The following is a 72089-nucleotide window of genomic DNA, read 5'->3' on the forward strand; positions in this document are numbered from 1 at the left end:
AAGAAATAGAACATCTCCATTCTAACTTAAAAAATATTTTCCCCAAGACCTATAGTATTTCAAGTATTATAAAACCATGTCTAATATTTGATCCCAATTAGGAAATATAAAAAAATGCTAAAAGTATTACTCTTTATAATTATAGTTGGTTTTTATTGTTTTATGTAATGTTGTTTTCACATTTTATACCAAAATTATATTATTTATACAATTATAACATTTTATATTTTTTTATAGAACTATATTATTAACAGCACATTTTTTCATCCAGTTAGCTGTAAAATCATGATTCAACATTCCCTAAGCAGAAATCTGTCTGACTCGATGGTCTATGATACAACCAGCCCCTGAGACATGAGGCCTCGATGACCCTTGCCCACAGAATAGCTCTAGACAATCCACATTGACACATCAGATGTTTGAGGACAATGTCGGTGACAATTTCACCAAGTGAAAAATGTCCTTAAATTTATTAGCTCCTGGGCCGGCCCCATGGCTTAGCGGTTAAGTGCGTGCGCTCTGATGCTGGTGGCCCAGGGTTAGGATCCTGGGCACGCACAGACGCACCACTTATCTGGCCATGCTGAGGCCGAGTCCCACGTACAGCAACTAGAAGGATGTGCAGCTATGACATACAACTATCTACTGGGGCTTTGGGGGGAAAAAAATAAATAAATAAATAATTAAAAAAAAAAAATTTATTAGCTCCCGATCCTCTTTTAGTATGGTTTTCTGGCATTTGGTCCTGAGAGGGGAAAAATAAAAAAAAAAATCATAGCATACAGTTCAGTGAATTGAATCTTTACCCAAAACTAAGCTTTGTCATTAAAAAAAAAAAAAAGAAAAGCATTTTTACAGTAAGTTACAAGAATGAACTGTGTTGTGTATGAGAAAACTTATGATTTATTTTTCCTCAGTGAAGGCAGTCTATAGACACTAGGTTAAATATGGAGAGAATTCCCCTTGTCATCTTGGCATCTTTCAAACGTCCAGGAGCCTTTTTTCATTGCTATTGGTTTTCTTCTATATGAGAGCCCAAGGGAAAAGGAATAACTCCTGAAAATGTTGAAGGAGTTATTTATTAAATGAGTAAGACAGTCTTGGCCTATTTGCCCTAAGATCTATTCCTGGCCCCTCCTGCCCTCTGCTTTGTATCACAGGCCAAGAAGCTTACGAGGCTGCGTTTCCCGGGATTCACTGAGTTCAGCTGAGGGGAGACCAGGAGAAGCCAGAGGATGTCTCCTCTCTCCCTGCCTCTGCTACTCCTCCGCCAGCTCCCCAGCTCCTCCATGGCTCTAGCTCCCACTAGAAAGGCCCAATGCATTCCAGCCTCTGTCAGATGGTAGTGGCCTCTGCACTCTGATATCATCCTGTTCCCTTTGTCTCAACTGTCTACACGTGGTATGGACTTCCTACGATTGCTAATATTTGGGTTAACCACCATTCTCTCTGCATCTCTACCACCTATATAAGCACATCCTTACAGTAATTCTTCTCTGTTGTAAATTCTTAAGCGGGTTAGATTTTCCTGTTTGGATCCTTATAGATTTATTTATTTGCTTGTTTATTTATTTGTTGCCTTATGCTTTGCCTTATTCCAGACAAGGGTTAAGAAAATTTAGAGAAAAATGTAAAATACAAAAAGATATCAAAAATTAGAAGTGAATTTTTTTTTAAGCTGGAATGAAGAACGCACTGAAATAATTAGATAAAATAATGTCAGGAATAAAGGGAAAATAATGAACAAAAATGATCTATACATTCACAGTAGTCTAAACATTCTGGCAGTCATTGTGAAAAAGGAAACACTGTCAGTTAAAAAATTCAGAGGTAGGAGGAGAGGAGAAAGAGCCTATTGCTTACTTAACTGTCAGGATCCACTGTTATTTGCTGCAGCTGCTTAAAGTGTGCAGAAGGGTCTATCTTTTCTGTTTTTGTTTTTGTTTTTGTTTTCCAGAAAAGAAACACTCAAGCATTCATGTGGCCCTCTAGTATTGCTTGCTGCACTGCCATCCAACCAGTCTCCAGTGCTCCTGGAGACAGTCCAAAGATCTTCCAGGATCCATCCTGGCCCCTGCCGAGATTGTGCCCTTGCTAGTTAAGGGCCCTTCCAGGACCCTGGTGGGTTTCTATTCTTTCAATGTAACATTCTGCCAAGGTTGCTCCACGTTTGTGTTCCCAGTAGGGCTTTAGTTTTTTATTACTCTCAAATATTTGGCCATTTTTTTCAAAGCAAGGATGAGATTCAATCACAAAATCTGTCAAAATTAGCCCTTGCTCCATGAGTTTATCAAATTTAGGCCCAGCTCCGCCAGAACACCAGACCACCTCCACCCTCTCTTCTCACGGGGAGGCTTCTTCTTTGGGCGTCTATGGGTCTTTTCCTAAAAGGAACCTCAGTTAAGGCAACTCTGGCTGTCAAAAGGTCCTAAAATCATTGAATGTTACTTGGATAACTTGTTTTGTTGCTTCTACTAGTACATAATATTTCATAGCGTCCACAATCACCCTTCTTTTATCCACTTCCCCTATAGGTATTATTTTCAACATGTCATCTTTGTGTTCTATACAAGAATTTCTTTGGGATGTACACCTAGAACTCATTTCTCAGGGGCATAAGAAAATACATATCTAAGTTCATTATGTACAGGCGGATTACTTTCCAAAATGGTTGTTCCAGTATATGTTCTCATAAGAATCATTTATAAAAATTTATAAAAATTCTCATTTCCCCACATCCTTGTCAATGTTTTTATCTAACTTTCTATTTTTTACCTACTAAGAGTGTAGAGAGGTATTTCATTGTTGTTTGGCTTTCTCTGACTACTAATGAATTTGAGTACTTTTCATATACTTTTAAGTCAACTGCACTTCTTTCTGAATCACCGCTCATCTTTTTACCAAATCTGCAATCGAGTTTCCCTTCTTTCCCTTGTTTAGGTAATAAATATTTTCATTGTATAATGTTCTAAACATAAGATAATACATTTCCAATTTCTCCCTGACCCAAGTGTATTTAGTAATATGTTTTTTAAGAATTTAAGTGGATGTTATTTTAAAACATCTTCAATTCATTGTAAACATGCACACACACACACACTAATTTAGTGTATATATTTAAAATTAACTTAACCTCAGAATATTCCTACAGGATAAGTACATGTACTATTTCTATTTTATATATGAGAAAACTGAGTCATAGAGAAGTTAAATAACTTGCCCAGGATATAAAGCTAGGAGGTAACAAAGTCAAGATTTGAACCCAATGTTTGAATCTAGAGCTCAAGATTTTCACGATTATGATATCCTAAAACAAAATCAATAGGAACAAAAATGCATGGAGTTTCTCAAAATGAAACTATGGTAAAACAATAAATAGGTAACACTAGAGATGAAATGTGATTTCTGAAGGAAATAAAAATATCTTAGATGCCTCAAATGTGAAAACATATAAGAAGCGTGTTCCAGATATTTTTGGAAGATACAAAATTAGAAACTGTGTGACCCATTTAATGAATATAAGCATCCAGGTGCAACAGATACATTTAATAACCCATAATCAGAAGTGGAGTTGGCTATTATTGCTAAGAAAATAAATTTCCAGTGAAATGCCCAACAAGGTTACCATTTAAATGGTAATGCTAATAACTACATTCTGGGTTCACACTTCATTGAATAGCATAATTTATTTATTGCACATTTCCCCTGTGGTTAAAAGAAAATGCTTTTTTCCTGTGAGAGTTCTTTATTATCGCTTTTGAAATCTTGTTTAATAATCAGTTTGAATGGAACAACCCACTTCATTTTTATGGAAAGGATTTCTAAAGCAAAAAAATATATTTTCTATTTATTATGCAGATATTTATCCTGGGAAACAAAGCATCTCCTAAGTAACACTGTCAGCTAACATCATACAATTCCCAGCAAAACTGCCACGGGTAACTGAAAGGTATTCTTTCATTGGTCGCTGGACTTTGATATCTACAATCTTTACCTAAGCTGTAATCTCTGAGGTAAATAAATAACTTTAATGTAAAATTTTATTTGTCTTACTTCAACACCGTAAATATAGAGACCTTAACACACTTGTCTTTGGCAAATGTCAAGAGATTGTACTTTTCATATTTCATAGTTGGGACATGCATATGTATTGTACTTTTCATATTTCATAGTTGGGACATGCATATGTATTTTGTTCTTGCCAGAATGATGGAAGGGTGCACAAATTAACTGTTTTTATTTTACTTATTGATACAGGCATATTCAACCAATACTCTCTACCTTTAGCAATTCTTTCCCATCTTTCCCATTCAGTGTCATCATTTTTATAAGTGGTTGGCTAAAAGAGGAAAGTAACATGACTAAGAAAGGATATGTCAGGGTTCCTTGGTTGTCCATGTTTCTTAGAACACCATTGCCTTCTTTCTATGTTGGAAGTAAGTTCTGGGGTAAACTAAAGTGTGGCTTCTCAGGGCTGTCCACATTGGCACTTAGTCAAAGAAAATATGCTTCCCTTGTACTTACTTTGAGTCTTGCTGAACTTACATGCATTATGAATACACTAGAATTCTGTGCTCACAGGACATCACAAAAGCTATATGTGAATAGGGGGCAAAAAATGGCAGTGAACATACATATCTCATTATCCCCTCTACTAATTTGCATGTTCCATTCTCCCGTTGGACTCCATTTACAAAACACAAGTTCAAAGACAAAATTATGAAGAATTTCAAGGTGGTGACAGCAGAAAGTTAAACCAAACATAGGTCCTTCTGAAACCTGGAACTCTTTGAGACTGCACAGGTCGCACATGCAGGAAGCTGGCCCTGATTACATAGATAGATGAAATAGAAAGATAGATAGATAGATAGATCGATCTATCTTAAGGAAGTTCTCTTTAAAAGGTAAAAGAAATCTCCAAGAAGAAAGGTGATGAGAATTTATCAAAATGTGAATACTTTTTGAGGAGACAAAGGAGTTTGGATGTGGGCTTTAAGAGAAAAGAGAAGTCAAAAGTAACTCAAGGTTTTTGGCCTGAGAAATTAGAAAGATGGATCTATTATTTAATCAAATAGGGACCACTGCAGGAAGAGATGGTTTGAGAGATGAGAGATATCAGAAGTTCAATTTTGGATGCATTAAGTTTAAGTGCCTATTATACATCCAAGTGTAAATGTCAATTAGGCAGTCGGATATGTGAGTATGGAGAACAGAGAAGACATCTGAGCTGGCAGTTTAATTTGAGAGTAGTCAGCACAGTGATGACATGCTATTTAATGCTACAAGAAGTGAGAAAAGCTGATATAAGAAGTAAGTAGAGACAGAGAAGAGAGAAAGTTAAGAACTCAATCTTCAAGCACACCAGTGTTTAGAGATCAAAGAAACGATGTGTGCCCTACAATGGAAACTTGAAAATTAACTTTGGCAAGTGACTTAGCTCTCCAAACATATTCACTCATCTATAAAATTAAAGGTGTTAATACCTACTTAGTATTTCTGGCTAATGAAAGATAAAAATAAATATTACCTAAACTGTCTAGAATACCCAACAAAATTGTCCCCTCACTCCAACCGTAGTGTCTCCCTCCTCTGCTTCATTTCCCATGTCTTCCCATAGAACTCAGAAAACAACAAAAAACTTAATCAGTTCATTTATGCAATTGTATTACCACTGCTTGCTTTCTTAATATCTTGAATCACTGATTAATTTCCCAGGACAGGAATGGCTTTTTCATTTTTGTAACTCTACCATTTAGCATATTGTCTGGAAATGAAAGACACTAACTTTTTTTTTTTTCGAAGAATGAATGTACTCTCAGCAAACAGGTCATTCCACTGCTCTAACGAAGTCTTTGATCTAGCTCCTACTCCTTCTCAGGACAGTCAGGAATCTAACCTGTAAGAAATAATGTTTTATATTTCTCACAGTTATGTTTGCTTTAACTTAATGTACTAAAAACAATTTGATAATAAATTCTTCACATTTTTTCTTCCTGAGTTAAGAGGAATAACAGTAAAATCTAGCACCTATGAGAAATAAATGACTCTCCCAACCTAGTCTGAGATCTAAGTTAAAAACTGAGTGTTCTTTGACATTCTGTAAGCGTCATAAAATGTCAAGATAGCCACTACTTTGATTAGTTAGTCATAACTTTGAAATGCTTCCACTCATTGTGCATGCTTGTGAAGTACCCCTCTCTGTTTTCAGTGGAAAAACAGAGGCTTTTACATTAATGATTACTTATATAATTGTGTAAAGGGATAGATACTGACTCTAGGAGAAGAATATTACATTCACCCTTATTCAAAGCTGCTAGGCCTCTGATATGGGTGGTATATAGCCAGGTCAAAAAGGCATATAAATTTTGGCTAAATCATTTGCCTTTCTCGCATAACTATTTTCAATGGCTATACATTGGAAATATGCAGAGCTTCCTAGAAACTAAGAGTTAATAATTGACTAATGTTTCTTTCAAATGGTCTTTGACTCAAGCAGGCGTTCTTTCAGTTAAAGAGAGATCGGAGGTCTATGACATGTAGGAACACTGGCCATCCTAGAGATGGTGTCAGGACACAAATGGGAGAAACTGAAATCACTCAATATATAAACCAGAGGGATTGAAATGCAAGGAAATGGCTAGACAAATGATGAAATACTCAAAAAAAACCCAACCAGGAAACAGGAGACAGTGAGGGAATCCAGACATTCACAACAATAGGAAGCCTCTACATTCCTCACCACCAAACTGAAGGGACGAAGTGAGGAGATGGGTTTACTAGGGTTCGGGAACCAGCACTATCTGGTAGCAGCTGGGACATGTTCATACTGACTGATCAGTCTCTCTATATAAGACGGTGGGTCTCAAATTGCATGTGTATAAAAGTTATATGAGCAACTGCTTAAAAAGCAGACTCTTAGGACTCACCCCCAGAGATTCTGATTTAGTAGAATCTGATTGATTGGTATTAGGGCTAATGATGTATTTTTAACAAATATCTTTGGTGATTCTAATATAAGTAGTCCATGGGCCACATTTGTAAGTATAATATTAAGTAGAAATTTCCACAGAAGGCCAAATTATAACCACACTGCTTGTTGAGAAAGAAATCAGTCCAATGTTGTGTGGTGAGTGATGGGATTAAGAATGTTCAGAATGCATTAATTTCATGCATCCATTAAAGCCTGGCTCTTGCATCTCCTTTCCTTAAACCCCATGCTGATCACATTCCACCTATCTCAAATTAAACATTTGTACATAAAGGTACTGTATACTAATTGAGGTTCCTTAGATTGCAAGTAATAGAGACAGTCTCAGGTCTCTTCAGGATTTAGTATCAAGGTACTCAGGAGGGTAAAAAGCAAAGAAAACTATTTTAACAGCTGTACAGCTGCTTCTGTAAAATTAAAATTGTAAATCATTTTTTAGGACATCACATCTAACATCAACTGTGGTGATCTAGTAGAAGATCTGGTGACCTAACTTATTTTGTACTCTCATATGTAGGTGTCACCACCTCTATTTCCTTAGTCATTCTTATGACTCAGCTTTTCTTATTACCTCCTTTCCATGTGTATTTTATCTCTTTCTTTCCATGTCTGCATCTTCCTCAAATGATTCATTCATTGCTAACTCTGAATTTAAAGTTATTTATATATCTTTACATTCAAAGTGCCCCAAAAATGTTACAATCAAGTAAATTAAGTAGCATCCTATCTGGAACCTATATTAAGTAGAGGTCTCAGATTTGTTTAGACTCTTTAATAAGAATACATTCCAATCCTGCTTTGATTAAGACTGCGTGTCCCCATATTTCTTCATATAATATTAATGGAGAGTTGCTAGCACATTTTCAGCAGATGACTGATTTTATCAATTTCATTTTGATTTTTTTCTAAATTTCCTCTCAAAATTATGGATGTTCCACTGTTAAACCCATGTGTTGGGGGCCGGCGCCATGGCTTAGCAGTTAAGTGTGTGTGCTCCACCACTGGTGGCCCGGGTTCGGATCCAGGTGCACACGGACGCACCGCTTGTCCGGCCATGCTGAGGCCGCGTCCCACATACAGCAACTAGCAGGATGTGCAACTACAACATACAACTATCTACTAGGACTTTGGGGAGAAAAAGGGAAAAAAAAAAGGAGGAGGATTGGCAAAAGATCTTAACTCAGGGCCGGTCCTCCTCAGCAAAATGAGGAGGATTGGCATGGATGTTAGCTCTGGGCTGATATTCCTCAGGAAAAAAAAAAAAAAAAATGTGTTAACCAGACATTCATACAGATAATGAATTAGCTGCTACTCAAATGTTTTGAATAAAGGTGATCTCACTATATATGTGATCTGTCTCCCTATTCTATCATTGCAGCTCATTCATTATTCCAAGAACCTTCCTTATAAGAAGCAGCAACTGCTTCATTAAAACTTTAATAAATACATACCAATGATGTCTGAAAGATATATAGAACGCATAGAATCTATTCTTTCTTCAATAGAATAGCTACTCAAATATTTAAAAGAATCTATTGTGGCTCTCCCAAGTCTTTTTACCTCCAGAATAAAATCCCCCAGTTCCTTTCATCTTCCCTCATTGTCAGTTTTCAGACACCTCACTGTTCTGAACACATGCAAATTTGCCAATGTCTCTTTTACATTGTAGTGTACAGTATTAGAGAAATTATTCCAAGTGTAAACTGCTTAATACATGGGATGAATAATTTTCTTTGTCTGGACATGAGACTTTGATTAATACAACTTAATACCATGCCATGACAATATTTTCAGTGGCCTGATCAGACTTTTGATTCATGCTGAGCTTGTCACAATCAACAAAACACAAGAATTTTCTGTTCAAATGTGCTATCATATCAGTTTTTCTCAGTCTTTGCCTACACAGTTGATTGCTTTATTCTAACTAGTAAAGGTAAATGTTGGCATTTGTTCCTTTAAATTCCATAATATTGATTTGATTATCTTATTAGTTTTATAACAATGATTTGAAATGTTAAAATCATTGAATCTTAGAACCGTAAAATGGTTTAATTTTATCTATTGAATCAAAATAAAGCAGAATGGACAAGATAATCTCTACAGTCCAGAGTTAACTGACCTTCTCTATACATTGATTCTGTGATTCCCTAATCCTATACTCCATCCATGCACGTGCCATCTGAATATTTGATAACTATAATTAGTGAACCTAACTTGGTTCCCAGTTACCAAAAGATTTAAATGGAAATAATATTACCTTATCTGATATCTGCGTCTCTGATGCAGACAGCTGAAATTATTATCTTCGTTCTGAGACTCGCTGACGTCAAAGGTTTGCTTAAGACATTAGAGCTAGCAAAATACTCAGAACTAATCTAGAGGGACAGAAAACAGACCTGGGAAGAGACAAAGGATTACCAAGGGGCATGAGGAAATTTTTTATGGTGATAGATATACTTGTTATCTTGATTATGCTGATGAATTCACAGGAGTGTTATGTCAAATTTATGAAATTGTACTGTATAAATAAAAGCAGATTATTGTATACCAGCAACATCTCCATAAAGCTGTTAAATTAAATTATTGAGGGATCCAAAGACCTTTGTTCGTGCCAATTATATCTATCAATATTACTGAATAGGTAGTTAAAATTGAGAAAGTTTAAAAATATTTGTTTAGTTATTCATTTAAAAATGTTGATAATTTCATTACATGCTAATATAACATTTTTTATGAAAATGACAATTTTCCAAGCTAATTTGTTAGCTTTCACAAACTTTGGTTTGTGAAAATAGGGATAATATTTTACATTTTTGCAAATCTCTTTTTATATATGACAATAGAAGGCAACTGGATTTCACATGCTTTCACTTTCAATCTATTGCTTAATGCTATATTGATTGATGTATCTCCAGGAAATATAGCTCACACAGATGCACCACTGGAAATTAGAGGAGTATTTTAACAGTCTTTTCGGATAATTGTGGGTATTCTTTGATGCTACACCAAAATTCAACAAGTGGTAGTTTCTTAAAAGTACATTGGGATGTGAATTCAAATTATATCAGTAAACTTTATATGCTGTGTTACATTAAAATCCGTTGAACTACATTGCACATTAACAGATTTTACCCATGGATTTTACCCATATGTCATGCATTATAAATTCGAACAAAACACTGATTCTCTGAGGTCTGCAGTTCTTTCCAAATTATAACCCATTTCATTTTACAACACTCCAGTTTCATCTTGAGAATGGAGATTGTTTTTTCTTGGCATTGCTATTATTTTCTCAGTCCTTGAGGTGATAATCTGACTCAGTAAGTTAAAATATGTAAGGTCATCCCCTACGAATAAATCTCTAACTTATGGTATGGTTATCTCCTTTTATGGATAAAGACTGGTTTAGTATAAAATGTACACTCACATTCTGGCTATGGGATATGAGGCCTTCAAGATCTGAAACCTTGCATATATTTGCAGCCTTTTCACCATCCTATTTATTACACTTAAAGTTTCCTGACTTCAACTTGCTTGTGCACATTTCTTTGACTTTCCACATAGGTCTGTATCTTATTCTGGAAAGCTCTTTATATTTTTGACCAAAGGCTTTTGAGATAAGCCTCTTTGACCATCCAGAATGAGATAGAGGTTCCTTTTATGTGGTGATACGCCAGCTGGTCCTACTGCCTTCTTGGTCTTTTTACGAAATTAAGGAAAAGCATTCCTTCCAGCAGGATGCAGACAGGCACATGGTTTGGCAAGCTGATAGTACCTTATGCAATGAGAAACAGGCACGTCTTCCTCTGACAGCCGCCAGGGAGGCACAGGGTTGAGAGGGAAGGATTGGTGTGAATTTTAACCAGCAATTATTGCTCAGCCAGGAGCCCTTGTAAGGGCACAGTATGCGAAATCTTTTCTAGATGTCCTGATCCTTTCACAGCGATTTTCATTTGCACCACATAAAGGCAAGTCCCCAGGTAAATTACAAGCACCTTAAGGGAAGAATCTCTGTTTTACCTGTATCCCCAGGATACAGCACAGCATCAGACACATTAGAAGTGCCCACCAAATGTGTATTGTATGAGTGACTATTTGGTAAAACATGTCAAGATGGAAATCTATATAGAAAAAGAAATGACATTCAACAAAGACTTCTCTTTGAGCTTACGTCACAGTATAAATGTATTTTCCTTCCACTGCCAAATTCATCACACCATCAATCTTCATAGGACAGATTAGTGTGCAAAGCTAACTCATTAAAATGAAATGGAAAAAATATTTTTTTTTTCTTTTCAAAATGGGAGTGTAAAGCATGAAAAAACAGATGAACAAATATATTTAAAATAGTAATTTGGCTAGTTGCAAAAGGAGAAAACACAACAATTTTCAAACCTGTTCTGGAGCGATAAGTTTCAGAGGAAGTGGCATGAATGGAAAGAATATAGACTGTTGTCCTTGACTGAATATGCATAGGAATCTGGCCTCGGTCACTTTCTGGCCTCACGAATTTGGGCAGATTGTTTAACTACTTTGATTCCAGTTTGTCATTTGTAAAATAAATGTATATTTACCTCCATTATAGGGTTGCTATGAAGATTAAAAACAAAAAAAAGAGATTGGGGGGCCGGCCCCATGGGGTAGCGGTTAAGTGCGCACACTCTGCTGGCGGCCAGGGTTCAGATCCCGGGCGCGCACAGATGCACCGCTCACCAAGCCATGCTGTGGCGGTGTCCCATATAAAGTGGAGGAAGATGGGCACAGATGTTAGCCCAAGGCATCTTCCTCAGCAAAAAGAGGAGGATTGGCATGGATGTTAGCTCAGGGCTGAACTCCCTCACCAAAAAAAAAAAAAGAGAGAGAGATGCATGTAAAATACCTGGAAGGGTATTTGGCACATTGTAGGTACTAAATATTTGGTAGTTCTTCATAATTATATGTATTTTCATCATATGACTAAAAGACTCCATGGAAAGAGAAAATAATTTGTAGATATGAAGTTCAAAAGATGGAATACTTGATTTTATTGATGTGTCATTTCTGTTTTGTACATTTCATCAAATTTCAATTTTTATATCAGTGGTGAATGCATGAAATGGTGTGCATTTTAAAATATTTAAATCAATACGCATTATTAAAAAATACATAGTAGTTTTATCATTCAGCTTCAAATAACCAAAAACATGACAAATAGCAACTTGAAAAATTAGAGTTTGTTTCACCTCATATGAAATTTTGAGAGAAGGCAGCCTAGAACTGGTAAAGAAGCTCAATATGCCAGCAGGGACGACGATTCTTTCTATCTTTCTTCCCCACCCATCATTTCCTTTATGGCATTCATCCTTGTGCTGGTGAATTCTGCAGTTCTGGGTATTGCTTGGCTACCCCTAGATACAAGAGTGGATGGGAAATTTGCTTTTTTGCTTTCCAAAACTTACAGTAGAGGAGGACAAGTGAAAAGTGGATTAGGAAGATCTGTTGACTGAGACCAACTATAATGTATGCTACAGCAGCTAATCAAATTACATTTACATATTTTTCTCTAAATGTTTGAGATTAAATTTAAACAAATTTATCAATATTCTACATTATACTTCTTGCACAAGTTACTTTGGTACTTTAACATTGAAAAATGTCAATTGTGAAAATTACACTCAGTATGTCAACAAATAATCTATTAAAATATTGTGGATTTAACAAAGATTTGTCATAAGACTTTTATATAGAGTTTGTTGAATGGATATTAGCTTTATTTTATTAGACCTAATAATTCAAATAGATTTCAATTTACTTGATTACTTATTGTCATTTCAAAAGGTTTAAGGCAATTACAAAATATCTTAGATTTAAATATTTTTTTAAAACAAATCATACAAATTTTGTTAATCAATTGTTAACTGGTGAGTAATATGTAGATAATTCCTTTTGGTATAACCATCAATATTTTAAAACAATAAGACATTCTTTAAAATAGTTATAGATGAGAATATAGACTACATTGTGGTAAGAAATTAGGTCAGTATAGAATCTAACACCACTAAAAATGGAATAGAGTTCTGACTAGATTTCTGAAAGAACTGTCAGTAGATCCAGGGAGCTTTCAAGTGGATGTGTCTTTGTGTTAACATCAAATCTTTTGATAACAATTTACAGTTTTTGTATTTTGTTTTGCATATTCTTGTGAAAGTGATTTTTGATCATGTCTATTTATCAAAAACTAATACGTTCTGTGCATATTTTAACTAAAGGAGACAACCAAACTTGAAATATGACATAATTTTAAAAACTTTCAATAATCTCATTCCTTTATTTAATCAGAATCAGTCAGAATTTTTCCTTCCTCTCTAATACCCTTAGTATTTTCCTCTTCTTTTCATCGCCCACTAATTTAATTCTTATTTAAGTAGGAATCATTATGAAAGTATCATAATCGCTTTCCTTTCTTTGTTTTAGGAGAAAACCAAACATTTCAAATAGTTCAATTTATCCCATAACAATTTCTTAAAAACACATTACATTCACATAATTTCTCTTTACTTTTTCTTCTATGCTACATTTTGAGTTTTTTCATCTTCTTTCACCTGTGTTTATTAATTTATAAATTATTTATCCTGTTTCTAAGTACCTGTTTGTATTCTAATGATAGGTGAGGCGAGGAAGAAACATGAAATTGAAGAATACAAAAGCAGTTTTGTGTACGTGTGGTGGCATTGGTAAAAGATGTGGGGGGTCACATAATCCAAGGAATTGGTACAGAGAAATACTAGAAGGGAAGAAAAATAGATGGATTTATTGAGAAATTATCATACCAGATAAGTAACCTCTAGAGATATAAGACTAAGGGATTAATATGTAATTTTTTTCAGCTTTTTTGAAGTATAATTGACAAACAAAATTGTAAGATATTTAAAGTATACATTGTGAGGATTTGATATACATATACATTGTGAAAGGATTCCTCCCATCTAGTTGTAAACACATCCATCACCAAATATATATATATATATATATATATATATATACACACACACATATATGAGAACATTTAAGTTCTACTCTCAGCAAATTTCAATTATACAATACACAATTTATTCCACCATGATAAGGAAGGAAATTCTGTCATTTGCAACAACATAGACAGAGCTTGAGGGCATTATACTAAGTGAAATAAACTAGACAGAGAAAGACATATACTGCATGGTATCACTTATATGTGGAATCTAGAAAAAAGTCATATTCATAGAATGTAATTTTTGAGAAAAACATATACTTCTTATGGTCATCCCAATGATGTCACCAAACTTTTTTTAAACTACAATTCACATGGAAGGCAAAATTTTGTGATAGAAAAATTAGAAATCAAATCTAATTATGTTTATGTCTTCTTCATGGAGTCATCAGCATATTATACTTCACAAATATGTAAGTTATTTACTAGTTATCATAGAAAGAATATTTATATAACCCCCAATAAATATAACCTATTCAATTTATTCAATTTATATGACTTCTCTTTTATTATTCCTCATATTCTAGTCATCAAAAAACAAAGTCGAAAATAATACATACTGATTTGCTTTTTTCCACAGTTTTCTCAAAGTTGTAGCAAATCACACTACATTTTCTTCTTCAAACTCTGCAATTTGAGTGATCTTTTTAATCATTGAAAAATAACGGTCAGAGTTTTCCTTGATGTGTTTAGAGCAAGATGCTCTTCCCAGCCAGCTATTTCAGGGGATTGATAGGCAACTAATTGTATCAAACAGAGATGGGTTCCAAATTCATAGAATGAATGAAAATATTTTAAGAGATCAATTACTTTTTTGAATGTCTTTAACAAAATTCACATTATTAATAAAATGTAATTTTTGTTATTATACCTTATTATTTTATTTTTCTTTATCTCTTTAACCACTTTATCGAGATAGTTTATATACCAAAAAATTGACTCATTGAAAGTGAATAGTAAAGTAATTTTTAGTATATTCACAGTTGTGAAGCCTTTAGCACAACTTAATTATAGAGTATGATCTTTACCCAAAAAGAAAACCTGTGCTCGTTAGTAGCAACTCCCCATTCAACAACTTCCCTCACCACCACCTCCACACACATACATAGCTCTACCTTCTGTCTCTGTAGGCTTGTCTATTCTGGATATTTCAATTAATGTATAATTGAATACATTGAATAGAATAGTGTGTTGGGAAAAATATATCAAAAGGTGGAAGGATAAACAAGAAAGCGTTCATAGCAATTACTTCCCAGGAGCGATCTAGGAGGAGAAAGTAGGAGGGAGACTTACTTGTCATTGTAAATATTTTGCTTATTTATAAATTAAACTTTGTGTTGTAATGCTCATTAAAACATAACTGATTTTTAAAAATCATACTATGGCTTTCAATAATCTCTTGGATGGTCTTCAAAATTATTAGCATTTTCCAAAAAAATAAATAAATCTGACGGAGCATTTTTATACATACAAGTCTGTTTCATTCATTTTAATGGCTAAACAAATTCCATCATATTAATGTACCACAATTTATTTAACTAGTCCTATTTTTTTCACGAGGAAGATCAGCCCTGAGCTAACATCCATGCCAGTCCTCCTCTTTTTTTCCCTTTTTCTCCCCAAAGCCCCAGTAGATAGTTGTATGTCATAGTTGCACATCCTTCTAGTTGCCGTATGTGGGATGCTGCCTCACCATGGCCGGACAAGCAGTGCGTTGGTTCGCGCCCAGGATCTGAACCCAGGCTGCCAGTAGCAAAGCACGTGTGCTTAACTGCTAAGCCACAGGGCCGGCCCCCTAACTAGTCCTTTACTGATAGATATTTAGCTTTTCCCAAATCTTTTCTATTTCTACTGCACTGCAATGCAAATTCTTATGTATTCATCATTTAGCATGAGTGAATATAGCTGTAAGATAAATTCTTAAAAGTGAGATTGCTTGGTTAAGTGATATGTGAATTTTTAATTTTGATTGATAGGAGGCGGAGTCAAGATGGCGGCATAGGCAGACTCTGAACTCACCTCCTCCCGTGGACACAGCCAATTTACAACTACTCGTGGAAAAATTACCCCTGAGACAGAACTGAAAACTGGATAAGAGGAACTCCTGCAACAACAGACAATCCTAACTGGGGTAGAAGAGGCAGAGACTTCCTTCTGGAGAGAAAAACGCCGCCTTCACTAGCCGCCAGCTTCACGGCCACGGGGAGCAGCTCACAGGTACGCACTCTCCCTGGAGGCGCGGGGTCCTGAGCCGGGAGCACCCCCGCTGTGGGCATATTGTGGACCCAGCACAATCGACACCAGTGGCATAATATCTGACTTTGCCTGCTACTAAAGCATTGGGGAGCACCCCCAGAAAACCCGGCTCACAAAGAAACTAAAACTGGCTCTTAAAGGGCGCGCGCACAAACTCACCCGTTCCAGAAAGCATCCTAAAATCACCAGAAAGAAAGGTACACAGTGCTTCGGTGACAAGAGACTCACCTAATAGGCCCTGAGTGCATCACGGTGAGGGGTGAGACCTCTCCAGGGACTGGGACATTGGCGGTGGCCATTGTTGTGGCCTGGTGTGAGCGTGCTGACGCAGACGCCATTGGAGTTCTCCCTGAGGCCTGCTAGCCCAGGGTCTGCTCCACCCACTAGAGCACCGATTTAATCCAGCTCAGCCAGGGCAGGCAGCCCACCCTAGAGACTGGCCCCACCCAACAACAAGCCCTCAGGCAACGTGTGGGCCTGCATAGATTGGTGACTGGAATCTCTGCAGCATGGCAACTGAGCTGACTTGAGCGGGGCAGGGTGTGCACAAGGAGCCGGTGGAGAGTGTGGGGTGGTGGCGGAGTGTGTGGGGCTCCCGCCGTGGAGAGACTGGGTCCGCTTGGGGAGGTCGGGGCGCTCACACGGGGCAGGACTGTGTTGACTGTGTGTGTGGACCTGTGGGCAACAGGGCTTGTCAGCTGCAGAAGACTTGTGCTTCTCAAAGACCCACATAGGAGATTTGCCCCACCTTCCAAAGCCTGAAACAATTGGGTGCTCCTGTGCCTGAGGGCAGCCCCACCCAGCTGCAATCCCCAGAGAGCTGACAAGCGACCTAATAGGCTAGAGGTTTACAGCAATTGTAAGGCCCTGAACCTAACAACCTGCCACACTGGGGGCCTACTCACTTAAAAGAAATTCTGCAACACAAATGTGGTATTAGAACTTGCAGCCAACTGTGCTGGGGATCCCCACACCTGATAAAGAGACTGAAGGGCCCACAACAACTACAAGCAGCTGAGCATTACAACAGCTGGCCAGGAGCATAACTCAGCCTCCCTGGGTGCCTATAGGGAGAGCTAATAGGCCACAATAGAAGGACACACGTAGCCCACATAGGGGCCACCCCTGGAACATTGAGAACTGAGGGAAGCACACAGGAAGCCTCCTAAGGCATCGCTTACATAAGGTCACCTATCCAAGAGCAGGAGACGTAGCTGACCTACCTAATACGTAGACACAAGCACAGGGAAAGAGGCAAAATGAGGAGGCAAAAGAATACATTCCAAGTAAGGGAACAGGACAAAACCCCAGAAAAGGAACTAAGTGAAACAGAAATGAGCAACCTACCCGACAGAGAGTTCAAACTAAGAGTGTTAAGGATGCTCACTGATCTGGGGAGAAGAATAGATGAACTCAGTGAGAATGTCAACAAAGAAATGGAAGATATTAAAAAGAACCAATCAGAAATGAAGAATACAATACTGGAAATGAAAAATTCATTAGAGGGACTCAAAAGCAGAGTAGAGGATACAGAAGAACGGATCTGTGAGCTGGAAGAAAGACTAGAAGAAATTACCCAAGGTGAACAGGTAAAAGAGAAAAGAATTAAAAAGAGTGAGGACAGTCTAAGGGACCTCTGGGACAACATCAAGCACACTAACACCATGTTATAGGTGTCCCGGAAGGAGAAGAGCGAGATAAGGGGGCAGAGAATCTATTTCAAGAAATAATAGATGAAAACTTCCCTAACCTAAGGAAGGAAACAGACATCCAGGTACAGGAGGCACAGAGAGCCCCAAACAAGATAAACCCAAAGAGGCCCACACCAAGACACATCATAATCAAAATGTCCAGAATTAAAGATAAAGAGAGAATCCTAAAAGCCGCAAGAGAATGTCAAGTTACATACAAAGGAAACCCCATAAGGCTATCAGCTGACTTCTCAGCAGAAACCTTACAGGCTAGAAGAGAATGGCACGATATATTTAAAGTGCTAAAAGGAAAAAACTTACAGCCAAGAATACTCTACCCAGCAAGGTTATCGTTCAAAATGGAAGGAGAGATCAAAATTTTCCCAGATAAGCAAAAATTAAAGGAGTTTGTCACCAAGAAACCAGTGCTACAAGAAATGTTAAAGGGACTGATTTAAGGGGAAAAGAGAAGACCACAAATAGGAAAAATTATCTATTTCCACGATTAGAACGTAATGGATACAAATGCACAAAAAAGAGGTTAGATATGATATCAAAAACATAAAAGGAGGGAGGAGGGTAGTTAAAGAGTACAGCTTTCAGACAGAGGTCAAAGTAAAGTGACCGTCAATTCTGTATAGAAGAAGTAAGGAACAGAGAAGGACTACTAAAACACTGAGGGAAAAAAAAAAAAAGTTAAAAAATGGCAGTAAGTACATACTTATCAATAGCTACTTTAAACATCAATGGACTAAATGCCCCAATTAAAAGGCATAGGGTGGCTGACTGGATAAAAAAACAAGACCCATATACATGCTGCATACAAGAGACACACTTCAGACCTAAAGACACTCACCAACTGAAAGTGAAGGGATGGAAAAAGATACTCCACGCAAATGGCAATGAAAAGAAAGCTGGGGTAGCAGTACTCATATCAGACAAAATAGACTTTAAAACAAAAACTGTAAAAAGAGACAAAGAAGGGCATTACATAATGATCAAGGGAACAATCCAACAAGAGGATATAACACTTGTAAATATCTACGCACCCAATGTAGGTGCACCTAAATATATAAAGCAATTATTAACAGACATAAAAACAGAAATAGACAGTAACACAATAATAGTAGGGGACTTTAACACTCCACTTACACCAACGGATAGATCATCCAAACAGAAGATCAATAAGGAAACATTGGCCTTAAACGACACACTAGAACAGATGGACCTAGTAGATATATACAGAGCATTCCATCCAAAAACCGAAGCATACACGTTCTTTTCAAATGCACATGGAACATTCTCTAGGATTGATCACATATTAGGCCACAAAACAAGTCTCCATAAATTTAAGAAGATTGAAATAATACCAAGCATCTTTTCTGACCACAACGGTATGAAACTAGAAATCAACTATAGGAAGAAAATCAGAAAAGCCACAAATACATGGAGATTAAACAAAATGCTACTGAACAACGACTGGGTTAACGAAGAAATCAAAGAAGAAATAAAAAAATACCTGGAGACAAATGAAAATGAAAATACGACAAGCCAGAATTTATGGGATACAGCAAAAGCGGTTCTAAGAGGGAAGTTTATAGCAATACAGGCCTATCTCAATAAACAAGAAAAATCTCAAATAAACAATCTAACAATGCACCTAAAGGAACTGGAAAAAGAAGAACAAACAAAGCCCAAAATCAGTAGAAGAAGGGAAATGATAAAAATCAGAGCAGAAATAAATGAAATGGAGACCAAAAAAACAATAGAAAAAATTAATAAAACCAAGAGATGGTTCTTTGAAAAGATCAACAAAATAGACAAACCTTTAGCTAGACTCACCAAGAAAAAAAGAGAGAAGGCACAAATAAGTAAAATCAGAAATGAAAGAGGAGAGGTTACAACAGACACCTCAGAAATACAAAAGATTATAAGAGAATACTATGAAAAGCTATATGCCAACCAATTCGACAATCTGGAAGAAATGGATAAATTCTTAGAATCATACAACCTTCCAAAACTGGATCAAGAAGAAGTAGAGAATTTGAATAGACCAATCACCAGTAAGGAGATCGAAACAGTAATCAAAAACCTCCCCAAAAATAAAAGTCCAGGACCAGACGGCTTCCCTGGTGAATTCTACCAAACATTCAAAGAAGACTTAATACCTATCCTTCTCAAACTCTTCCAAAAAATTGAGGAGGGGGGCAAGCTCCCTAACTCATTCTACGAAGCTGACATTACCCTGATACCAAAACCAGACAAGGACAACACAAAAAAAGAAAATTACAGGCCAATATCACTGATGAACATCGATGCAAAAATCCTCAACAAAATACTAGCAAATCGCATACAACAATACGTTAAAAAGATTATACACTATGATCAAGTGGGATTTATTCCAGGTGTGCAGGGATGGTTTAACATTTGCAAATCAATCAACGTAATACACCACATTAATAAAATGAAGAATAAAAATCACATGATCATCTCAATAGATGCAGAGAAAGCATTTGACAAGATCCAGCATCCATTTATGATAAAAACTCTGAATAAAATGGGTATAGAAGGAAAGTACCTCAACATAATAAAGGCCATATATGAGAAACCCACAGCTAATATCATCCTCAATGGTGAAAAACTGAAAGCTATCCCTCTAAGAACAGGAACCAGACAAGGATGCCCACTGTCACCACTCCTATTTAACATAATATTGGAAGTCCTAGCCAGAGCAGTCAGGCAAGAGAAAGAAATAAAAGGGATCCAAATTGGAAAGGAAGAAGTGAAACTGTCACTATTTGCAGATGACATGATTTTATGTATAGAAAACCCTAAAGAATCCACCAGAAAACTTTTAGAAGTAATAAACGAATATGGTAAAGTTGCAGGATACAAAATCAACATACAAAAATCAGTTGCATTTCTGTACACTAACAAAGAAGTAGCAGAAAGAGAAATTAAGAATACCATCCCATTTACAATTGCAACAAAAAGAATAAAATACCTAGGAATAAACTTAACCAAAGAGGTGAAAGATCTGTACACCGAAAACTATAAAACATTTCTGAAAGAAATTGAAGAAGACACAAAGAAATGGAAAGATATTCCGTGCTCTTGGATTGGAAGAATTAACATAGTTAAGATGTCCATACTTCCTAAAGCCATCTATAGATTCAATGCAATCCCTATCAAAGTTCCAACAACATTTTTCACAGAAATAGAACAAAGAATTCTAAAATTTATATGGAACAACAAAAGACCCCGAATAGCTACAGGAATCCTGAGAAAAAAGAACAAAGCTGGAGGTATCACACTCCCTGACTTCAAAATATACTACAAAGCTATAGTAACCAAAACAGCATGGTACTGGCACAAAAACAGACACACAGATCAATGGAATAGAATCGAAAGCCCAGAAATAAACCCACACATCTATGGACAGCTAATCTTTGACAAAGGAGCCAAGAACATACAATGGGGAAAAGAAAGTCTCTTCAACAAATGGTGTTGGGAAAACTGGATAGCCATATGCAAAAAAATGAAAGTAGACCCTTACCTTACACCATACACAAAAATTAACTCCAAATGTATTAAAGACTTGAATGTAAGACCTGAAACTGTGAAAGTTCTAGAAGAAAACATAGGCAGTACGCTCTTCGACATTGGTCTTAGCAACATCTTTTCAAACACCACGTCTGACCGGGCAAGAGAAACAATAGAAAAAATAAACAAATGGGACTACATCAAAGTAAAAAGCTTCTGCACAGCAAAGGAAACCATCAACAAAACGAAAAGACAACCTAACAATTGGGAGAAGATATTTGCAAACCATACATCTGATAAGGGCTTAATCTCCAAAATATATAAAGAACTCATGCATCTTACCAACAAAAAAACTACCAACCCAATTAAAAAATGGGCAAAAGACCTGAACAGACATTTCTCCAAAGAAGATATACAGATGGCCAACAGACACATGAAAAGATGTTCAAAATCACTAATTATCAGGGAAATGCAAATCAAAACTACAATGAGATATCACCTCACGCCCGTCAGAATGGCTATAATTAACAAGACAGGAAACAACATGTGTTGGAGAGGATGTGGAGAGAAGGGAACTCTCATACACTGCTGGTGGGAGTGCAAACTGGTGCAGCCACTATGGAAAACAGTATGGAGATTCCTCAAAAAATCAACGATAGAACTACCATATGATCCAGCTATTCCACTGTTGGGTATTTATCCAAAGAACTTGAAAACACCAATTTGCAGAGGTACATGCACTCCTGTGTTCATTGCAGCCTTATTCACGATAGCCAAGACTTGGAAGCAACCTAAGTGCCCATCAAGGGACGAATGGATAAAGAAGCTGTGGTATATATACACAATGGAATACTACTCAGCCATAAGAAATGACGAAATCCAGCCATTTGTGACAACATGGATGGACATTGAGGGTATAATGCAAAGTGAAATAAGTCAGAGGGAGAAGGTCAAATACCGTATGATTTCCTTCATTAAGTAGTAGATAATAACAACAATAAACAAATACATAGGGACAGAGATTGGATTGGTGGTTACCAGAGGGGAAGGGGGGAGGGAGGAGGGTGAAAGGGATAATTCGGTACATGTGTGTGGTGATGGGTTGTAATTAGTATTTTGGTGGTGAACATGATGTAGTCCATGCAGAAATAGAAGTACAATGATGTACACCTGAAATTTTTACAATGTTATAAACCAATGTTACTGCAATAAACAAAAAATTAAAAAAAATAAAAATAAAAAAATAATTTTGATTGATATTACCACTTTGTCCATTAAGATAGAAGCAGTTTACATTCTTATCAGCCATATATGATTTTAAGCATTTGTGTTTTAGAAAAATAATTCTCCCTGATATTTGGATGATGGACCATGGCAAGGAACAGTGATATGTGGGATACTAATTCAGAAGGTAATATAATAATAGTCTGTGCAAGCAGTCAGGGCAAAGGCAATAAGAAGTGTGAGGAAGTAACAATTTCAAGAAGTACTGAAGTAGTAGAGTTGAGAGGATTGAGATAATGACGCTTTTGAGAGCTTTATCCACAATGGCCTTAAGTATATCTTTTACTAAATCATCCAAACTGAAGTCCCAATAATTCAAGAGACATCCAGTCCATTACCACCTCAACCTTTGACTTGTCAGCCTCTCAGTTCCTTTCGCTAAATTCTCACTTCATTTAAGTGCTACTAAAATGAATCCCCTTTGTCAGATGTCTCCACTACTCTCCATTAACCCATTAACATGGGCTCATCTCTCTCAAGACCTTTGGCCTTAAAGGTTAGCAAACTTGAAGTTCAAGTGTTTGGCCTTTACCATTAAAAGCATAAGGAAAAGCTATTCATAAATCTGCCTACATGGTTAACCTCCAAATTATATTAGGTCCAGCATTAACAACTCTGTATTCCCCAGAGGAGATCGGTCTTCACAATTTACATGTGGAGAAACATTAGAATTTCCTCTAGAGAAACTGAAGTTTGCCAGGAAGTATAAGCAAAAACTCTTGATTATTTGCATAAATTTTTCACCATAGGCCAACCAGTTTCCAAAATCCTTTTGATTTGCGTGAAATACTCTTTTTCCCTGATATGAGAAAACCACAATCCTCTGCCACTCTTCCAAATATCATGAACCTATAAATTCGGAAGAAGGTGAGTAGAGCTAAAATTGCGATGTAGCTTCTCCTGTTGAAGACTAATAAGACAAGTACTGGGTTTTTGTGAAAACTTTTATTAAACAATTTTGCTTGGACCTGTATTCCACTTGAGAATCTTATTTTGGCACGATAATCTCATAGTGGTCTTCCCACATTGCCCCACCGTCCCCCCCTGGTGGTATAACTAGCTGATTACATGAGAACAGGTTGGGAAATAGAAAAGGCAGAGGGATCCCTGGGAAGGCTTACTAACGGCTTAAATAGATCTCCTGGTGGTAGAGATGTCTCTGGAAGATGGGCATACTAGATACTTTGATTCAAGCTTAGATGCGAACTTCATGCTAATGTCTTTGAGATCTAAAGCAAGCATAAGCAGAACTGAGAGGGTGGTGGAACAAAAAAAACCTAGGCTAAACCAATCTGTCCTTTTGAAGCAGTCATGATATTTTCTGGTTTTCACTTGTTAGAGACTGATATTCTACTTTCAGAGAGGCTGTTTAATTGTTCCAGGAAAACCACACACTGAAAATGTGCTTTTTACTTTTAAAGATGTAAAGCAAAGATGTGACTCTAAGGGATGCAATTGCTCTGTAAGATAGTATAAAGAGGTTGGCTATGTTGCAAGTAGAGTTGAATATCTGCAGATTGTGCTTCCCTCAGTGGAATTTTTTTTCAAGTATGAATTTAGAATCTGCTGTTTCTGAAAATCACAGCAAGCCCTTGGGGGAAATTCTTGTGAAAACAATGGCCACAAGATATGAGCAATAATGACCTTAAAGGACTTAAAGAAAGATGGGAAAGCCCAATTACCTTGAGCTTGTAGAGAAACTGCACATTGAAAATAAATTGGGCTTGGCTAAACATTGGACTATTGCACTGAATTGATGATGTCCCACACTATTATTATTCAAGACAAATAATTTGTTTTGTCAGGAAAGAGGCTGATGCAGGACTATCATATTCCAAGAAAATTGTTCTTTTGAAGGCATTGAGCCAGAGTACACCTCTGTGGTTGGAGGTAGAATCTTCTTTAAAGGAAGTAGAAATGCTCAAGACAACCATCATGGGAAGAGGTCAAGCTGGGGAAAGAAGATGAACTTGGTAAGTGTTAGATTAGAAGAAAAGAAAGATATTGTCTGTCCTACTCTGAGTGGTAGGATTGTCATGCTCAAGAACTCTCCAGTGAGTGTGCAGGGAAAAGCGGGATTAGGAGGGAGGGAAATTGACCATTACCACACAGATAGAGGCTGGAAGCTAAACAAGAGCCATCTTGTTAGGAACTTCTTAACAGTGAGTCTAGTTTAGGTGGTACTTTGAGCTGACATATGTAGTACCAGTTATAAATTACAACCAAGGTGTTACTTCCTTTCTATTATATTTTAATTTTCAATGTCTTAATGGGAGATTAAGGGAAAGTTCTTGCCCAGGCTTGAGATAAAGAACAAGAGAGAAAAATCCATATTCAGAGACAACATACTTATTTGTTCATTCTGCAAATGTTTGTCAGAACTGATATGTGCCAGACACTATGCTAGAGGCAGGGAATAGATTGGTGAGCAAAACAGTTGATGAATGAGACAATAAAGCTAACATTCCAATGTGTAGAGAATAACAAAATAGAAAATCAGCAGTTTAAAAGTAAACAAATAATATAAAGAATTTCACATAATAATTAGTGTTATCAGTATAATAAAATAAGGTAATATAATGCATGATGGGACGTCATTAGATAGGCTGGTCCAGGACAACCTCTGCTGGGGGTGACTTTTGAACAGAGACTTGAATGATGAGGAGCCAATCATGTGAGAAGCTGGGCAAAATGCATTGGACAGAGGAACACTCAATTCCATGGTCTTGAGGAAAAGCAGAGCAGAAATTTTCAATGAGTGGGTAGAGCAAGGATCAACAGACTGGAACCAGAAGTGAGGGTAAAATGGAAAGTGAAAACTAGGATTGCTCTCTGGAATACGTAAGTGTACTCCAGAAATTTTCAGAAATTCTTTAGAAGGGGAATTCGTTGGAAAATATATTTTTAGAAATAAAATAAGGCTTGCCATTATTGAAATGCAATTTTGAGGGAAAATATGAACTAATCTGATACTCATAGGCAGGCAAGCCCTGACTGTACCATTTACACCTACATCTTTTAATAAAATAAAATAACTAACTTATTTGGAATAGGCATTAACTTTTGAACTTGATATATATTTAATCTTTTTCCACTTCAAAAGTTGAACTCAACCTTCCATAACAGGCCTCAATTTCCATTTAGGGATCTATTTTGTCCCAAACAAGCTGACTATCCCCTTGGTGCCGTGGTAGAACAGATGACCTACACTAAGCCAATCAATACCTTCTAATCACTATGGTGATTGGTTTGGAGATAAGCACGTGCCCCAAGATGATCCAATCAAATTGAATCCCTGGAGTTTTTCAAGGATTTCTGAGACTAAGAGATGAAGAAGGAAGCAAGTAGTCCTGTGAGCTGCTGGAAGTCATCCTCATATCATGAACAGAGATAGTCTTAGGATGATGCCAACTACATTAAAAGCAAAGTTGAAAGTCAGAAAGAAACCTAGTCCTTCGGAACATCGAGTCTCAAAATCAAGCATTATCTAAAGGCAATGCTACAACAAGTCTTCTAGTTACATGAGTCAGAAAATTCCTTTTACTACTGAAGCCAATTTTGCCATGTTTATTTATTGGTACTTCCAACAACAACAATAAAACATTGTAGCATAAATTTGTATACAAAATGGAGACTAGCTTATAATTCATCAGAGTGTAGTGATTGGAAATGTTTGGTAAGTGATATGAAATTCTTATGGTAAAAAGGGAAAGACAAAATCCTCAAATCTGATCAGAAGTAGAGTTTAATATTATAATATTTTAACAACAGCTCATCTTTTATGCCACAATTGATGCTCAGCTATTTTTATGTTAGCAAAATGTATATATATGAAGCTTTTGTCCTAAGAAGCTTAGAGCTCCTTGCAAGTGCCTCATCAATCCTCCTCATAATATCTTTCCAAAGTAGTCAGGTTATAAGCAGTATTATTCATATTTTACATAGGCAGGAGCAATTTAAAATTCTTACACTCCCATTTATCTAAAAAGATGAAATCATTCACCCTAAACAGATTAAATATAACTTGGCAGTGAGATACGTTGGTCCTGAGTTACTTTAAAGTTCAATTCATCAGGCAGCTAAATGCCTTTAAGTCTTTAGGATTTAGGTTTTTGGTTTTTGGAGTGGGAACCCCTGGTAAGGAAGAAATTTTCCAGTGCTCGATTTAATAAAATCTTTCTTATGTGCTAACAGGTATTTATGTAGTCCAATTAAACTATTTTCAAATAATATCATCACCCTGTTAAGACAATTAATATGTCAATATGCATACAGAAAAATGACAAGTAATATAATGTCATCATATGGAACAAAGTTTTGAAATATTATTTTAATTAAGATATTAATAATAGTGAATGATTGCTTTAATATTGATTCATTTAAGTTTATCAACCCATCCCACTAGCAGAATTTCTTTGGACTAATAATGCATATTTTGAGAGGCCAGTTGTCAGAGTTAGAAACACAGTCTGTCGCAAGAAATGATCTATGTTAACCAATTGAGACAATTCATTAATTAACAGACTGACAATCACTGCTTTGCTAAGTTTGAGCAGATAATTAGCTGACTCCCCACTGTGATCTTCTGTGATTTTTAGTCTCATTTTGTAATATTAAACATTGGGCATACACTGGGATTACCGGTAGTAAATTCATGCTAGGCGCATTATCATTATTGAATGGGTATATCCTGCCTGCACAGACGGCCACAAAATCTGGTGCTATAAGTTAATGAGCTTGATTTTCAACTATTCCATGATACTGTCCAAATAGTCAAGTGTTCTTTAAATATCTTTTTAACATAGATGAGAAATGGTATATCTTCCACAGACTATTCAAGAAACTAAATACATTTTTAATTTACTTTTTATAAAATCCCATTAAAACGAAGTAATGATGAATTTTAGTGAAGGTAGATTCTTACACAATGTTACTGGAAAATGAATCAACTTTAACTTTTAAATGCTTTCTAGATTAATATATGTTACTAGGAAATTCATTTTGGTGTGCATATCTATCATTTAAGCTACTAATTGAAATGTCCTGGCTACAAAAGTCACCTTAGATACTGCAGGGTCATGACTCAGAAAAGTTAAATACTATTTCCAGTAATTTTTCTCCTGAAATTAATAAAGTCTTAATAATTAAAAGTTTCTGTGGTTCAAGTAAAAATCATATTCAACTAAGAATGGTTTAATAGAAAGTGAAAATTGGTATATTTGTTTTTTAAAAATTATGAGCTGGTTTTAAAATAAAATTTTCTAATATACACCAGTTCCTTTCTAAATTGCTAAAAATGTTAAGGCAATGATCTGTACAGCAGCTTTTTAGGAGAATGGGATACATTAAATGGTATAAAAATCTAATTTTAGAAGTTAGACAATGCAGAAAAAATGATCAAATGTTGAAAAGAACAATGTTATCCTAATCTTGATGACACTTGGACAGGGAATTACCTAAAAAATGAGATGCTTCTACATTTTAATTAATAGCATTAAGAGTATTCATCCTCAAAACTTACTCAAGGTTTTTAATTTGAATTTGTCAATGTTGAGAAATTGATCAGATGCACATAGTAAGTTTAGCGTGTAGTTCTATTGAGACATTCCTAAAGTTCACTTCATAAAGGAATTTCACAGTTATCTGTCTAATTACTGCCCCATATGTGATACGCATGAGCACACACACATACACAAACACACACACACACACACACACAGCAATGTAATCTTCATGATGGAGATTCTCATCACATCTTTGATCATGATGTCTAGTGCTAAAATGAGATTCAGGTTTGGATAAAGATTTGAGGGAATAATTGAGTAGCAGATATAAAGTAAGGCTCAGATATAGAGTATGATTTAAGGATAAAGTGGGAGATGAGTTTCAATAAAATGGTTACAGTAAACTATAATATTTAAAGAAAGTAAATTGATAAAAGAATTTTAGAAAGCAATTCATCAACTTTAAGCTCCAAATAAAGTTACATATTTTTAACCCAGTCATCTCATTTCTGACAATTGATTCTTAAGGAAAACATGTAAAAACCTTAAGGAATGGGAGATCATATGTACAAATGAAGATGCTCTTTGTAGTGACAACATTTATACTGGCAGATGTTAGAAACAATCTAAAATTCCAACATATGCAATTAGCTTGCTTATTTCAGATATGCCTTCTTGATTAAATATTTTTGCATTGATTTATTACTTTAGCAAGCATTTATTGAGTTCCCTCTACATTCCAGAAAATGTGCTAAGTACTGGAGATAGAGTGGTGAAAAATTATTCATGGTTCCTGTTTTGTTGGAATTAACTACATATCAGTCATGATCAATTATGATACTCTTGAGGTTGGACAAGTACAGGTAACAATGGTTATGAATTATTCAGTTATTGACTTTTAAAAAAATTATTTACATGAAAGTTGTAAATATAATGCAGAGCATTCTCATGCATCCTTCACTCATCCTTGGGATGACACTATTAACTGAACTACAGAATTTATTCAGATTTTACTAGATTTGTGTGTGTGTATAGTTCTATACAATTTTATCACATGTATAGGTGGATCCATACCCATCACCACAATCAGGATACAGTAATATTCCCTCACTCCAAACAAAATTCCTCTTGCTACACTCATATACATGTTTCCCACAACCCTAACCCTTGACCACCACTGATTTGTTCCTTATCACTGTAATTTTATGATTTCCAGAATGTTATAGTGGTGGAATCATATAGTATGTAACCTTTTGAAATTGGCTTTTTTCACGCAACACAATGCCCTTGAAATCCATCCAAGCTGTTGCATGTCCCAATAGTTTGTTTTTTTTTTATAGCTGAGTCCTATCCTCTTGTACAAATGTGTCACAATTTGTTTGTTCACCCATAGAAGAATATTTAACAATTGACTTTTGATATTAGAATGACATATAAGCTATGTGTATATATTTTAAAATTATAAAGATATATGTGTTCCCATAAAGTCTCAGATCTTAGCAAGATGACTATCCCTATTAGGTGATTAGTAAATATTTATCAGCTGAATAGATTTCCAGGAAAGAAAAATAGAAAAATTATATGAGTTCATGTTGTGAAATGGCATATTGTGACTCTTGTCATAAGTCTGTTTTTATAGAGCTCTATTTTGAAAAGAGCATGGGCTGTGGAACCTAATATTTAAGCTCCCAATTCTACCTCTTATTTGATATACCTCTTATATCTTATATGATGCCTTTGACATTCTACTAATAATTTCCCCCACATTCTAGGTTATATTATCTCATTTAATTATAATAATTTAAAAATTCCATGAAGTATTATTCTTCCCAAGTTCCAGATAAGAAAACTGAGGTTCAGCAAATAATGAAGAACTTATACAAATTAATAAATAGAGAGACTGACTTCCTGACAGAAAAATGAAGAAAGAACACTAATGGAATGCCTAACAATTATTTTTAAATATTAAATATCCTAATAAGCAAATACATACTTATGGAAAGATCAATATTATTTTCTAACTACCAAATTATCAAATATTTTTTTAAAAGTGATAAATACCCGGCACTTATGATTGACTAATTATGGAATCAAAAATTGGCACAAAGTTATAGAGGGCAATTGACTGTAAATATTTTCACTAAGATGACTTAATAAATCCACTTCAAGTATTTTCTTAAAGAAATAATTATATGTGTGTGTTCGATGTAATTTAAACATATAAGAAAAGAAGAATAATTATATAAATAAATAGCAATAGTTATAGAATTTATGGAGATATTAAACTGATTTTTAAGCCACTTTCTATGCTTAAAAATCACTTCTCACTCATGTTTCATTTGACTTTCACAATAACCACTTAAGAATGTCATTATTGTTCCCATTTTGCTGACAGAATACTGAGACCTAAATTGATGAAATGATTTGCCAATATCTCACATATAGTGAATGTCAAATTTAGTTCTAACAATCATGTTTTCTTTCTCAGAGTACAGTATTCTTTCTACTACATCATGCTGACAGCATATGAAGAATTACAGTTCACGCATAATAAATATATTTCACCATATTTATGCACTTTAAAACTTAAATTTGCTTAAGTAGTAGTTTTAAGTACATAGGCTTAAAATGATTATAGCGACTTTTAAAATTATTCAATACGTGTCAGTGTAAACTGTGACAAATACATTTCCTATCAAAAAAAAGATTACCAAATAGCTAAACACTGAATGGAACACAGCCATGGATACTTCCGATGTTCAGTTGCTATGAGAGCCATTGAATCTCCCTGTAATAGAAGCATAGCCCAGGGGTGCTATATTTAAAACCACATCGACATTTCTATTAAAATCCCAGCTTTTCAAGGGTTTATGCCAGAGCCATAAAAATTCTATTTGATAGAAAAGCAGAACTGAAAGTCTCTGCGGAGATTCTTTTCTTCCTTTTTCATACAAAATCAGCCTACTTGTTTGTTTTCTTCATGGAATCCAAACACTGAAGCAGAACACGAATCTTGAGTAAGTATTAATCTGTTAAAGTATACCAGCACTCTACTGATCAGAGAACATGTGAGCTGGTCACCCTGTCTGAAGTCTTGCCTATTCTAGATTCTGTTCTTATAAATCTAAAAAATCTTTTTTTTAATTGTAATGGACTCCAACCCCAGAATATTTTTACTAACTGTGACAATAGTTTATAATGAATAGAGAAATGAAAAGTTAGGTTTTCCATGTTATTGAGAAAACCCTTTGACTTATATTTTATTATTGGAAGGGCAATGCCAGCCTGTCGGCTATCACTCAGACGCATATGAATTTAAAAACTGAGTCTCTGTAATTCTTTTTCTATTATTCAATTAAATATGTCTTTATTAAGCCCTAGAATTCTTTGCTTAGAATCATGTTATTACTGTAGGAGATAAAGAGAAGTATTGGAGATGACTCTGTCTTCAAACGGCTAACAATTTCATTGAGGAGGTAAGATAAACCCATGACGCAGTATAGTTCAAACACATAATTGTAATCATTGTGAAATATTTTGCTAAGAACATAGAGGAAAAATCTTGTGCTGCTGAATACAATTTGACTAACTATTGCCTCGTTTCCTAAGGACTTTGTGACTGTAAATAATATGACACAACTGTGTGCACAAGGAATACTAAAAAATTGGTAGAGAGTTGCTGAACAGAGTCTCAGTTTTCTAAACTATACGGTGAGAATTAGATGTGATAAGTGTTTTTCAAGCTTAAAAGGGACTCTTACACCCCCTTTAGTGGTCATGAAGTCAATTAAATGGGTCACAAGAAGCATTGTTTTCCAAAATGAATTAGTATAGAATAGATAAAATAGAAAATATCAAAGTTCATCACATGGTGAGGGTAAATGTTTTCTCATAAAGCTTTTTTTCAAAGTTGTGTGTGTTTGTATTTGTGTATGTAATAGACCATAAAATATATTTCCTTTTGTGGGTCATAGTAAATAAAGTTCAGATTAGATGGACTAGTTTCATTCCATCTCTTAAAGTCTGTAGTTTTATAAACTGCCTCAGATTTCATCAGGTTATAACAACACTATATCATATTAAACATTAATCCTCATTGGCTTTAAACTTTCATCAGTTTAAGCAAGAAATTCATCCCTTCTAAAATCCCTATTCTCCCAATCTGTAATTGTAGAGAATATGAAGGTTGGTAGTATCCTGCATGTGTCATGACTTTTTCTAGTATAATTTTTTCTACTCTGGCCACATCTGTCCTGAACTCATTGCCAGTCCTTGAAGTCTCTGCAAGTGCTGTACTTCATTCACAGTATTGTGTTGACCCTGAAATACCAAGGCTCATTCCTGCGGTCTCATAGTGCAGTTCATGGACTGAATTTTTTCAATTTCTGACTTGAATCTGCCTTTAAAAAAAAAAAAAAATATATATATATATATATATATCAGAGGTCAGATCTTGTTCAACTGCCTGGTGGAGCAACAGATGTTGTCTCATCATTTTTATATTTTGTCATTTTTCTCTCCTCTCCTTAAGTATTCCTGAAGAATCCCTCTGTCTTCCTCCAGCCATAAGATAACAGCTGTTTGTGTGGATCATTTGTGTATTTGCTGTTGGCCTCCAAACTCTACCCTTCCTGGCTCTGCTCTGTATTTCAGGAGTCTTGGAGTTAGCACATTATGTTTCCCAGGTCCCTTTGACAGCTGGCTTTTTGATGAGTTCTTACCATTAGGAGGTCAAACAGAAGATCAGAAAGTGAGAGGAAAAGAGAAGGCTCCTGCTTCTGGCTCCTTCAATCTGGTAGCTGTTGAAAACTGCTAGAGATGCAGAGAAGGTGTGTGATATTGGACTTCAGCAATCTGCTAAATGTGGCTGCCCTTTCAGTGTCAGTCCTGGACGAGCTGAAACTTCTTTGGTGGATAAAACACCAACGACAACAGTTTCCAACAGAATAGCAGGAGGCATAACCTCATGGACTTCAGCACAAGCACTTTTGCAGCTTTTGATATTTGAGTATTATATTTTCTTTTTATTTCTCTGTATAACATTACCCTTTTTTCCTTTTGCTCTTCCAACACTTGTATAACCAATGTCCATATTAAACTTCCTCTGAATTACAAGTGTCAATCCCTAACTGACCCCTGACTAATACAATCCTTTACATGTTAAATCCTTCAACGTAATTAGGGATGGGAGAGACCACTGAACAATACTTCCCAGAAGAATCTGGGTTCCAGCTCTGGTTTAATCTATGAAAGAACAGAGGAAAATATTTGCCTTGGGTTTGTTAGTAGTTTTAGCAACTCATTTGCTCCCCAAAGGCACTTGAAGTAGATTAGTACATTGTTCAACAAAAAGTCATTCCCCCATGACCTCCGCATAGGAAGTATATTTCTCTGCTCCACAAAAGTTGGGCACGACCATTTGATTTCTTTTGACCCATAAGATGTGACAGAAATTACACCATTAAAGTAGTGAGCATAGGCTTTATGGAGCATCACATAACTCTGCCAGCCCCATGGGGAGCTCCTGAACGCTATCAGAGGAAAATCATGCCCCAATTGGCTTCTATCCCTCTAGACTAGGAACTCAGAGTGAATATGCATGGAGCAGAACCGTTTCAATACACATTTGGACCTGCAGCATGAAGTTGAGCTGCTTTTGTGAACCCACAGGCCTATGAGCATGAAAATAAAAGCAGTCATTTGCCACCAAGATTCTGCAGTTGGTTGATATGCAGACAAAGCTCCTAATGCCATATATTTCTAACATATTTTAGCTTTTCCTATCTTGTTGACTTCTGTCTATGTAATAACTGACATAGATAATCTCTGCAATCTATATCTGTGTAACTCTGACCTGACCATTCTGACCTGTTGTGACCTGGTACATGACATCTGGAGATTTCACCTATAGCCCTGAGAAAGTGAAAATGTGATTAATTTTTGAGGACTTGCATAATACCAAAAGCAACTAACAGGCTTAACCAACTCTTTTAAGAAATAATATTTCTCAAAAAAAGATATTGTTATCCTTTATTCATTTATTTACTCATTCATTCATTTGTCACTGTTTCAGGTATGGGAGATACAGCAGCAAACCAAATAAGTTCCCTATTCTCATTCTAGAGGTGAAGACAGACTCCAAAATATAAACAAATAAGTCTATAATATACTGCCACATGCTATTTTAGGCAGGGCGATCAGTGAAGAATTTTGGTCTTCTGCTAGAGTTATAAACACTGGCAGAGCTTATGTCTGTGTTATTGTTAAAATACATATACAACTCAATTATTATGTTTATAACATTACTCCAGAAAGAAAATATTCTTTGTTTCATTCAACAATAATTTTGTTAAATGAGTTCCTGTGCCTTACAGAACAGCCGATGATAAAAAAAAAAAAAAAAATGTTGACATTTATTAGAAAGTTACAAAGGATATCTCTCAGAACCCAACAATAACTGCACTCAGACATACCAAGTGATTGGAACTAGAAATTAGAAAATTATCCAAAGAACTGCTATCTCTATTTATCTTTTTTCTGTAGCTATATTTTCTCTTCTTTGTGCTTTGCTTGGTGAATATCTGATTTATTCCTCTCTCTGCAAAAATGACTTTCTCTAGTTGCATATGACCCAACATGACCACTTTGGACCCAAACTCATAGATTTTACACAAAGACAACTGATGACATTCCCCAATTCCAAATTCTTAGTAAAGGGAATCTTACTGGCCTTGCCCAAGCTCAGAACTGCTCTAAATCAGTGATTCTCAGTGTGGTCCCTGGACCAGTAACAGCAGCATCACCTAAGAATGTGGCAAAGATGCAAATTCTCAGACCCAGCCCCAGACCTACTGAATCAGAACCTCTGGGTGGCCATCAGAAATCTGTGTCTTTTCAAGATTTTCCAGTAGTTCTGATGAATGCTAAATTTTGAGAACCACTGTTCTAGATTGTGTCTCCAGTACTGATGAAATTATCTCTAGGTAGATCGTTTGGTTCATTTAATAAAACTTGTTCATTTTATGACCCATGTGGTAGGGAGGGGTATGGATGTTAAAAAAAGAAATTTCTTTAAAGGAAAAAGGAAATATGGAATTGAAAAGAAATGATTAACCTCCTTAGTACATTTCCTAAGATCCTTCTCATTTATTATTTCATTTTGGAAATTGATTACTCATAGGTTTCCTTCTGTGTAAGAACTGGGCTATTTTTATTAATAGAAATTGCTTTTATTAAATATAAGGAATTTGTTTTCGGTATTTGAGTCATAAGTTGGAACACACAAAAAATGTGTGATTTTAATTTTTTTTCCGGATGGATCAATTTCAATGACATAGAAAAACATTTTATTTATATGTTTCCTCAAAAAATGTGGAACATTTGAATTTCTTCTGTATAAGTTTTGGATTTTAAAATAGTATAAATATTGTTTTTAGGGCAGTTCGATGGCTAAATAACTCCCTGGAAATCCCAACACAATATAGTTCATAAATTTGGATAAAACTATTTGACAATCATAAAGTTTTTTCTCTGACAGCCTTACATGCTATGTTAGTGTTAAATTCATAAAGGCAGCAATGAGATTTAAAAGTATTATTTGTTCAGAATGTTTTCCAGTAAAAGTATGAATAGAGGCCTTGGTATTTGGGTACATCACAGTAGAAGGAGAGGAGAAAATTCTGGCAACTTAATAACCACTGTTTACTCTGAAGAAGTAGGAATCAAAGAAAATCCTCACCAGCATAATACTGTCTCGGGAACTGAACAAAGAAAACTACAAGATATGCCCTTTGTCCTTCAAGAGATTACAATCTGAGAACATTTATTTTGCCTTAAAGAAACTGATTTAAGTGACCCAGGGCAGAGCTGAAGTCACACATACAGTTGCCAGGTAGTTAAGATGTGGATGAAACAGAAATGGGAGAGACAGGACTCATTTTACATCAATAGAAATGCAAGCCTTCTAAAGGTAGAAAGAACTGATCTTTTCACCTATGTTAAATACTTATAAGGCGCAAAATAACTTTCTTGATTTCTGTTCAAACCTTTTCCCTGCAGTTGATTACCTTTGCTTCTCTGTCTTCTTTCTCAACTGTCAACTGCTAAAAGAAATCATAGGAAGTAAGACAAAAATATATTTGTTCTGGGAATAATAGAGGCAAATAAAACACATTTTTGAAAGCAGTTTCATGTTGAAGACAACATAGAGAGAAGAATGTTCTCATGGTAGAGAAAGGGAGAAAACTAAAATAAGACCTGGACATTATCTTAATGATGGCCTTGAGGTGCATAAAGAACAGAGTGAGAATTAGAAAGCACTTGAAAAACTGAAAACTGAAATGGAAACAAGAGTAAGAAAATAGTGAGTTTTGTTTTTAATACCATGTAATATTTAATACATACAAAAAATACATACATTAAAAAACAACTCCTGAACCCATCAACAATGTAACAAGTAGAACATTTCATATCTATGTGCTCCTACTTGATTTTATCACTATCTTGCTTTTTCTGTCATCATTTCTTTCATTATAAAATGGATTTTGCCACATATGTTTGTGCCAAAAGAAAAGACTGGTAAATATGACATCAAAATTTATGTTTTGGTAGAAAATGAGGAAAAATAATCTTCAAAGATATACTGCAGATGATGAAACTTATTATCTGTATATATAATTGAAAAAATATGAGAAAAGAGAAATGAAAAATCAGCAAATAATATGAAGAAGCAAAATGTAGAAGGGGAAACTCGAATAACCTATACACATACGAAAATTTACTACTTCTCAGTAGTAATCATAACAATTTAAATTTACAGAAATAATATATTACTTTAGTACTCATCAGATTAGAAAAAATGAAAAAGTCAATATTAATATGCCAATAATGTATTGACAAATTGTGAAGAAATAGTGCTTGCTTTTATTCTTGATGGAAGAGTAAAGCAGTTGAGCAATTTTGGGCAAGAATTTGGCAATATCTGTTAACACTGAAATTGTACATACACTGTGATTCAGAAATTCTAATTTAAAGTATCTAAGATCAAAAAAGCAAATTCACATATGCATGCGGAGACATGGTAAGGTGTTTAATGAAGCCTTTCTTGCTAAAATTAAAAACTAAAACAACCACAGCTCCAAAAATAGGAAAATTGCTAAATCTAGTTTGTTCATTTGATGGAATAACATATAGCAGCTAAAAAAAATGAACCAGACCTCTGTGAGTTAGCATAGACAGATTGAAACATTGAGTGAAAAAAAAGCAAACTGCAAAATGATATGAACACTACAACATTGTTTATGTAAAAATAAAAACCTGCACCAGAAATTTTATATGTTTTCTATTCATTTATTTGGATATATAAACAATCTTTTTAGTTTCTGCTAGAAAGATACATGCCGCATCAAAAGGGCCTTAAGCTTCAAATGTAACATTCATATTAGTTTTAAAACCCAATGCAATAATGTATTACTTACATAATTAAATTTTTTTAATAGAAATAAGATCAAGCAGGCACTTTCAGGGAGGTGGAAGCTTGAATCACACACTCAACCAGGACTCTAAATGTAATATATGCTATATCTTCATGGAAATGGATGCGTCAGATTATCATAACATGGAACATGCGAATCATTGCTCTTCCTTTGAGTTTATGTTCACCTCACATCTTATAGTTTTGATATCTATCTCCAAGGAAAGAATATGCTTAGCTTGACAGCATAAATTCATTGTTCACCAGGTACTGGATGCTTACCGTGCACTAGTAACTGTTCTGCATAATGAGACTATAACAGTGAACAAAACAGGCCATGATTCTTGCCCTGTGGAGCTTATATTGCAGTGTAATATATAAAGATGCTTGATGGTAGTAAATGATATGGAGAAAAATGAAGCAAAAAGGGGGACTCAAAATTTGAGAAGGGAGTAATTGGGAGTGAGAGGTGGGCACAAGGATAATTAGGTTGTTGTAGGTTATCCTCAAGATTTTGAAACCCACTCTGAGTTTTACGAGAAGCAGTTGGTGGGTTTTAAGCAAAGGCGATTTTATTAGGATCTCATTGTGTGCTGTGCTGAGAATAAGCTAAAACAGAGCAAGGGTAGAAATGATAAAATTTATTAGCAGATTACTACAATAATCCAAGCAAGAGAAAATGGTGGTTTGGACCAGTGTGATAACAGGGAGATGGTATGATGTGTTCAAATTATCTCCGTATTTTGAATGTAGAGTCGACAAGATTTGCTGTAGGATGATTGCGGAGGTTTAGAGAAACAAGGAAGCCAGAGACGAGTCCAAGGTTTTTGTTTTAAGTTATAAGGATCTAGTGACAATTAACTGAAGTAGATAAGACTGTAGAAGGAGATTTGGGTGGATAAGGAGCTGTGTTGAACGTGTTAGAATTGAGTTATATATTTCTTAATACATGACTGCTCTAATTCTCATTGTGAATTAATGATAGGAATTCTGGTTAATATATCATTGCTTTTGAGTGTGGTTATTGTCTTTCTCTAAAATATAGCACCACTATCAATGTGCAAGTATGATCATGAATTTAGACTATAAAGAATTGGAAATGATTGGGCTTTTGGGGGAGTCTCTTAACAGCCAACCAGCCAGTCTGCCATGTGACATTTTCTAGGGACATCTATCATTCAGCATCTACCTGTTTTCACACTTCACGACTATGGTGGAAGTAACAAGTAACTGAGACTTGATGCATCTAATCTACTGTTTAACTTGGAAGAGAAAGGGGAACAAGGGCATGGGCTGCGCCTTCTAAGGGTGTTTACTCAGTAAGATGTACTGAGCAGGAAGGAGCAAGCAGCAAAAGAACTATGTGTATGAACATGGCTGCGGTTGACTGATTTGCACATACATCTTCCTGAAGTTTGAAGCACAAGGAAGCAGTCATATCAAATTCAGTTGCTGTCAATTTAATTTCCATACACCCTAGAGCACTTTATCTTTTCCTGCTTCAAAGGCTCTAGCAAAGAACAAGCTAAACAAAGCTTCCTCTGCCGAGGAAGCTCACCCCAGATTGAAACGTAGTTGCTATAGCAGTTGCCACTGAGGATTTTGTCGTCTAGAGCTTTCACAGACCTTGGGGAAAAAAAAAAAAGATAGTGAAGAAGTAGATTTCACAGGTAGATTTTACTCCGGGAATGCAAGGTATAGTATAACAAATTAGCAATTTGATATTTCAGAGATGAGCGTCAAGGTCTATGTTAATTTAACTTATGAAAAAAAATAGAGTATTTTGGAATTTTTATTTTGATCCTAAAATGAATGTATTTTTCTAAAAAGCTAATATATTAATACATCTTTTTGGACTTTGATTTTAAGATCTTACTATGATAAAAAGTTCAACAGAGCCTCCTGTTGAACCAGTGATACTTGAATATGCTTACTATATTACTCTGTTTCATCAGTCACAAGACACTGATTTTTTTTTTTTGCGTTTTAACATTGCAATGGAAGTGCATTGAAATCAATAATGTCTCAAAACAGTCTGGTTGCAACAGTAGCATAGTTGCCACTGTCTGTGCATGGACAACCACCACAATGCAAGATCAAAACTTGAAGAAAGGTGGCAGCGGCTTGTGGGAAAGCCCAGAGATAATACTGGAGCACTCTTTTAAACTCTTAGACATAATCAGTACAGACACTGAATGAGACAGTGTTTAGCAAAATTCCTGATGTGGCATTTAAAAGTAAGCTAGAGTGAAGAGAAGGGAACTCTCATACTCTGCTGGTGGGAGTGCAAACTGGTGCAGCCACTATGGAAAACAGTATGGAGATTCCTCAAAAATTTAAGAATAGAACTAGCATACCATCCAGCTATTCCACTGCTGGGTATTTATCCAAAGAACTTGAAAACACCAATGCGTAAAGATACATGTACCCCTGTGTTCATTGCAGCGTTATTCACAATAGCTAAGACTTGGAAACAACCTAAGTGCCCATCAAGGGACGAATGGATAAAGAAGATGTGGTATATATACACAATGCAATACTACTCAGCCATAAGAAATGATGAAATCCAGCCATTTGTGACAATATGGATGGACATTGAGGGTATTAGGCAAAGTGAAATAAGTCAGAGGGAGAAGGTCAAATACCGTATGATCTCCCTCATTAAGCAGTAGATAATAACAACAATAAACAAACACATAGAGACAGAGATTGGATTGGTGGTTACCAGAGGGGAAGCGGGGAGGGAAGGGGGCGAAAGGGATAATTCGGCACACGTGTGTGGTGATGGGTTGTAATTAGTATTTGGGTGGTGAACGTGATGTAATCTATACAGAAATAGAAGTATAATGATGTACACCTGATATTTATACAACGTTATAAACCAATGTTACTGCAATAAACAAAAAATTAAAAAATAAATAAATAAATAAATAAAAATAAATAAAAATAAGCTATTTCTTGATAATTGGAAATTTGTCTTAAGAGCCCATTGCAAAAGGATTTTAATTCTTCTGTGCACGATTTTAAGAAATGCTGTATCATCAATGTTCTTGAGGGTGATATTAATGACTGAATTAAAATAATTCTCAAAAAACTTGTAGTCTGTATAAAATTTTCAGAAACAGCTCAACCAATTTACTTTGATTATGCTTTCCTTATATGAATGCATAAGATTGGTAAAAGATAAAACTGTGTCTGTTTAAGTCTAATAGAGCTCTTTCAGTATAAAAGTATAAAATATGTGACAATAAACATTGAATTATAGTTTAAGTGGCAGCATTTTTTCAGAAGTAACAGTGCGCCTTAGAGTCAATGGTACCTTAAAGTCAATGAAATACAGTAAACGCTTTAAAGTTATGACTTTTTATCAGAAGAAAGACCAAGTTAGCTTTAGAAACTGTGATATCATAGGACATGCATTGAAGGATAATCAAGAGGTCTAGTTGTGACACTAACTTGCTGGGAGATACAAGATGGCAATGAAATTTTGCTTTATTTTACTGGTAGTTCATGCAAAAATGGAAACCATTGGTTAGGAAATAAATTACCTGGAAGAGATAATTGTGCAAATTTACTTAATGTCCCAAATATTTTCATGGATTTTTTGGGGGGAGGGGAGTATAGCTTCACATATACAAAACAATAATCCACATGGCACATATTGTTATAGTAATCCTTTTACCAAAGATATGGCAATGCAGTTCAAAATAGCAACTTTCAAACTAATTATCCATAAAAGCTCAAATATAGCATCAATTCTTATGTCAAGGAAGTTAGCTCTTCAGGGACAAGAGATAATATTATCCTTTTGGAAAATTTACAAGAACAAATAAAATATGTCCATTTGTTTCTTTGATGATAGAAAAATAAAGTCATTACAATTAAATAGAAACTGTGAGTTAAGTGTCATTTCTGTCTACCACATATAAAGTAGCTTCCTGGTCACCTTCTGGCACCTGCTTCTGCCTTATTGGTCATAACATAGCATTTTATGTTATTTCTTTCTTGTTTTTGGTCCTTCTGTCTCTCAACACCATGATCTCTATGAAAACAAAAGACTGGTCAGGCTTCTTTACTGCTATACCTTTGTCTCCTAGGAAGTGTCTGAAATACAGGAAGTTTTCAACAAAAACTTGTGAAATGAATGAATAAATTAGGTGTTTGGAAAGACCTTTGAGCAAAAACACCAAGTACTATATAAATGCAGTATGTTGTTGAGAATGAGACAAAGAATGGCATGAACTTTATGTTTTTAAAGACACATATTTACATGGTATATGTATTTATTTGGGGGCAAGTCCACTTATCTGTGATGTCCAGGGAGAGAGGTGTTTTCAATCTAAAGGATAAGCCAAGGGTTAAGAAAATCAAACTTGATCTTTCTTTTATTCTCTGGCTTCTTTTGTTTTCCATCACACCCTGACATAGTTTAAGAGAAATTTTCATGTCATGTATTCTATGACATGGAACAATTTGGTGATGGTTTTAAGAATTTTGAGAGTAATTTTTATATCATACTTACTGAAACTTAAATTACTCTGTTTTCTTTTGATTTGCTATGGTTATGCATTTCTATTATAAACTCTCAGAAAGAGAGTTTTTTACTGCTTTGCGGTTCTGCCTCTTGCTTAAATTTGGAATATATGTTTTAGTTATGTGAAAATGACTAATCTATTTTCTAAACAATTTAATTTGAACAAGTTGCTGTTTCACTTTTTTCTTTACATTGAGATGTATTTATCATTCATATATGAAATAATTATTAATAATTTTATATGCCTTTGTGTTTGTAGTCCACATTTGACCTTAAGCTAAACAAATTTTGCAAAAAGCAATTAGTGAATAAATAATATTGTCTTAAAATGAATGTGACATGCGTGGTAAACTGAATAACAGCCCCTCAGACATGTCTTTGTCTTCACCCCTGGAACCTGTGAACATGTTACCTTACACGATAAAAGGAAGTTTGCAGATGTGATTAAGTTAAAGGTCTTGAGATGGGGAGGTTATACTGAATTATCTGGGAGTGTCCTAGAAGAGGGAAGCAGGAGATCAAAGTCAGAAAAAAGACATCTCATGATGGATGCAGAGGCTGGAGTGATGCACTATGCAGACAGATGAAGGGGCTGTGAGTCAAGCAATGCAGGGAGCCTCTACAAAAAGAAAAGAAAATGAATTCTCTGAAGCCTCAAGAGGGAACAGTCCTGTCAACACCTTGATTTTAGACCTCCAGAATAATAAGAGAATAAATTCATGTTGCTTTAAGCCACTAAGTTTATAATAATTTGTTACAGCAGCGATAGAAAAACTAATAAATTATGATTGTTAAGTAGAACTTCTCGCACCTTTACCTCTGGCCAAGATTTACCCTCGTTCATACCTGAAATAACCAAAAACAGGCAAACCAACAAACCAAAAAAACAAACAGAAAAAAAGACGTGAAAAACAGTTTTCAAAAGACTGGATATCAAGCAATAAAGGATAGCCATCCCCGAGAGGCAGGAAACAAACAAAATTAGTTTGCTGCTTTGAGAGAACTTTCAGGCCACAGCACAGCGAGGAGGAGAGGAGGTGTAACCTGGAGATCTCACTGAGCTGAGGAGATAACGCTGGGTCTGAGGAGAACATGGCAGCGAGATTTCACAGAACAGAGCTCCCGAAAAACAACAGCAGCTGCAGGGACCAAAAGCTCTGGAGATCTGCTAGTAAGGAAGCTACCTAAGCCTGGGGAAATGCCTACCATGAGAATAAGGGCTTGGAACACACACATGGCTGGGAATCGTGTCTGACTCCTCCAGACAGACTGGAAAAACTCACAAGGCATGTGGTAGAGTATTCAGAACATTTTTATCTGAGTAGTGAGAATAATTATCCATAAACTGAGCACTGCTCCAGACACACCTAAAAAATTTTAAAAAGTAATACCTGAAAGGATCAAGCTTTTTCTGAGCAACTTATGAGTCTCCAAAACTCGATATTTATATAAATGCAAAAATATACTCACAAAAAGATAAATTTCAAGATGAATGGCATCCAAAGATTGCCAGGCATGCAAAGAAGCAAGAAAATAAAACCTATAATGAGGAGAGTAATCAATTAAAACCAGCCAAAAATTTATATAGATATTAGAATTATCAGAAAAGGATTTTAAAACCATTATTATAACTCTACGGTCTATGTTCAAAACTACAATGCCTATGATGAAAAATATACAAAACAAGCTTAATGACAGATTAAAAATTGCAAAAGAAAAGATTAGTGAACTTGAAAGACAACAATAGAATTATCCAAATTCTGTTATCTAATAGAATAATTCAAAGTGAACCACACAAAGAAAAGGGGATTAAGAAAATGAAAAGAACATAAGAGACCTGTGGAACAATTCAAATAATCTAATATGCACGTAATTGAGGTTTCTTAATGAGAGGAGAGAGTGGGGAGACAGAGACAATATTCCAAGGAAAATTTCCAAATTTGATTAAAATTATAAACCTACAATTTCCAACAAGCATAATGTAAACACAAAAAACTTGAAGAAAACTACACCTGTACAGGATATAATCAAATAGATCAAAAGCAGTGAAAAAAAGTCTTAAAAGTAGCCAGAGACAAATGACACATCACATACAGAGGAACAAACACAATGATGATAGCAGATTTCTCATCAGACACACTGTAAGGTGAGAAAACAATGCATGGATATCTTTAAAATACTGAATAACAACAAACAATCAACCTAGAATTCTATTCTGAGCAAAAATATATTTCAGAAACAAAGGTAAAATAAAGATGTTTTCGGTCATTCAAAGCTAAAATAATTCATCACCAGCAGACCTGTACTACAAAGAATGTTAAAGAACACCCTCAAGCAGAAAAAAATGATACCAGATGGCACACTGAATCTGCACAAAGCCGGGGGGAAGGTGGGAGGCGCCAGAAATTATAACTAAATGGGTAAATGTACGATTTTTTTCTTAATATTTAAATATCTCTAAAAATAATTCCAACTTCCACATCCAGAAAGATGGAATAAATGTGATCTTCCTAATTCCTCTAGTAAATACAAATGCATACCCTGTACATTATATATAAAAAGATTCTGAAAAGTAGAGAGAAGGCAGAATGGATAGACACCTCAAACCTAAGAAATGTGCTCAAAACAAGTGATGTTCTTGGGAAGTAAATCCAATAAAACCTGTACAGGGTTTGTATGCTAAAAACTATACAATGCTTATGAAGGATGTCAACAAAGACCTAAATAAATGGAAAGCAATACTGTGCTCGTGGATTGGAAGACTCAACATAGCAAAGATATCAATTCTCCTCAAATAATCAAAATCCAAGAAGAATTATTTGTAGAAATAGACAAAATTATTCTAAAATTTATATAGAAAAGCAAAGGAACTAGAATAGATTTAAAAATAGTTTAAAAAAGAACAAAGTGGGAAGAATCAGTCTACCCAATTTCAATTATTAGATAGCTAGAGCAATCAAGACTGTGTGGTATTGCCAGATGGATAGACACATAGATCATAGAATAAAACAGAAAACCCAGAAATAGACGCACACAAATATGGCTAACTGATTTTTGACGAAGGTGTAAAACTAATTTTGTTTACATATATGTACAAGACTTTTAATGATTAATCAAGTTATGTGACCCTGCCAACAAATATTACATGTTCACAATAAACATTCTGCCTTCATTAGTCTCTAATTAAGTCAAGAGTGATCCGTTGGCTCAGTTGTGTTTGTCCTCTCAGCATCTTGACTACCCATCTCTTCAGGCTACTCCACGGAGTAGAAAAGGGGTTGCCAGGGACTGGTGGGTGGGGGGAATAGGAGAGGTTGGTACAAACTCTCAGTTTTAAAAAAAAATAAGATCTGATGATCTAATGTATAACATAACAACACTGTATTACATAATTGAAATTTGCTTTGAGAGTAGAATTTAATTGTTCTCACCAGTTCCCCCCCACAAAAAAGGTACATTTGTGAGGTGATAAATATGATGGATGTGTTAATTAACTCAATGGGGGGAATCTTTTCACAATGTATATGTATATCAAATCAACATGTTGTACACTTTAAATATATTACAATTTTACTTATCAATTATACCTCAATAAAGCTGAACCAAATTTTTTTAATTTAAAAAAGAACAAATTGATAAACCAGACCTTCTCAAAATTAAAAATCTACTCTTTGAAAGACTCTGTTTAAAAAATGAAAAAATAAGTCACAGACTAGGAAAAAATATTTGTAAAGCATATTTTAGATAAAGCATGTATATTGAACTGTCAAAACACAATAATAAGAAAGAAAAACTCTAGTTTGGAGCAATGGGTGAGGGTTTGAACAGACAATTCACCAAAGAAAGTATACCGATGGCGTATAAGCACAAGAAACATGCTCAACATCATTAGTCATTAGAAAATGTACATTAAAACTCCAATGAGATGACACTACACATCTATTAGAAAGGCTAAAATTTTAAAAAGGAACATAAGTGTTTGAGAGAACTGGAACTCTCATACACTGTTACTGGAAACGTAAAATGGTACGAATCCTTTGGTAAACAGTTTGACAGCTTCTTAAAAAGTTAAACATATACATGCCATATGAACCAGTCATTCCAGTCCTAGATATTTACCCAAGAGAAGTGAAAACATACGTCCATGCAAAGACTTGTGCATGAATTTCCTAGTAGCTATTTCATAATAGCCAAATACTGGGAAAGACCCAAATGTCCATCAGAGATGAATGGATAAACACATTGTGTTACATCCATACAATGAAATAGAACTTAGTCATAAAAGGAATCAACTACTGATACACAAAACAATATGGACAAAACTCAAAATAATTATGTTTTACAAAAGAAGCCAGACAAAAAGTAGTCTTACTGTATGATTCCATTTATATAAAGCAAACTGAAAGCAAATCTTGTGAAGGGCAAGGTGGAGAGGGGCAGGAGGGAGGAATTACCCAAGTGTGTGAGACACTTTAAGGGGTGATGAATATGTTCATTGCTTGATGGTGGTGATGGTTTCACATGTGCATACACAGGTCAAAATTTATCCAATTGTATACCATAAATACGTGCAGTTTACTCTCTCAACCATATCTCAATAAAGCTGTTAAAAAATGGACTTTGCCTGTCTCACTTTGATGAATGAAGACAATATATACTCTGAATTAAGATCCTCATACAGAAATTTAAAGTCAGTGTTAAAAAAATTATAGAAAAATCTTAAACTCCTCACTCATATAAAAGGGTCACTAGAAGACAAAGATTGTGAAAATGGTTTATGGAGTAAATCATGATTTTGCTATAATTTCTACCTTCACATTGGTATTTTTCACTTTATTTAAAGTCAGTAGAGAGGAACTATAAGGAGGTCTCTTGGGGAGTTTAATGTATGTCCCCTGTAATTTGAAGGTTAGAAGGGACCAGTGTCCTTTCTTGCCAGAGCATCTAAAGTGAGAACTACCTGTTTCAACTTAGACTGACGGCAAGGTGAGTACGTTAGCCTGAATGGTGTACCTAATTGGAGTCTTTTGGGTAAGGATGCATGAATATTTTCTGTGAACCAGTTGTGGGCCATGCACATAAGCAAATTGCTGATAAATCATTCAGGACAGTTAAATTACTTACTTTTTGACAAAGAATTTCAGAAATAGGAACATGAATAATGTCAAGTATAAGAATTACTCAATCTCAGTTTTTTTCTACTTTTTAAAAAATTATTTTATTGAGGTCATATTGGCTTACAACATTGTGTGAGTTCAGGTGCACATTATTATGTTTCAATTTCTGTTTCGATTGCATCAGTTCACCACCAGTCTAGTTTTTATCCATCACCGTATATATGTGCCCCTTTACACATTTTGCCCTCCTCCCACTCTCTTCTCCTCTGTTAACCACTAATCCATTCTTCTTATCTATGTTTGTTTGTTTTTTTACAATCCCTGTAAGAGAGGTATCAAAATGTTCTCTTGAACAGGAAGCCATTGATAATGGAGCTCCTGGTGGTAATGGGCCTGTGAATGCATTTCTGTATTTAACCAAGAACCTTGTGTCAGAATGACCTTTAAATATCATGAATATTTATAATAGGAAAGTTATACCCCTTTGCAAGTATAATTGAAAGGACTTCAGTCCTTTCTACCTGCAAATAAACACCACATCTCTATTGGCAGCTTCATTAGTATTGCTTAAAATGATGTTTTCATAACTGCCCCCCGCCCCCCCCCACTGAGAACCCTTGGCTGGGAGACAGCAACTCTGCATTCTTTTTTGGCTCTGTTGCTGACTTAACACATTATTCTAGAAATGCTACCCAACCTCTCCATCCTCTTTCCACATTTTTTAGAGACATATATTATAGCTACTCCAAATAGGCCAGGAAATCATTTTCAAGTACCAGGCATGTATACATGGTACAGTTTCCCAGAATCTGGAACTATGCTTCATCTTGTGCTTCAAGGAGGCTTATTTGAAGATTTAAAATTGCTTAGAAACAACAATTGAAAATGAAGTTTAAAAAATCTCATTTATAATACTATCAGAGAACAAAAATAAAGAATGCATTTAATGAGAGATGTTCTTGATATCTGTGTAAAAAACTGCAAAAATCTGCAGAGAAAAATCAGAGAAGACCTAGATAAGTGAAGAGATTTACCTTGTTTATAGATTGAAAGTCTCATTGTTTTTAAGCTCTCAATTACCCTCAAATTGATCTACGGGTTCAACGCCAGCTCAATCAAAATCCCAGCAGGCATTTTTTTTTGGTAACAACTGGCAAGTGGGAAGGTGCTAGAATAACTACATATTCACATGGGAAAAAAAATAAGCCTTCCTCTCTATCTCACACAATACGTAAAAAATAATTCAAAAGGCAAATTGATAGAGACAGAAAGTAGAATAGTGGTTACCAGAGGCTTGGGAGGAGAGACGAATGGAGAGTTATTGTTTAATGCAGACAGAGCTTCAGTTTGGGATGATGAAAAAATTCTGGAGATGGTTAGTAGTGATTGTTGCACAACAATGTGAATGTACTTAATTCCAATAAACTGTACACTTAAAAATGGTTAAAATTATCAGTTTTATGTTATATATATAATATATATGTATGTTTTATTACATGTTGAAAATGTTTGCTTAGGACTGTGAGAAAATGAAATAACATAATTTCCATTAGACTCGCTTGAGATGCCATACCCGGCATATTGCCACACCTGGCTTCTTGCACAACATGCGCAATTGAATGCACACCAATTATTCCTTAATAAAGCTGTGAAGAAAATAATCCAAGGTGAGTGACAGAAAGAAATGTAAAAGCTAAAAGTATAAAACTTGTAGAATAAAAGAAAAGACTATCTTTGTGACGTTAGGATAAACAAAGATTTCTACAGAACACAAAGAGCACTAACAATGAGAGAAAAAATGACAAGACTTTGACAGCAACAAAATAGTGTGTGCTCATCAAAAGGAATCATTAAGAAAATGAAAAATAAACCATAGACTTGGATATTAATATTTGCAATGCATATATATGATAAAGAACTTGTCTAGAATATATATTTAAAAAATCCCTAAAACTCAATAATAAAAAGACAAGCCCCCTAAAATGAGTAAAAGACTTGACAGACACTTCCCCAAAGAATATACAATTGGCCAATAAACACATGAAAGGTGTTCAATATTTTTACTTATCAAGGAAACGTAAATAAAAACCACATCCAGAAATCACTTCACTAGAATGGCTAAAATTGAAAAGAAGGACAGTACTAAGTGTTAGCCAGTATGTGGAGCCGTTGGAACACCCATATACTGCGAGTCAAGGAGAAACTGGTACCATCACTTGGAAAACCATTTGGCGGTTCACTATAAAGTTAAAATATACCTACCCTGTAATCCAGCAAATTCACTCTTAGATATTTTCCCAAGAGAAATCAAAACCTATGCTCCCCAAAATACTTTTACAAGAATGCTTATTACATTTGTATTTATAATACTAAAAATTGGAAACTGAAATGTGAATGAATAAGCAAATTGTGGATATTTATATAAGGGAATACTAGTGAGAAATATAAATAAAAGAATAATTGAGGCACACAACGGCATGGATGAATCTCACAGGAATCATGTTGGGCAAAAATGGTCAGGTATGTAAAATTCTATTTACATACAGCTATAGAACAGAAAAACTAGCAATAGAAATCAGATCAATAGTTGCCTGGTACGGGGAGAGATTGCGTGCAAAGGCACATGAGGAAATATTCTGAGGTGATGGAAATGTTTTCCATTGTAGGCTGGTTACATAAGAGTGTATATTTGTCAAAACTCATTACATTGAACACTTAACATCTTTGCATTTTATTCAAATTATACCTTGTGATGTTTAATTTTATGTGTCAACTTGGAGGGTATTTTTGGATAAGAGTAAAATCTAAATTGGTGAACTGAGTAAAACAGATTGCCCTCTGTAATGTGGGTAGGGCTCATTCATGGCCTGAATAGAACAAGAAGACTGGGCTTCCCAAGCAAGAGGGAACTCTCCAGCCGACTGGCTCTGGACTTCATCTGCGCCATCAGCTTTCCTGGGTCTCCGAACTGCTGGCCTGTGGACAGGAATTGCACTATCAGCTCTCCTGAGTTTCCAGCCTGTGGCCTAGGCTGTAAATTTTGGACTTGCCAGCCTACGTAATTGTGTGAACCAATTCCTCACAATAAATCTCTTTTTATATATGTATACACACATTCTCTTGGTTCTATTTCTCTGGCGAACACTGACTAATACATATCTCAAATCCAGAAAATAGTATAGAGCAAATTAGCTAGAAACAAATGTTGGTTCTTCAAGGAAATCCTTCCAAGTCAATAGATTTCATTCCAAGCTAAGATTCAGGTTGTATACTTCAGAGATAGCCAAAAATATTGTTTATTTTTCTTTATGAAGCTTGAGTGTTCCTACCACTAGGAAAATTGTTTGAGGTTTCATTCAGTCAACGCTATCAATTTACTCAACCCAACTTCCTACTTTCTGAAGGTTCTAAGTCACTATCCTCCATGAAATCTATTTCTAAGCAGCTATTTCAGTTTGTTCCCACTTCCAGATCATAGTCCTTATGGCTGTGCTCCTAAAACAGAGTCTTATTGCTAGGCATGACCCTTCTGGGGTCCCAGCTGGGCACACAGAGTTTAACAGGCCCCTCCATCTTGGCAGCATCTGAATACCAATGTCTGCCTCTGCAGCACTGTGTACCTGAAATCTCTGCTCACCTCTTTGGCTTTTAGTCACTGTTTTCTGCTGGGTTTCTTGGAATCTTGCTCTCCACAGCCATAGCGCAAGAATCAGCCAAGTGCTTGAGAGAAATTTGCATGCAGATTTTTGTACTCACTTTTCTAAAGTTCCCTCTCTCCAGAATTTTTCTCCCTCAAGTCCTATCCAATTTCTCTTCCTGTAAAATCAGCCATTTTCTGCTTGGGCTGTATTTCCATGAAGTGAAAACTGGAAAATACCCTCAGAGGGAACAGCCGAAATCTTGAGTAACATCACCTTTGCTTACCTTCTCGTAAGGAAGGGAGCCCTACATCTAGTCTGTCTCAGTTGCTCTCCAGTGCTTCCCAACAGTTGCTTTGCAATAGTTTGTCCATATTTAGTAATTGTTTTTAGGGACATCACAGCTAGAACCAAAGTTACCAGAGCAATCTTTAAAAATAGAAATTATATCAAGTCACCCCCTAACCTGAAAATCCTTTAATGGCTCCTAACTATGTTTGAACAAATTCAGATACCTAGCCTTGACCTAAAAGGGTTGCATAATCTGATCCTTGCCTATCTCTCTTAGTTCACCTAAAGCCAGTGTCACATTGCTTCCACAGTTATCTAGCCACATGTCCCTCCTTGCAACTCTTAAAACATACCAAGCCATCTTCCGTCTTGAGGCCTTAATGTTTGCTACCCTCTCACCTCTGCCTGAAACACTGTTCTCTAAATATTCTATTGGCTGATATCTTCCCATCCCCATGATTGACTTAAGTGCAGCTTTCTCAAAGAGGTCCTCCTTGATCACATTACGTAATTTCATACTCCCTTTTTATTCATTATTTCTGCACACTATTTTGCCCTTTTCCCTTTCAGTGTGTATCACAATATAATAAATCATGAAGCAAAATCATACACAAAGAATTGGAGAAAGTTAAGGAGAAATAAGTAGGATTTAACTGCACAAAGAAGGGGAAAATACAACTACAACATCTGCAAAGTCACTTAAAATGCAAAGACTAGTGATAATATTCAAGTCCAGAGGAGGAAAATGATAAAAGTGAAGGGGAAAGTGGATCTGGGCCACATTCTACAGTGTTCTGTGTGAAAGTCCAAAGAGATTTAGTTTTGCTCTGTAATCAATCATCCAAATGAGCATTAATTAGGACTTGAGACCATTCTTTATCAAACTTTGTCTTGTTTTTCACTTGATGGTACATTGCAAATCAATTTCCAAATTCACAAATATGCACTGATATCGTCATGTTTAGTGACCGTATTTACTGCTCCCATATGGCAGGACATTTCACATTGGTTCCAAGATTTGGCTACCCCGACTAAGGTGTTCTTGAGCACCTGAGAGAGGCAGTTCCTGCATTTCCTTGGTTATTTTCAAAGAATTGAATCCCAGAAAGTGAAATTTGTGTTTAAAGATTATGTACATTTTTAAGACAATATTCTTACTGTCAAAATACTCTGACTGAAAATACCAACTTACAAATAAACAGTATTAGGCAAGAATGTCAGTGTTTTGCCATATCCTCTCCAATATAGGATATTGTTGCTTTTCAACATTTTTGACAATTTGGTGGAAAAATGGCACCTCATTTTGATTATAAGAGAAATTCAATATCCTTTCCTATATTTATTAATTGCATTTCAACACTTATGAACTATCTTTTGTGTACCTTCAACCACTTTTCTATTTATACATACGTTATTTTTTACTAAATTGAAATTTATTTTTATATATTATTGCAACTTTTGATTGACAGTCTGAAAAGAACAATTAACAAACATAAAATTATTTTATTTTTCTCAATACCTAGACCAAATTTGCTTTGTGTGTCCTCATCTCCTTCTTTGCAAGTGAAGAAAATTGCCATAGTGGTGTCTTTTGTTCTCAAGTCTTTTGTACAATTAATGGAGTCTTTTGTTCTCAACTATAAACTGTCTCCAAAGTATTTTACATATTCATTTTACAGTAAGATTAGTATATCTTTATTATGTATATTGTACATATTTTAAAATTTCTTGACTTCTAATTTTATTCTAACATTTTTGCCATATTAAAAGTTTTAAATTTATGTGGTTAAATCTATGTCTTTTTCTTTATGGTTCCTCTTGATGTGTCATACTTAAGAAGTACTTCCTACCCTAAGATGCATTCAATTTTTTAAGTCATCTTAAAATTTCATTGTTAATATGTATTAAATACATCTAGAATTCATTTTGATTTAAGTGATGAAATAGGAAATCTAAGTTACCATTTCCTAAATGTCAACCAATGATCCCTATATGTTATAAAGTATTTTTTTCTCCTTTGCTTTAAGATGTCAATTTCATAAAATACTCAATTCATATATATATGAATATATGAATATATATATTAATTCAACACACATACCCCCAGATATAGGCGTTTTGCTCTGCTTAACTGATATATCCATTAACATTTATAATAGTACTTCTTAATGACTCTTTGTTAAATAAATAGGATTAAATTACATATTGAATTAGTTATTAAATTTTTCTTAATATTTACTTAGGAACCAAATTAAATAATTAAATGTGGTATATAACATCTCAATTTTATATACATATTTTAATACATTCTTAGACAAAGTACTATTCATTATCTTTGGTTTCAAAAGTTATTGAATATTTAACTTTGTTTATTCTTAAAAATGATACCATATTAAGTGATTATCTCACACCACATTAGAAAAAATAGAACGTTTGATGCAAACATTAAATTCATCTAGAGATTGGAATAAATATAGGGAGAGAAATGTGTTCTATAGAACTGCGATAAAACTAGATTTCAAGGATTTGCTCAACCCTATTATGATTCATCCAGTGCCTTACCGAGTACGCAGAAACCTTTTGGTAAATATTTATTGATTGATTGAAAACACATTTGAAGGCATTTAAAATGTGAGCTATTTGTCCAAGCTGCACAAATAAAATTTCACAGATAAAAAATTCCCCTTTAGAATTTTATGAGACATGAGTGTTCAGTCAGCATGAATCAACAATTAATACATGTTTATTGGCTACTTATAGAAAGCTCAATTGTTTCTGCGGTATATACAAAGAAGTAGAAGACATAAGGAGTCTCTTGTTTCAAAGCATTTGTAATAAAATCAGAGAAACATACAATGTACATTCAACCACTGGGAGAAAATTAAGAATTCTGAGGGGAAAGAAGTCTGTAAGGTCTGGAATCTCACAGATCCCCCTACAGAAGCCTGAAGAAAGATGGTCTTTCCCCTAAGACATATAAGAATAGGCAGGGGAAATATCAGCATAGCAGAGATTCTGGTACTCAGGAAACCTGATGAGAGAGCTTTGATGAACTATTCCCAAAGAAACAAGTAGATTTCTTGAGTCCTATGACAGTTATTGTAGGTGGAATTCTTTTCAAAAATACATTTGACTGGAAAAAATAAAACATAATATTTTTGACTTCTTCATACACAGTGTGCATTTTCCTTTCTTTTTTTTATTTTTATTTTTTACTTTTTAACTTTTTTCTCTTTTTTTAAATTCCAGTTCCAGGCAAGAGGCTTGTGTTCCTGGCAGAGGATATCAACATAAGTATTCAGTTCTGTATCTTACAGTTCTTAGTACTCTCCAGATATTTAGGTTATCTATTTTCTATATATTTATTTTCCTTAACTACATAGCCACATCATAAGCACAGCATATACTACCAAAAGAAACAAGGGGGAAAAAAGATTAAATATATTTAAGCCCACTGTATATTGTGCCTATAGACAGGATGTTGGGCATCTTCGTGGGAATACACAGATTAGGCCCTTGAACAGGTTTGACTTTTGGTGCCCTGGCCCAAGACACCTGGAAGAGAAAAGCAGAGCAGTTAACAAGCTAACGAAAAACTTTTTATTGAGATTTAAACCTATATAATTAGATGATGCTTGCTGGCAGTTTTCTTAAAGTGTATAGATCATAGGCTCTTAAAAAACTCTGAAATATTCTCTATTTGCTTGGAGAATTAAGTTCAAAACAAAAAGATTTACAACAACATGTTAACATGAGCATTGCATTTCATGTTTTATCCTAGAATATTTATGAATTCTCTGCTTCATTAAGTTTTCACCCCCTTAACCTTAGAAGGCCCCTTGCGATTATCTATTTTAGTGGCTCTTGGTTGATATTTACATCTTTTAGCAATGAATGTTTTTATTTTGAAATTACTTATGAAGGGGTTAAGCTAGTTCACTTCATGCAGAAAATAAACACATATTTCCCTCCTGATAAAATACCAAGAAAATGAAAGTAATAGGTGGATTTACGGATGTACACCAAAACATTGCTAAGGCTTAGTTGATTTTGCTCACAAAGCCATTTTAATAATCAATAGAGATTACCGCCAAATCTGTTCAACAATAGCAATCGACGTCAATAGTAAAAACAATCAGGGTCATCCCTCCAACTATATTGCATCACGTAGCTCAGTTGTATAAGCTAAGCAGTCACGGTTCTAGATACCAAACTCTGTCACTCTCTCTCTTTCATTCTTTCCCTTTTATCTACAAACACTTTATAGAAAACAGATTTATGTAGTCCACTTTTGTCACTAGAGTTTCGATATAAAAATGATATGGCCTCTCTCTCTGTCTCTCTCCTAGACCCAGGTCAAGATGGAAGGGAGGATAGGAAGGGAGACCTGAGGCTCAGACTCCGCAGTAAATTCTTCTGGGTTTTGATACGTGGTAATGACTGAAAATGGAGAAACCAGGGCATCTAGCCCATAGCTATCTCTTCTTATACTCAGGGTGAATTGATCAGCAAGGCTCATGCTCCCTAGGAAGGCCCTGTGAGCTAAGAGATAACAATTTATCCTGGTGCAAATCCTTTCATAAGTTACAGACTTGGCATTGTTAGCAGTTATTCTTCTGAGCAGTTCACAAAGAAGCTCCTGGGAAAATGGAAGATGCAGAGTATCCAATAACCAACACAGAATACTTTGGATTTCTTAACCCTTTGGAAAACTAATGTTCTAATCCAAGCACATAATTCACAACACTTAAATTTTGGTAGAAGCTTATTCCATGGTTTTCTGTTCTAGTCTAACCTTGCACATAAGCTGTCCCAAAGGAACCCTCAACAAGTAGGACTTCTACGGCAAGTATGATGATCTTCATCAGCTAATGAGAATCAACTTGGATGCCTATCTATTAATGTCAACATTATGATGATTCTGAGCCATGGTCAGAATGGCAGCCTCTTGTTTGATATTTTTCCCCTACCCATTCAACTTTGCCATGACTCACATGTTAACAACAGTACTACTTCATAGTATTGGGAGAATTACATGAATTGATATGCTATAGCACTTAGAACAGATTAAACATTCAATAAATACTCCTAGTTTTACTCTTTTGCTTGCTGTGGCTGTTGTCACTGTAATTATCGGTATTGAACGCCAGCCTGCATGACTCCTCACCTTCCAGCTTCCTTTCCAGGCCCCAAATCCTTTGGATCATTGCATCTGTGAACCTGAAGGCAGGGGAGAGTGCCCGGAGGAGGGTGGGGAAGGCACAGCCCACCTCCTTAACATTTTGACAGAAGAGTTAAAATAGGTCCTCTGCTAAAACTCCCTCTGCAGGATTGTGACTGAATTGTAACTTTTAGGAAGATTTTAACTGAGAGTTTGTGGTTAATAAAGATGTGGACAATCAGTAGTTATTTACATGTGCTAGTCCATATGGTTCATTTTACAGCCCACTGGCCTCGGATGACCCTCACAGATTACCTAACAGCCTAACACTCTAGCTGACAGTTTGCCTTTGATTAACAAAGTCAGCTGAGTTCTCATCATCAAAACAGCAGCGAAGCGTGCTGTTTTAGGTTTAATTTTTATGAGGCCAGGAGAGAAAAATTCCCTCATGACCCAAGACAAAGGCTTGTCTCTCAAATTCTCATTTCTTGTTTAAGAATCTGCCTTTTGCTCTGAGTCATTTTCAACAAAAACTCTCCTCTCTACAACATAACAATACAGTTTAATGTAGTTTAATCCATTCTAAGTCTTCTAAAGAAAAGAAACATTTGGACCGTCTGTCTCCTCCTCCCTTCTCACTAGGCAAAAAACAGCCGCAAAGTCAACAGAGACAGAAGGCTCTACCTCAACCAAATGTATACAGTTTTATACTACAAAGCTGCTCAACCAAATGTATGCAACTTTACACCGCAAAGCTGAATATCGCGCTTCTCCATCTAAACCATCTGTCTTTAGGTTAATGGACACTTCAATTCTTTCCAGAGAATGATGGTCAGGTACATTTTGGGATATCATGAACATTTAAGCTACACACATTAATTTATTCCAAGAATTGTTTTAGTTGCCTATGATATGCTTGGCACTGGTAAATAAAAACAAATAAGCAAAATTAAAAAGAAAATATGAGCTGTCTTCTAAAGCTAAAAGTCTAGTGTCAGAGAAATAATAAATAAGTTAAAAACCAGAATACTATTATGGCTTGCTATAAGTTTTATGAAAGAAAAAAAAAGAACTGTGCAGAACAACAGCAAATGGCATAGTCATGGTACAGAATGCTTTCTTTCACTGTGTGATTTGTCCAGCATAGTATGTTTTCTGAATATGGTCTTGTTGTTGAGAATACCATTGTCTCCATTATGTCTAAAAAGTACAGATGCTGGGTAAGTGTTGAAAATACTCGTTAAAAAAAATAATTTTACTATAGTTAAACTAAAAGTGGTAGCAATAAAAATAATTAAATATGCAAAGAAAATGGCAAATTTGGCGCATGTGTGTGGGAGGAATCTTTTGAAAATAGTTAATTTCAAGGAACAAGCAGCAAAGTATACAAAACCGGGCTTATGCAATAGTCAATAACCAGCAAGAGTAGCCCACTGGCCTCCCTCATCCCTTATCTACTCTATTTTTCCAGAGTTTTAACCACCTTCCAATAATCCCATATGTTTCTTTTTTTTTTTTTTTTTTAACATAAATTTCATTTACCAGGTTTATTGCTTGTTTATCCCACTAAGCTGTAAGTTCCACAAGATCAGGGTTTTCTTGTCTGACGAATCTCAGGCACCATGAATGGTATATTACTCATAGCCAAGGCTCAATGAATATTTGTTAAATCAAGGAAAAAGTAAGTATATGAGTGGGCAAATGAACTGATAAAGAATCTAATCATTTCAAAATGAATAAGATTGGATGAATTCTAAAACTAACTTTCATTTGTGTTTTTTAAGGCTCTCTTAAGATAAGTAGCCCCATTTAATCTTCCCTAACCTTTCTTTCTCCTGTAGAAGCCTGGTACAATTTCTATGTATAAGTAATTTAGATTACTTGTATCTCTTACTGAAATATAAGAAAATAATGTGAAAAAACAGTGAGGGAATAATTTACCTGAGCAACTCTAGGGATTTTTAAAATATGCTAATACAATGCTCAACATATGCATCAGATATTTATTAAGCATCTATTATGTGTCAAGCATACAGCTCTGAAAAAGAAAGACAATATTACTGACCTCATGGAAAACATGTGAACAAATAAACTACATCATTTCAGCAAGTGCTAAATGCAATGAAAACTTAAGATCGGGGAGAGATGAGGATCTTGCTTTTGGTCAATGCGTTCGGGGAGAGTCGCCATCAGAGGGTGACTTTTGAATTGAGATCAGAATGGAGAGATTGCACATGCTTTCAGAAGATGGGAGAGAAGAGGTTTCCAGGCAGAGAGCAGCAAGTATGAAAGACTAGCTGTGAGCAAAATGAGCATGGTTGTGGCATGGAGTGAAGGATCTCCAGTGTGGCTAGAGAACACTGAGAAAAGAGGAATACGATGTGAGTTGAAATCAGAAAGGTATCAGGGACTAAGTCACGTAGGGCCTTGTTGACCATGCAGAGTCTGGCCTTTGTTTCATGTCCATTTGTACTTTGCTGGAAGGTTTCATCCTGCAAGTAACACAATTTGATTTACTTCATACTTTTAAAAATATCCCTGTTGTGTATAGAAAAAGGCCTGCACTCATGGCAAAAAACATCTTTATTATGTGTAGTTTTCTTTTTCTTATTAAATTTCTCAGTGAGAAATTGTAACGAAAAGATAATCTGTTGAATTACTATTACAATGCTGCGTATGTTTTGCTTTTCATGCTTTAGAAGTTACAATTTCTCAGTTTTATTCATGTGCATCGCAAATACAAAATTTTTTATTTTATCATTAATTTTTACCTAAAAGATGTCCACTTATTTGGAACTAACCTAAATTCTCTGGATGTGGGAAAAAAAATTCATGACAGTTACTCCAGTCCAAGGATATTACCCTCTGTAGAAGGAACTGTAAATCTTGGTTTACTTCAGTCCTATTCAGTGAAATTGCACATTAACCCTGGCTGAAGGTAATGAGTAAAATCATCAATGTTTCACTTCTTACTCCTCCTAAAAAACTAAAACCTGATGGGCTAAAGTAAATTTAAAATCTAAACCACAATGTTTTATTAAATTCAGTTTTGGCAGTTAGTAGATATTTTTTATCCCACAACAACAGATGTTACTAAAAGAATTGATCTTCTTGACATCATTACCCTTGTATGGATAGAAATCAATATTAACAATATCATCTACCATTGCACATTCTGGCCAGGAAATTTTTACCATTCATAAAGTCAAGTTGAGCTTGTTCTCCATTGTAACGTCGTCACAGCCTACTTCTGATGGAAAACATTTTTATCTGCAATTGGCTAAGTCGTTTATCTTAGTGAGACATCACAGGCAGTAGATAACATCAACAAGTAGGTATCGGAAAACTGTCATCGTTAGTTATACTGAGGTCTGGAACTGGGGTCCCCAAGCTTCCAGTGGCAGACTCAAAGAAAGTAATACGATTTGTGAGTCAAACACAATTAAGTGTAATATATTGTTAATGTCTTTATAGTCACCTCTTTAAGTGAAAGACCAACTCTAAGTTTACAAGATGATGACTAGAATCCAACCAAATTTTAGGGTGTTTCATCTGGATTTACTATTGGCATTGCATTTGAGCTTCCTGATAAGTTTCATGACAATCACCACATGTTATAGGTAACTTTAGCTGATATCTACACCAAAAATAAAGTGGAAGACAGAAACAATATTCTAGACAGTTTTCCTGCCACATTTTGATTATCTGAATGACTGAAATTTCATGAGTATTAATCAATATTAATTTAGTTATTTATGAATTTATCTGTTGTCCCTTCTATTTTCTCTTGTAGAATTTGCAGTTTTAAGTGCATTTTTACGTATGTTCTTACATATTTATTGCAGTTTGTTTTTGACTAGCCTCTGGTTCTTCCATTTGATGAATTCTAAAGCATTTTGTTATACTGTTCTTTCCACTTATACTCATTCATTCATTTTTTTAATATTTTCAGTCTATTTAGCATTGAACTTTAATTTGGCCTGATTATCCATTTTTCTTCTCTAAAATTATACCAGTATTTCTATTAAAGTTTATCAACTTTTACATACTGTTTCGTCCATTTTTGCCTTTCTTAAATTGGAAAAAAAAATCCTTATGCAGTAAAATTCTGCCCCACTGCCCATTAAGAGAATTCCCTGCTTACATAAATCAATAATCAAAAATGCTCATATCTGTTACAAACGTTTTTTTCCACCAGATTGAATTTAAAATATTTTGCAATGTGTGTGGTTGCTTTTTTACTTTCAAAAATTTATAAACCACCCAGAGATATATATGGTTCTTAGAAACACTCACTATTTGCATGCCACTTACCAGTAGTCCCATTTATAAGTTAATGTGTCTGTGTGTGTAATTGATCAGTGTATTTGGCAGAATTTATTGTCCTCGTATGATCACATGAAATCTATGTTTCACCAAACACTGAGCAAAATAATGAAAAATTTTATTTGTATCTTTCGTTTCTATTTTTTTCTCTCATTTTGTTATTGACTTACAAACATAGTGTGGGGGTAGTAACTTTGTTTACCCATTTCAGCAAGATGTTGGTGTTCGCCTTCTCCTATAGAGTGTACAAACCTCTAGAGATACAGAGTAACTTGGGCACATCACAGCTTCTTCTTCTTGGCTGTGAGTAGTGTGTGTGTGTGTGTGTGTGTGTGCGCGCGCACATGTGTGGTGGAGTGAGGAACAGAGGAGTGGACTGGAAATTGTAGGAAAACACCAGAAGTCATTAATCTGATTATAGAAACCCTTCTCACATAAACTCAATTCCTGCTATTCTGCTATTATTGGTTGAATCCAAAGAAACTTCAGACTAAGATAAACTTAAGTCAATTTGACTACCATTTTTTTAAGGCTGGCACATTCTAACAAGGCACTGCTGTCATGCATTTTGTCATCTCCATCTTAATCTTCTCCATTCCCCTCCTCCTCCCATAGGAAAAACAACCAACCAACCCAATAACTTCAGATTCATCAACCAGTGATCAGGTATATAAAATGCTACACCATTAATGCTACAGCAGTGCCTTGTCTCAAGGAGGCCTTCATACTACTAAAAGCAAAACAGACACTCCCTTTGGCTCAAAGGAGCTATGGTCAAAAATTACTCACATTCTTTTTTTTTTTTTTTTTTGTGAGGAAGGTCAGCCCTGAGCTAACATCCACACCAATCTCCTCTTTTTGCTGAGGAAGACTGGCCCTGGGCTAACACCTGTGTCCATCTTCCTCCACTTTATGTGGGACGCCGCCACAGCATGGCTTGACAAGCGGTGCGTCGGTGCACGCCTGGGATGCGAACCCAGGCCGCCAGCAGCGGAGCGCGTGCACTTCACTGCTACGCCACGGGATCAGTCCCCCAAAATTTCTCACTTTCTGAACGTGAGCTCTTTCCAGACAAACTCTTCTCCACCCAGGCCTAGTGTTTCATCTTTTATATCCAGAAAAAAATTTATTAAGAGATGGTTGGGATATGGGAGAAAAAAATATTCCTTGAGCTTGTCATTACACCTACACTGCTCCTATGACCGTGGCCTCACCTTGTAAGACTCCTATGGGAATATTCCTACATGTATATTATCCCATGTAAACCTTACAGCAGTCCTGTGGAGGAGGGAGACAGATGAGGAAACTGAGACTCAAAGAGGTTATCTTTTGCTAAAAGTTACATAGTAGAAAGGGGCAATTTCTCAATATGAATTCTGCGTCTTCTGACTTTGAAGTCCACATCCTTTCCTTTATGTCATGTAGCCCCTAAAGTAGATCTCAGCACAGCTGGCCATGTCAGCAGAGCACAATGAACTATTGAGTTCTGTTATTCTGCTCTCTAAGAACTTTTTGGCCTGATTATACAGAATCAGTCCTCGTTAAGAAAAGAAAAAGGAGAAAGAAAGGTAAAAGCCAATAAGGTTCAGTCTTGGTCTACTCTAATGGTAGAGTAAGCAGTAGTTTACATAATTTTTTTAATTAAAAACATTTTTAAAGCCTCCATATATTCTCCAGTGGCCTGTCCCTGATAGCTTCAAATTTCACCAATCCTAATGTGTTATTTCATATTAGGCATTTTCTTCTCATGGTTCAAGTTGCAAATATTTCTGGAACAAGCGGAGTAATTTCAAACTGGTGTAATTTATGTTTCCTACATAATTGGAGAGTCAAACAGTATGGGATCAGTGGATAAATTGAAGTGGGAGACAGAAGAGAATAAAGGAGGAATCTATAAAGAGGTTCCTCCATTTCACAATTTCCTCTATATTTGACCTTGCTCATAAATCAAGTGATTGTACGAGTGCGAACCATAAATAGCATCATAAATGTCTTAAAAAGATGCACTGATGACAGTTCCATACAGGTTCTCAAGGAAAACACTAGTGCTTTAGGAGCTTTTTTTTGACATTAGAGATCATCATTAAGTGCAACCATGTCTCCCCATAGCAATTTTCTGATGGCCTACTAAGTGATAGGATTCTGATAGGGGTAGCACCCAACTGACTCAATATAGCAAAGATTATACTTTTTACTCATATGCACGGCCTCTGCTTTTATGATGCCGTCTGCAGAGAAATAAATCATCAAAAAGTTGACTGAGTGTGTCCTATGTTCATCTGCTTGACTGTGTTTGATGTAATTGACTGACAACAATAAAAGAGGATTAGAGAAAAGAAGCGTCAGTATTGTCAAGTGGGTGTCACCTGATCCACAACTTCCAAAGGATGGTCAGGCTACAGATGGGCTGAGAGGAAAGAAGAAGCCATCCAAGGAGAGCAAGGACAGACAGTACAGGAAGAGCATGACAGCACGGTGTCTGTGTCTGTGTTGGGAGGGGGTGGCATGCAGTGGAATTAAAAAGCAGAGGGATATTTTGCACAGTTAACATGTTAGTCTGGTTGAGATAGATAGTTCAATTGTTAACTAATAGAAGATCATTTTAAAACTGTAGAATTTACCGAAGTTATCGAATATCGTAATTTGGGTTTGTTTATTTATTTATATTTGGGTTTATTATTATTTATTTATTTACTTTCATATCACATTTGACATCTCCACACAGTAGCACTTGCAGCACACTGAGGGAAAAAACTAATTATCTTTAAGCAAGCATTCTGTACGGGCTGTGGCGTTCACGCTTTTTCCTCTTCTGCATACTAGAATATGAACCTAGCAGAAAGTTAGTGTCCGGTCAGATCAGGACTCTATATATAGCAAAATCTTGAGGGGTTTTCGAAACGATTATATAAAGAAAGATAAAGAATATGGAAAAATATTTGAACCCATATCTGTTAGGACAGTCAAGTACATGTTACTCTAAATATTTATACACAATGAACTATAACAGCCACACAGCAGGTTTTTGTTATCACATTTAGATCCTCCCATGAAGGAACTAATGGAAACCATTGGCCTGAGTTTTTCCAGTGATCTGATTGTATTTGTTGCCTGTGCATTTCCCTCTTGCTTCAGGAGTTTTAATACTCGTCAGATCTTAACACTTTCTTGTTAATTCCTTCATTCGCTTTTGAAGTTTTAGTTCTGCTTTTCCAATTTGAGTGCATTGTGTGTGTGGTCCTGTACTTTGGGTAGTAGTTTTCTGAAATAAGAGAGAGAGGATTTTTTGAAACTCCTCTTGGAGGATCTTGTGACTAGACTCAATCTAAAAAGAAAAAGGCCTACGTGCCACTTGTACATGTAGATTTCCTATCTTTGAATTATCCTAATCTTAGAAACTTGGACAGTTTAACCTCTGTCTTGTAAATAGATGGTCAGCGCATAGTACTTTATCACTCACTGTAGAGTGGCAGACTACGCTACCCCAAAATATCCCACTTTAGCATTGGGATTATTTTGAGCTGAAAACAGTTGAGAAGAAGCAGATACAAAAAAATTCTCTGTCCTTCCCCTATTTGTCTAAAAGCAGGACATAAATTTACAAAAGTGCCCCTCTTCTCTCTACCAGGAAGGACAAAAGTTAATCCTTGGAGACAACTTTAGATTCTTATCAGCCCAGAGACAGCACCAGAGGAATCTGTGTGACAAGCTTTACTAACTAGCCTTTATTTACCGTTAGTTTCTCATATATTTGCCTTCCCACAATTTGCTGCCCCTAGAGACTCAAGGTCCTTTCCACTTCTCTAAAAATGTATTATTCCTTTGCTAAGATGCTATATAAGCTCAAATTCTAACCAAATCTTTGAGTTACTCATCTCTGGGTATGCCCATATGCCACATGTGTGACGCACATGTTAATAAACTGCTTTTCTTTTTCTCTTGTTAATCTGTCTTTGGCCAGTCTAATTTACAGGGCCCCAGCTGGAGACCCTAAGATGGATAGAGGAAGAGATTTTTCCCTCCTCTACATCATTTAATTCCAAAATCCTGTGGATTTCTCTGCATATCTTTATGACCATATAATTTCATTCAATGCCTAGACATAATATCAATATGACAACCTTGAGTGCCAGCTATACAATGCTGAACAAATCTTTTGTGCATCCAGCCTCGCCGTATGGTGTAGCTCAAAAGACAGGCAGCAGCAACAAACCTAGCAAGCTCTTGTGCAGGGAGTAAAATGGGAGTAACAGAGAGCATGACAAATAGAAGAAGCAACCAATTAATCAGCCAACATTGACACATGGTGCTCCTACTAGGGTCCATGCCAGGCATCAAAGGAAGAGTTGACATAGGCCTGCCCTTAGAAGATCTGATTTGGAGACCCAAAATTTTTCCAAATTTCCAAACATTTATTCCAACATTCCAAAATTAAATAGATTTTTAAGAGAAAAAGGTGACATTAAAAATAGTTAAATATTAATGTTACGTGGAATCATTAGGACTGAAAGGTTTAGAAAAAGTTTTTTTGGTAGGACTTTATAGTGGGATTTAAGATGGGGAAGTTTCAGAAGCAAATATGTAAGGTATTGTAAGAAGTGGGAACCAATGTAGCAAAGAAGGTGAAGAAAAACCTAAGGTGGCATATTCTGGAAATAGTAAGAAGATTTCGCTTAAGAGAAGCCTTCATCAAGACAGATCCTGAAGTAACAGAAGGCCATTGTTCCACACTTGAAATGTCGTGATTCGCTCAGCACAGACAAAGGGGCCGCAATTCGGGAAACAAAGAGAAAAAGGTGCTGGAATAAAAGTTCAGCAATTAAAACAGCTTGAAAATCATGTTTCTTACTGATGGTCTGTTGCCGTTCTGCACATAAGAGGCGTCCAAATAACGCCAGAAAATTATTGTCGGCAGAATAGAATATGTCACATTAGAAGTCAAATTAAGGCTTTTCTCTTCTGAACATGCTCTGACTTTGGAGGTTTAGATGACCAATATCTATCACTGGTAGAGAGCCGTACTCTGAATATTGAATTTAAGATCTCTAATTTGCTTCAGCTACATTATAATAGTTTAATTTTTAAAACAACGCTGCTAAAATTGTTTTCATACAGAAGCTAGATAATAGATTGTGATACAGATTAGAAGAAAGTACAGTACATTTCTTCAGGGTACAAAACAGGTGCAGTTATGTCTCTGTGTGTGTATCCAATGCTTATGTATTTTAAATGTAAATTGTTTTCTTTTAAGAGAAAATTTTATGTTGAATATTGATGCAAAGGAAGTATGTGTTTGTTTTACTTTCCTGAGTTGTAAAACTCATTTTCTACCTCTAATGAGAGTTCCATGAAATATTCCACAGTGTCTGTAACAAATTTGGCTTTTAAGAAAGTAGATTTATATAAACTATAGCTGAGATTTTTTTCGTATCTATATGCAATTTCTTTCTTTGTAACATTTTATGCAGCTTTATGATGATTTTATCTATAGATATATTTAAGTACGTTTTTAATAGTAGGGACAAAAACCAAAACTTGAAAGTGAACAAAGAATTCAAAGTGAGTTACCAAGACAAAGAGTTCTTAAATAATGAATTTTAGATGTAAGATAAAATTGTCCTGAAAAGACTTCACTACACAGAGCACGTATCTGAACAATTTCAGGTTGTGACATAGTAATCAAGACTTTGCTATAACACTGCCTACAATTATCAGCATTAGGAATGGTGTGGATATTACATATAGAAAACACTGTAGAGTCTCCTTTGAAATTAATGGCCAATATAACTATAACTAAGAAGCACTTCTGTGAGCAGTTACATGAACAGCTTGGTAATAAAGAATAAGCCCAATGGTATAAAAACAAGTTGATTTCCATCTCAGTTTGAAGTTAAAGCATAAATTGGAACCACAGTGAATGTCTGTAATTACAGGAATGTGCTGTAAAATGTGTTTTTTTCTGAAGCTGTTTCTGAAGAAGATAAATGAGGCATGATGGTGGTACTTTTTCATTGGTTATATTTTCAATAGATCCTTTGTAATGAACATAAGGTGGCTTCAGAGAAGAAAGACTGATAGATCTGAAAATGTAGATACCAGAATGATCGCGAAGCAATGATGAACAAAGGAAGTAGTTGGATTCGTCAGTGTAACACATCCATGAAAAATGGGCAGACCACGTATTGTCATTGTTTGGAAAAAGAGCTAGAAATCTACAAACATCAAGTAAAAAAGTAATAACTCAAAAGAGATTCTAGAAAAATGATGCCTGAACACATGTTCCTACCATCTTACCCTCTCAATTCCAATCATATCCTCAATTGCTGCTCCTGAATGAAGCAGTACTGAATAGATTGTTAAGGTCTCAGGCTCTGCTGGGTATTGAGGCAATGGGGGAATAATTAAGCACGCTACTCTCTAAACTCTAAGTTCAGAAGAGCTCTATTACTGTCCAAAGCTGATTTGAAGTGTGGTGGCAATGGGCTTCTACCCCTCTGTGATGCATCAAATCTATTCCCTCAATAAAAAATATAGGTCTTCATCCTTTTCAAGGCAGACCCTGTCCTGATAAGCTTACCACATGGATGAACCAACTAAAATGCACCTTTCCCACAGATGAGCAGTTCTGAAATTCAGATAACTCAGAAGTAGTTGAAGAAAAACAGTAATGCAAGACGAAGGTTCTCCACATGAAAGCTTGAGGCCAGCTCACTAGTGTTGACCAGGTAAATTCCATGTTGACTGGTTAAAGGTTACATTCCTGGGAAGCTGAAACTGCAATTATGTTAAGTATTAAATTTTCATTTGCTGCAACTGAGTAGTTTTACAACTTGCCTTGATCATCGTGTGACATTCAGAGGTAGATGTTTGCTTAATCTACGTGATCTTCACGGGCCGTGTCTTCAGGCTCACTGTTTTTAAGTTGTTTGTTCTCTTCATTCCATTTCTGATGCTCCAGTCTTAGGGAGACTATTTTCTTGGTGGTTAGTGGCTACAAATATGTATTTAAAGCTTTTGAGACACTACAACGTGCCAGGGAGATTACTACGACTATTACAAACAGGATCATTCCCAGTATCTGCAGTGCACTTTGGAGCCGTGGTCTCCAAGACTCAAACCAATCAAAATCAAATAAGTCAAATCAGGACCCCACTGAGGGAGTCACCTTCCAAGCCAAGTGGCTTGCTCAGTGACCTTATGTAGCTGAGTTTCAATTTCCCCAGAAGTGTTAATGCAGGTGCAGCAGGTGGTGTTAGCCGCAGCATAGATGTCTTTTTCGCTCAGCTAAAACATAATCAAGGGCTACCCTGTTATCAAGAAGAACTTTAGCCAGAGAGTCTTAGGAGTTTTGTTGGGCAGCTACTGCTTTAGCAGCAGATTCTCCAATACTTACGAGAGTTACGGAGAAGTTCCTGATCAGAGTCTCATTTGCGTTCACTCCTAACAGGGAAGTATGGCCCTGCCAAAGGAAGCAAATCTTGCATCATGAATGCCTCCTGATAATTCCTTCTAACTTGATGAATGTAAATCCAGGGAAGTCAACCAATGAGCTTCCTGGAATGTTAGGCGCACAGTTACATCACCTAAGAGGCGTTGCCCAGCTAAGTGCCAGCCATCTAGGCATTCATAGGCCCAAGGAGAATGATAACCACCACAGACTAAGATCAATCCTATTGGGGCACAAACCATTCGCACTAAGGGGGCACTGTTAACGAACTGATAGTAGTTTTTGTTGACAAATTAAACAGGCTGAAAGGCAAAATTTATCCCCCTTTGCAATGACCTGGGGGATATGGATGATGCCGTTATATTTCCAGGCCAATGCCAAAGTGAAGGATAAAAAGAGAAGACAGGGCTTCATGTTTATTGTGAACGTCTTGATCTGGCATCTTGGGAGGAAGCAGTCTACCTCAACGTTAGCCACTTCTCTTCCTAGTCAATTTGATTTGGTGGTCTCCAATAATCGAACAGGACCAGGTGTCAGGTGGAGCCTTTTATAGCTATGAGATGTGTACCCAAGGCTCAAGTCCCTGAAGTTTGTCTGCCATCTTGGTAGTGAGGAGAACCTGGTATAGTTCCTTCTAAGGAGATTCAAGGGCAGTTGTTGTTCTTAGGGATTCCAAATCAGAATGGTGGGAGAAAATTAAAAATGTTAGTTTGGAGACTTGTAACCAGCTATTTGAGGAAGGATTCAGGATCCAGTCCAGTTTACAGGTATTTAACAAAATTTCAAAGACAATTAATGGGACTAGAATCTAATATCTACAAAAGTGCAAAAGTAATTCTTTTCTCTCTACAATTATCTCCATTTTTTCCCAAAGATAACTGCAGTAAAACTAATTTATTTGCATTAAATTTTGCTTCATTATTTATGTAAGTGCAGCAAGAATAGTGATTGATCATATAAGCTCTTTTTAAGGTTGCTTTGCTGGAACCCTGTAAGCAAAGTACCAGGCTGATTTTTCTAAGCGGTTCCTTAAAGCTGTGTGAGCATATCTGAGTCTATGTACATCACTCTCAAATATGGCAATCCAGTCAGAATCTTGGTAATAGAGCCAATGTTTCCGATTGTGTCCTATTACAAGAATAGATTCTCACTGAATTTATGCAAATAGCTAACTGTATTGCCATGTAAAGAATATCCAAGAGTTTCTGAATTTTGGAGGGATCAGGTAGAGAGAAAAACTAAATGTTTCACCACTGTTTACAAAGGTATGCTTTACTAAACTGCTGTAAGTCATATATAGCTTCAGAGAAAAGATTTCTTTATATCTAGGAAAACAAAATGTTTAAAGAACCAGCAATAAAAAAGTTATAAAAGCTATAATCATCCTCATCAATCCATTTAGTCCCACGAAATTATTACTTGTTTGGCTTGAATCCAGTTTTTTCCATTAGTTCTGGAAATTATTACCAAGTTTAGTGGTATGAACTTTTTTTTTTTAATTATTTTATTGAGGTCATGTTGGCTTACAATATTGTGTAAATGTCAGGTGTACCTTATTATATATCAGTTTCCATATAGACTATGTTGTGTTCACACCAATAGTCTAGTTTTTATCCGTAACCATATGTATGTGCCCTTTTACTCCTTTCACCCTCCTCCTATCCCCTTGCCCTATTCTGAATAGTAACCACTGTTCTTTTCTCCTTGTCTGTGTGTTTGTTTATCTCCAAAATATGAGTGAAATCATACGGTATTTGTCTTTCTCTGTCTGACTTGTTTTGCATAGCATAATACCCTCAAAGTCTATACATGTTGTCACAAATGGCATGATTTTGTCTTTTTTATGGCTGAGTAGTATTCCATTGTATATATATACCACATCTTCTTTATCCATGCATCAGTGGGTGGGCACTTGGGTTGCTTCCACATCTTGGCTATTATGCATAATGCTGCGATGAACATAGGTGTGCATAAATCTTTGATTTATTAATTTAATATTCTTTGGATAATACCCACTAGTAGAATATCTCAATCATATGGTATTTCTATTTTTAACTTTTTGAGAAATCTCCATACTGTTTTCCATAGTGGCTGCACCAGTTTGCATTCCCACCAGCAGTGTATGAGAGTTCTGTTTTCTCCACATCTTCTCCAACACTTGTTATTTCTTGTCTTGTTAATTATAGCCATTCTGACCAGTGTAAGGTGATATTTCTTTGTAGTTTTGATTTGTATTTCCCTAATAATTAGTGATGTTGAACATCTTTTCATGTGCCTGTTGGTCACCTGTATATCTTCTTTGGAAAAATGTCTGTTCATATCCTCTGCCCATTTTTTGATTCAGTTGTTCATTTTTGTGTTGTTGAGTTGTGTGTGTTCTTTATATATTTTGGAAATTAACCCCATGTTGGATATGTGATTTGCAAATATTTTCTCCCAGTTGGTGGGTTGTCCTTTCGTTTTGTTGATGGTTTCCTTTGCCATACAGAAGCTTTTTTTGCTTTTGTTTTGTTTTGTTTTGTTTTGTTTTTTTGCTGGAGAAGATTCACCCTGAGTTAACATCTGTTACTAAACTTCCTCTATTTTTTGTATGTGGGCCACTACCACAGTATGGCCACTGACGAGTAGTGTACATCCATGCCCAGGAAAAGAACCTAGGCCTCTGAAGAGGAACATGCTGAACTTAACCACTAGGCCATCGGGGCTGGCCTGACAGAAGCTTTTTAATCTGATGTATTCCCATCTGTATATTTTTTTCTTTTGTTTCTCTTACCTGAGTAGACATAGTATTCAGAAAGATACTGCTAAGACTGATGTCAAAAAACATACTAACTATATTTTTTTCTAGGAGTTTTATAGTTTCAGGTCTTACATTCAAGTCTTCAATCCATTTTGAGTTAATCTTTGTGAGATAATTGTCTACTTTCTTTCTTTTGCATGTGGCTGTCCAGTGTCCCAAACAGAATTTATTGAAGAGACTTTCCTTTCTCCATTGTACGTTCTTGGCTCGTTTGTCAAAGACTAGCTGTCCATAGATGTGCAGTTTCATTTCTGGGCTCTCAATTCTGTTCCATTTAGCTATGTGTCTGTTTTTATGCCAGGATCATGCTGTTTTGATTTCTATAGTTTGTAGTATATTTTGAAGTTAGGGAGTGTGACACCTCTAGTTTTGTTCTTTTTCCTCAAGATTGCTTTGGTTATTTGGGGTCTTTTGTTGTTCTGTATAAATTTTAGGATTCTTTGTTCTATTTCTGTGAAGAATGTCATTGGGATTCTGATTGGGATTGCATTGAATCTGTATATTGCTTTAAGTAATATGGACATTTTAACTATATTTATTCTTCAAATCCATGAGCATGGAATGTCTTTCCATTTCTTTATGTCCTTTTCAATTTCTTTCAATAATGTCTTATAGTTTACAGTGTATAGATCTTTAACACCTTGGGTTACTAGATATTTTATTCATTCTGTTGCGATTGTAAAAGGGATTGTATTCTTGATTTCTCTTTCTGCTAGTTCATTATTGGTATATAGAAATGCAAATGACTTTTCTACGTCGATTTTGTACCCTGAAACTTTACTGATTTACTGATTATTTCTTTTTTTTTTTTTTTAAAGATTTTATTTATTTTATTTTTTCCCCCCAAAGCCCCAGTAGATAGTTGTATGTCATAGCTGCACATCCTTCTAGTTGCTGTATGTGGGACTCGGCCTCAGGATGGAGGGAGAAGTGGTGCCTCGATGCGCACCCGGGATCCGAACCCGGGCCACCAGCATTGCAGCGCGCGCACTTAACCACCAAGCCACAGGGCCGGCCCACTGATTATT

This window comes from Ceratotherium simum, chromosome 9 (assembly GCF_057802395.1).
Source record: "Ceratotherium simum simum isolate JZ-2026a chromosome 9, ASM5780239v1, whole genome shotgun sequence".
In the NCBI taxonomy this organism is placed as follows: Eukaryota; Metazoa; Chordata; class Mammalia; order Perissodactyla; family Rhinocerotidae; genus Ceratotherium; species Ceratotherium simum.